The sequence below is a fragment of the Cupressus sempervirens genome, chromosome 2 (assembly GCF_028749045.1).
Source record: "Cupressus sempervirens isolate cs-2001-9-10 chromosome 2, ASM2874904v1, whole genome shotgun sequence".
NCBI lineage: Eukaryota > Viridiplantae > Streptophyta > Pinopsida > Cupressales > Cupressaceae > Cupressus > Cupressus sempervirens.
The window spans coordinates 194743747-194815835 of record NC_143119.1 but is presented as its reverse complement, the minus strand read 5'-3'; the positions used below and the strand labels follow the sequence as shown (position 1 = coordinate 194815835).

At 35.4% G+C, this 72089-nt stretch overlaps 1 protein-coding gene and 1 pseudogene across 1 annotated transcript; both read left to right on the top strand.

Annotated features, from left to right (window-relative positions):
- The window catches only part of LOC149571741 (putative strigolactone esterase DAD2), a 144116-nt pseudogene extending 140542 nt beyond the window's left edge, over positions 1-3574 (top strand).
- Positions 3575-15479: 11905 nt separating this feature from the next.
- LOC149571740 (glycosyltransferase BC10-like) lies at positions 15480-53280 on the top strand. Its single transcript, XM_089813147.1, has 2 exons — positions 15480-16150; positions 52243-53280. Exons 1-2 carry the CDS (start codon positions 15599-15601, stop codon positions 52882-52884), a joined length of 1194 nt encoding a protein of 397 aa, XP_089669273.1. The 5' UTR covers positions 15480-15598; the 3' UTR covers positions 52885-53280.
- The last annotated feature ends 18809 nt before the right edge of the window (positions 53281-72089 follow it).

Below are 72089 nucleotides of genomic sequence, written 5' to 3'. Positions count from 1 at the left end.
GAATATATATGGGTAAGACCCACAAACAAAACAACAAATTATGAAGTTAATAAGAGCATATTAGATAAAATAAACACTTAAACAATGCATGACTTGACATGCCAAAATAAGGTGGTGGGACAATAATTTTTTTTTATTAGGATAGGAAGAGAAATATATATATATAATCTGAGTACCATGAATATATATCTCTAAAATCATCAGTAATATTAAAATGTCATTTGACATAAGCTACATACATTAACAATATATTTTTTCCTAAACTCTAGACATGGCTTGCAAACTATACATTGTGTTCGAAAGGAATAGTGGAATATGTCTTACAACAAAAAATCAAGAAATTGTAAGTAGTTACAGTGTCCAGATGTATATTACAGTGATCTAGCAAGCTTAATTTTCAATACAAATGGCGATGCAATTCAAAATCTCTTTAGCTTAGGGAATGTGAATGTTTCCACCACACCTTCGATACTCATGTTATTTGTTTCCATGTATATACTTGCACTAGTTTCGTATGGAATTTTAGCTCCTTTTGGTCTCTTTATGGTAGTGATCTTAATAGGTGTCATTATGGCTGATTATCTAGCATGCAAAGGGGATTGTCATCAAATCTTAATCAAGGCATTTTTGTTATTCCTTGTTTGGCTTCCTTTCTTGGCAGTTCAATAAGGATGATATTGTTATTGTGTGGAAGGTTTTAATGGAACTTCCAAAATGAAGAACTTTAACTATTGGATGACTAATATATAGTGGAAAGTCTGATTAAACTAGAAGAAAACATACTTTTCATAAAATAATAGTTAATATTCCTTATGGCCCTCGCCACATTTCTCATAAAGGCTCATGGTGGTACACAACAAACCAACAACAACAAAAAAAGAATAAAAATATGACCTCTCCCTTTTCCCAATCTCTTATACTTTCAATAAAATAAGCAATAAATATAACACTTGTACACCATACATGGAAAATGTTGCCACAAAATCATGATGAAATTATTTAACAACATAGCTATCACATCCACTAGATGGTGCCTTGAAAGTTCATGTTAGATAAGTTGAGAGCAATAAGAGAGTGAGAATATGGATCACATGTAACTATTGGACAATTACAAAGTGGGAGTCCAATCAAGTAGAGTAGTGGAGTTGTGAATGACATTCTTGAATTGCAAGAGAAAATGTTGCTTTTCTTTTCTTTGAGACATATTATTGGGAGAGTGATTGCAAGTGGATATTGAAAATATTGAAATCATGAAAGTAAGAACAAAAGTAGAGCCACGATAGAACAAGCTCTGATTAGAGGAAGCCGAGGATTAAATTTATTTTGAAATCACATCACAAAAAATGTGAAGTATTGTAATGATTAATCCCACTCCATGTTATACAATTTGACTTTTGACTGATTTAAAAACATTTTATGGGAATGATTTTCCCTACAATTAAACTGAATAATAAAGCAACAATACCATAGTTACAAGCTACATATAGACCTCAATGAAGCTTGGTCCGATAGATCTCCTCTTCCAGTTCATACCTATTTATTAACTATATAGTTTAAGATGGAGTAACAAAATCTAAAATGCACTTCAATAATGCTGAATTAAAACACATAGTAAATAAAATCTAAATGATTTTATTAAAATAACGAAGTGTAATTCTTTAAAAGAATACAAATATCAAATCGCTAAATACAAATCTTGGAAAAGATGGTTTTATTTAGTTTTACAAAGTTTCCTACTATTTGAAAGCAATGAATTTTTTAATTGAATTTATTACCGATTCCCTTACCTTTTGAAAACTTCTGAAACTTACTAGTGCAGTATTTGTTCTTCCACATTTGACATATAGGTTTATATTTAGTGGACAAATGTTTAAAAAAATAAATTAAAAAAATCAAAAGTACAAAACAAGAGAAAATGATATTGTTCTAATTGGTGTTTTATCCTTCTTTTTATATGCATAAAACAAACATGTCATATTCCTAAATGAAGATTGACCTAGCCGATAGGCTTTTCCTATGAGATTGCTTGCAATCTGAAATTGTCTCACGCTAGAAAATAGCTGTCTGTAAATTGTTTGCCGATCACAGTTTTCTGTGAGTGGTACACGGATCTTGAATTGCAAGAATCATATCTTTTCTGCGTTGATTATATCCCTGCAACCATGTTATCTCTGTCATGCAATGATCAGGATTTGAAATTATTGTGCTATCTATCACCGTCAAATCTTAAAATTAAAGGATTGTATCTGATTAGATCACAGCAATAACTGCATTCTCATCTCCTACAACTCCTCATACACGTTAGTTTTCAATGGAATCGCTTTCAATACAAAATATTAGTTTTGTCTCATGGCTTTGGCACTGACCAGTCGGTGTGGCAGAGAATCCTTCCATATTTTATAACAGATTTCAAGGTGATGCTGTTTGATCTCATGTGTGCAGGGAGTGTTTGTCCAGACTACTTTGACATGAGAAAGTACAGTTGTCTTGATGCTTATGTTGATGACCTCCTTGACATATTAGATGAGCTCAAGATAGATAAATGTGTGTATGTGGGTCATTCTGTCTCTGCCATGATAGGTTGCCTTGCTTCCATCAGGAGGCCTTCTTTATTTCAAAAGATGGTGCTACTTGGAGCTTCCCCAAGATTTGCTAACTGTGTATTTCAATAGGAAATGAACTTTTTTTATGGGCCTAAATGAATGATTAAATGTTAGGATATGGAAGATGCCTAATTTTAGGGTATATGGAATGAAGAGAAGGCTTATGCTTGATAATGTGTATGTTTCAGTAAGATGATGTTAGAAAGCCTGGAAATAATGACCCTCACTTCTATTCCTTAGTTTTGAGGTTTCTGTAATAGATTATGTAATTGTTTCAAAATTACGTTCTGGATCACATTCAATGATACATTCTTAAGATATTAGAAAAGTAACATTAAAAAAATCTGAATCATTAATTAGAAATCTATGAAAATCTTGTCTACACTTCAATGGTATTGGTTATGAAGAGTTATAATAATTGTTGACTGGCATCAAGTAATACTGACACATTAATTGTTAAATTTGGACTCACAGGTTATAATAATTGTTGACTGACATTTAAGTAATACTGACACATCAATTATGAAATTTGGATTCACAGGTACTTGAATGATATTGTGTATGAAGGAGGATTCAGAAAAGAGGATATAGACTAGCTATTCCTTGCCATGGAATCCAATTATGCTACTTGGGTGTCTAGATTTGCTCCTTTGGCTGTTGGTGCAGATGTTCCTGCAGCAGTTAGAGAGTTCAGCAGGACCTTGTTCAACATGAGGCCAGACATTGCCCTGTGGGTAGCAAGGACAGTGTTTGAGAGTGACATGAGGGACATCTTAGGCCATGTCAAGGCACCATGCCATGTCATCCAGAGCAACAAGAACATGGCAGTCCCTCTTCCTGTTGCAAATTTCCTCAAAACACACCTTGGAGGGAAGGCTTGGGTTAATATACTGCACGCAGAGGGTCATCTCCCTCAGCTCGGTGCTCCTTCTCTGGTTATCCAGGCTCTGAAGGCAGCCCTTAGCAACTGAAATTTCATTACTCATGGATCATTCTTGCCAGGAGTACATGTCCCCTTTGGAACTATATTTTTGTCAGACATTAAGCTAATGTGTTGCAAACTGAGTATGTAAGATTTGTAACAGTTGATGTTATTTCTACGGTATTATGACTTTATGAATATATGTATTTTTTATTTAGTTCCTGCCATGGCAATAACTATTGCCGAGGCTTTTAGTTAAACAACGATTAATCAATTAGCAAGAGACCAATTACCATTTAGATTTCTTAACCGGCCTATTTAATGCTAATGTTCAATCAATCAAATTTGCTCATTATTTAATGGTAATAGTTCTTAAAAATGTTTTTTTAACAATGTTACTGGCTAATGGTAGATTGACAGAGAAAAAACACAACGTCCCAGGCTAGAGAAGGCACATACAATGAGAGGTCTGAGGAGCCTTGCAGGTACAGAGCATTAAATTTTATCTGCAGGCAGAACACTTGACATCTACAAAACATTTTTCCTTGCATGTTTTTACAGAGGTGGACTGCCTTGGCATATTTTATGGCATTATTTCTTTGTTGAAGTCGGCACATTAAATTAATGTTCTAGGAAGGAAAAAGCTCAAAAGGAAAGTGGCATTTTGTGGTGTGACTTCATCTTAATGTGGTAGATTGCATGGCCCTATCAATACCAAAACTTTTTATCCAATCTACAAGTCTGTCAACATCTCCAATTAATACAAAAGTGAGCCAGATATGATCATGCTTCGTCAAATGCCTGCAATTTCACATGTATCCATTGCCCTTGTAGATAGATGGGTGTGCGGAGCCGAGCTAATTAATGGTCGAATTCAGATGATAATGTGCCACGTATGGGCATGGCCTCCTTATATTTTTTCCTACTTTCATTTTCGCTTCACAAGAAGAAGAATGATTAAAATGCAGAGGTGCTTTTTGGATTTCAAAACGGTTTTGTAAAAGGCTCAAAAGATATACATGCATTGTTTATTAAGGAACCAAATTGGGCTCTGGCGTTGAAAAATGTTGTCTTCTGCTACTTTCAGTTGTGTAGTGAGGACTACCATTGGTGGTGTAGAGCTCATCTAACTTCAGGCTCCTCTGCACTGTACCTATACGAGCCTCTATTTCTTCAACGCTGGAGATCACAAAAGTTGTGTTAGGAATCTTCTTCACTAAGCTGGAGATCACAAAGGTTGTGTTAGGAATCTTGTATTTTGGCTACATGACAATCATCTCATATGCATTCTTTGTGTTGACTGGAACTATTGGGTTTTACATATGTTTTTGGTTGTGTGGACTATTTATGCACCCGTAAAGATTTATTAAAGCTTTGTATTGTGGCCAATTCTTTATAGATGAACACATTGATTTTGTCACTCAAAATTAATCTTTTGGGTGTGAGATTTGCATTCTACATCCATGCTATGAAAAGATGGTGATTGGAAAGCTATTTTAGAAGTTACACATGCTATATTATAATTCTTTGTTGTATTAGATTAGAAATTACTTTATTTATATAGAAATTGCAAGTTACCCACCCGTTCTACCTTTCATGCAAGTTAACAAGAATTGTTTGAAATTATAGAACTGGATGTGAAGGAACTGCTGGTTATAACATTTGCCAACAAAGTCAATGATTATAGTTTTCTTTTTTCAGTTTTGTTTTAAAATGTTCAAGCTGTTATTATAATACTAAACAGAGAATATAATTATCGATTGTTAGAAATCTAAAAGCTATGCCGAGGCTATAATTTTTCAAATTTCATTTTCTAGACTCTTGGTAGTGTACCTAAAAACTGATATACTCTGTGATTTCTAAGTTTCCATTCTTTTGATCATGGCAGCATACCTGAAGATTGAAACACTTCCTGTGTTTTGAATTCCCATTCTCTAGACCATAGAAGTGTACCTAAAGGTGGAAACACTTCGTGATTTTGTTAGCACATGTCAAGGGTAGATGTGGCATCCTTTCTGGTTATTGTACGATTGATTATTGTATATGACTTGTATAATATTTGATAGTGACTCCGCAAGTGTTATGATATTATATGCTTGTGGTTATCTTTGAAGTATTTTTCATAGAGACACATCTTACATATGTTGTGTACAGTCACTTTATGCATGACATTTGTAAGATGCGTTTCTATGAAACCTTTAGTCATATATGACTCGTTGGGACATTGATTTTTTCATATTTTTCACATACCATACTTCCTTCTCGCACACCATTATCCTTCTGAAGTATCTTTGTCATCCTGAAGAATCTTTGTCAGTGTAGGAATTTCTCCCCAAAACCTTTTCTACCTTATTCTATTTTACTAAATTACCCTACCAGCAATGGTAGGAACTATGCTACCCTGCAACACTTGTTTTTATAGGTAATGGATCAAAGTTTAGATTAACTATTATTGTTTTTTGTATAAATTATTAAATTAAAATAGATTTGAATCTAAATCTTCTAAAATAAAATATTCATCACATCTCTGTTTTACACACTTTCTGCTCTTTTTTATCTCTCACATAATAGTAGAAAGAAGAATTTATGTTGGATTTTGCAAAAGCAAAAACAATTTGTGCTGGGAAATCATAAACAAATTAATGGGGAGGGAAAGAAAGTTGTAAGTAGTAAAGGGGATATACGTGGATGTTGGTACAAGATCATCTCCATTCCATGGCACTATTAGCCCAAGAATGATGTGCCATTATCAGAGAGACCAGTCCCTACCTTGCCCTTTTCTGTTTAAGAGGGTTCTTTAATTGGTTGCAGGATATCAAATCATTTGGAGATTGCAAGGCAATTTGTTTCTGTTGTGCATGACAAATCCATTTTTGTGGTGTTGTCCAACAGAAGAGAGAGATGCACTTACATAATTCTCAAATTAATAAAAGCTTATCTATACACTTTCGAATCATGGTGAAGATTAAATTGCTCCAATTGGGGAATAGTTTCTTGTCACAGATCTTCATCTATTGTTTCCTTGAACTTTGCTAATGGTGTTCCATTTCCTATGCCTTCCACTATCAATGCCACTTCAGCCTCTTTCCCGCATATGCACCCTTGAATGATTTGATGTCCCACCTAATTCCTTGTCTGGGCCTATATCATTTTAACTCACCTTTCTAGGTGATTCTAGGATTGTTAAATATGGGCGATCTCACTCTGGGAGGTCCCTTGCTTCCAGTTATGTTTCACTCTCATGGAATTTCTGTTGTCGATCTGTCAAGTAGTGTCCTAGACAAAAAAAATGCCCTAAGACCTAGGCAAAGCAAGGATTCTAATGATTTTATCCATATCAAATGACAGATTTGAGGGCCCTGTACTAAAATCAATTTCCCAAATTCATCATATGCTCATGCAAAGTCTCTCTGTCAACAATCTTAGTGGCGAATCCTTTCTGCCATTAAAAGATTGAGTTCTTTCCTACTTCATATGGCTGAGTGGATTTGATGCAGGAGCATCTTGCATGGAAAAATTATTGGGAAAAAAAAAATTGAAAAAAAAAATTAAAAAATTTGTGGAGGAGAAAGAAAGTGACGAAAATTAGAGGAGAAATAATAAAAAAATAAAAAAGGGGAAAAAGGAGAAAAGAAAGAAAAAGAGGATTTCTATTTTCGAGGTGCATAGGTGGCATAATAGAAAAAATAAAAAATAAATGTTTGTTATTCCATTTATCAAGGTGTGTGGGTAGAATTCTAGAAAGTTATGAATATTGTAGAAAGTTGTGGATATTGTAGAAGGTTATGGAAGTTGTAGAAGGTTGTGGAGGAATTCTAGAAGGTTGTGGATAAGTCATGTATTGGGTGGTAAGTGCCTATTTAAGCAAGGCATATGAGCATTTCTAATAAAGCTCAAGGAGAAGCTCGAGGAGTAGAAGCTCGAGAAGGAGAAGCTCGAGAAGGTGAAAGCTTTGGAAGGAAAAGCTTGAATGTGTGAAAGCTAGAAGGTGTGAAAGAGAAGGAGAAAGTGAAGAGTGAGTTTTCCTGAGTTTGTGGACAGAGCGCCGAATGTGAGGCAGTTTACAGCAGGATTGTGGTGGAATTGTGAGTGTGTAGACAGAGCGTCGAATGTGAGGCAGTTTACACTTGGATCTTGGATAAGGTTAGAGAAGACCTAGTGATTGCGGTTTAGAAACAAGGAGGTTGTTTGGTGGCTTGCGAGCACAAGTTGAGATCTTAGAGGTTTCTACCAGAGTGTGGATCTGGGCTAGCTTGGGTTTGGATTGGATCTTGAGAGATCTTGTTGCATTCTTTGTCATGAGTTGGTAAGGGTGGTGTGGCCCTTCGTCAGTGGTATCAGAGCGGACCTTAATTAGTGGTATCAGAGCCGTACTTCATCAAGTGGTATCAGAGTGTTACCTTCATCAAGTGGTATTAGAGCGTACTCCATCAAGTGGTATTAGAGCAGGAGTTCCTGAGTGTACAAGCAGATCGCCGAAGTGTGAGGCAGTTTGTACTGGAGGACCTTGGTTGGGTGAAGTTTATCAGAGTAGGAGTTCTTAAGTGTACAAGCAGATCGTCGAAGTGTGAGGCAGTTTGTACCAAGACCTTGGTTGGGTAAAGTTTATCAAAGTAGGAGTTCCTGAGTGTACAAGCAGATCGTTGAAGTGTGAGGCAGTTTGTACCAGGACCTTGGTTGGGTGAAGTTTATTAGAGTGGGAGTTGCTGAGCATGTAAATAGATCGCCGAAGTTGAGGCAGTTTGCACCAAGACCTTGGGAGGACATGCAGATTGATTGATGGATGCGGAGATGGAAGAGTGAACTTGTTGAGGCATGATTGTGGAGAGCTGGTGGATTGCAAATCCGTTGTCCTAGACTTGTGATGTGGTTCCTGATTGTTTGTGCGAGGTGGCAGGTTGCAATCTGACTTGCAAACAATTCGAGGTTGTCACAAGGAGCGTGGGAAGGATTTGTTGCAGAGGGTTTACGAAGATCTTGGAAGATGGCTCCAAGAGGATTGGACCCTAAGATGATTGCAAAAATCCGTGATATAGTGGAGAGGAATTTTTCTAAGATTTTTGCTCGGTTGGATGCTAGATTGGTTGATCAAGCTAAGAAGGTCTAGGTGGAAGAGGTTGGTTTTGCTGATCAGTTTGTGGAGTCTGATGCAGAACCTACAAAGCAACTAGAAGTTGTTGCTGAAGATATTCATAACCTTGTTGATGTTGGGACAGATGTTGGTTTTCATGATCAATTGGTTGAGTCTGACATGGAGATTGTGGAGCACTCGGTTGTGGATGATCTAGTTGATGTTGGTGGTGACTTGTATGTTGCAAAGCACTTGGTCGTGGATGATCTGGTTGTTGGAGGTGAGTTATGTATTGCAGAGCATCTTGTTGTGAGCAATGAGGTTGCTGGTGTTGAGAGTTTGGCATGTGTTGATGGAGATCTACATGTGGTTGTTGATGTGGGGTTTGTTGCAATGGGTGTGAATTCACTAGTTGCTGATGTGGATGAGAGTTTTCTGTTCAAGCATTATGTTCAGTTTGTACCTAGGAATGAGCTTGTTGATTGGATGGTTGAGATGTTGGTGTGGAAGGTTTGCATGGTGGTTTTGTTGTCCCTATTGAGGTGGAAGCCTTTGGTGAAGATGAAGATGGTGGTAGATCTTACTTTTGGCGTCAAAGTGTGGGACACACTTTTCTATCTACCGGAGGAGTCTGATGCAGGAGCATCTTGCATGGGAAAATTATTGGGAAAAAAAAAAATTTGTGAAGGAGAGAGAAAGTGATGAAAATTAGAGGAGAAATAATAAAAAAATAAAAAAGGGGAAAAAGGAGAAAAGAAAGAAAAAGAGGATTTCTATTTTCGAGGTGCATAGGTGGCATAATAGAAAAAATAAAAAATAAATGGTTGTCATTCCATTTATCGAGGTGTGTGGGTAGAATTCTAGAAAGTTATGAATACTGTAGAAAGTTGTGGATATTGTAGAAGGTTATGGAAGTTGTAGAAGGTTGTGGAGGAATTTTAGAAGGTTGTGGATAAGTCATGTATTGGGTGGTAAGTGCCTATTTAAGCAAGGCATATGAGCATTTCTAATAAAGCTCAAGGAGAAGCTCGAGGAGTAGAAGCTCGAGAAGGAGAAGCTCGAGAAGGTGAAAGCTTTGGAAGGAAAAGCTTGAATGTGTGAAAGCTAGAAGGTGTGAAAGAGAAGGAGAAAGTGAAGAGTGAGTTTTCCTGAGTCTGTGGATAGAGCGCCGAATGTGAGACAGTTTACAACAGAATTGTGGTGGAATTGTGAGTGTGTAGACAAAGCGCCGAATGTGAGGCAGTTTGCACTTGGATCTTGGATAAGGTTAGAGAAGAGCTAGTGACTGCGGTTTAGAAACAAGGAGGTTGCTTGGTGGCTTGCGAGCACAAGTTGAGATCTCAGAGGTTTCTACCAGAGTGTGGATCTGGGCTAGCTTGGGTTTGGATTGGATCTTGAGAGATCTTGTTGCATTCTTTGTCATGAGTTGGTAAGGGTGGTGTGGCCCTTCGTCAGTGGTATCAAAGCGTACCTTCATTAGTGGTATCAGAGCCGTACTTCATCAAGTGGTATCAGAGTGTTACCTTCATCAAGTGGTATCAGAGCGTACTCCATCAGGATTGATTACAGGGCCCTGGCTGAAACAAAACTCATGAGGTGAAAAATGTTTCACAGATTTATCTCCTGAGCTTTAGAATTCAAAGTAGGCTCACTACTCTACATAAAATATCTCGAACTTTGGCAAACATGTATCTTAGGCATTCTCAGAGTAACTACAACATGTTAGTAAAACCTGAGCATGCTTAACTATAGAGTTTCCTCCATGGTTAAATTCAAAAGGTTGCAACCCCATTTGCAATATCACATAAATAAATCCTAATAGCAATATCATAAGGTGAAGATGAAGTTAAGCTTCTTGACTTTTGGTCTAGCCCTTTTGCTTTGAGAGTCATGATTAGGATTGAAGAAAAAGGTGTAAAATATGTGTTTGTGGAAGACCTCTTCTCTAATAAAAGCCCCCCTTTTATTGAAAATGAATCCAGTGAGTAAGATGGTACTTGTTCTTCAGGATGGCAGACCTATGGCTGAATCTGCCATTATACTGCAATATATTGATGAAGTATGGAGTAATGGCCCTACTTTTTACCATCTGATTCATATGAAATCCCAACTGGTTGAATCCATTACCATAAGCCATTAAAATGTCTGTCACCATTACCTCATTAAACAGGCCTGAGAAGTTCAAAATAACCCTTAGCAAGGGAAACAACTCAAACTGAATAGCTCTCCCAGATAAAAACTCTTGCGCAAATAGTAATTCGAAGTTGCTATGCCATGATTGCAGGTATCCAATGACCAAATTGCTTGAAAAAGCTTAGAAATCATCATGAAAAATGCAATGGGAAGGTACTTCATCACTGTACATGCTCCCTGAGAAATAATGGAAGCTTAAGTGGACATCTATCAAAGGTGAAGAAACATGGCTCTAAATTTTTTATTAACCCTTTCCAATGAAAGTTCAAAAATTAACAAATAATTTAAATAAAACTATTGTAGTTAAAAAAAAATCCTTTTACTACTTGGTGATTGAATATGTATTATAGTTACATAATTTAAAAGTGTTTTCTTGTTAATTTTCATGGTCATTAATTTTTAAACAAATTTTATCTTTCATTACATGTTAACTTTGGCAAAGGAAAAAAAGAAAAAATTCTTCAGCATCATCTTGTGCCTGAAAAGTAACAATTCCTAGAATATTAGGTATTTTCACAAATTTAATACAATTTGAATAAAAGATTTTATGTAAGGTGGCAGTTAAGGTTTTCAACGATGTATAGTTTTGCAGAATGCCACATTATAATTTGTCATGACAATTCTTTTAATTAGTATTGAGAAGCATTTAAATATAATGATAAGGGACAATTTGATGTTCTTTTTTGATAAAAAATTTGTCACGACAATTCTTTTAATTAGTATTGAGAAGCATTTAAATGTAATGATAAGGGACAATTTGATGTTCTTTTTTGATAAAAAAAACAGTCTATTCGTCATTCAAAAAATCAATTTGCTAAGATTAATATTTAGAGACGATTCATAATTTACATAATAATTTAAAAATTAATAATAGAAATATATATTTTAATTAAAAAAAGGTTATTATAATATAGAGAATATAACATACTTTATCATATGGAATGAATAGGAAAGTTCAAGGTGCTTGTTGGACTAACATAAATTCAAATGGTGAAGTACACTTCAAATTTGATAGAAGTGGGCTCTTGCATATGGTAAACACCATAAATGTGATAGTTTCTAAACTTACACAAGGCAACGCTAGATAAGGGAATTTTTTTGGAGAGTAATGCTAAAGAGTGATGGAATCATTGTACAATATATGTGACACTTGGATGACAATGATTCTTCTTGGATGTCTTGATGAGGGTTTTGAATGACTCATGTAGAGATGTCAAGGGTGGAGATTTAGTATAGAAAAAAAAATAGAAATCTAAGCTAAGAAAATATAACAATATATGGAAAAATACTAAGATGTGCTATGTTTGAAGTATGGAGAGGGAGATAGCTAGAGGGACATCAAGCGATAAAACTAGGCAAATATAAAGGCAAAAAGAGTGAGATAGGAAAAGGTTAGGAAATAGCAATAGAGAGGAAGATAGGGATAGAGTTGAAGATGGATATGGAGGAGAGGGATATATAGAGAAGAAAATGGATTCATAAAGAGATAGACTAGAGGGGTGGATCGAAATGGTAGAGATAATTGCATATATACTACACATATAGAAAAAATGAGAGAAGGGGATAAACCAAGAAGATAGATTTAGTAAATGATATAAAAATAGAGATTGAGAACTATGGTAATATAATGTGTGTGTGTGTGTAGAAGAGAGAGAGAGAGAGAGAGGGAGAGAGAGAGAGAGAGAGAGAGAGAGAGAGAGAGAGAGAGAGAGAGAGAGAGAGAGAGAGAGAGAGGAGTATGGATATGGATATTAAGATGAAGAGGGAGGGGTACATAAAGAGGGGTATGTAAGATATTAATATATAATGAGGAGAGAATGAGATAGGAAGAGGAAGAGAGAGATGCAAATGGCGAGATAGACTGATAGAGAGATCAGGAGATTTAGACAGGTTCTTGTTGTCCTTTGTTTGACATATTTGTTAATGGTTGTATATGGTGTACAATAATTTTAGTTGAATAATTGTTTTTCAAAGATCAATAATGGAAGTGTTAAATGAAATAATATTTTATTATATGTTTGTTGGCTAGTTTGTTGTAACATTCTTATACCTTAAATAAGTTAGATTAGGTTTTTAAAATTAAAAAAAATTATGAAATACAAAAATGAATGTTAGCATACAAGTGTAGAAAAATTAAAGTAAACAAGATCTAATTAAAAAATGTATACAAATAAGCTTCAACAAGATTACGTCAACTATTATCACTTCTTTCCTATTTCTTTCATGTTCTAAATAAATGTATATTATAAAATTATAAAGGATGTTAACATATAAGTGTAAAGAAACAAAAGAAAACAAGATCTAATTAAAAAAATGTATATAGATAAACTTCAACAAGATTGTGCCATATGTTATCACATCTTTCTTATTTTTCCTTTTATGTGAAGTTCTATCTGCCCTTCCTTCCAACACTCAATGCTTTTCACATAAAAAGTAACATTACAATTTTAAAATATAATTTTCACAAAAAAAAAACTTAGCCTACAAAATCTGTTGATTAATGCACTTGTAGTAAATAAGCATTAGTTGTCAAAGGCAAGATGAGTGTAGGCCTAAAACACTAGTGAGGAACATAAGTAGGTTTGCCACATTAAATCTTGCTAGATAGTGTTGTAAGTAGTCACATAGTTGAACATCATACATCGAATTTTTCAAAGAACTCAAACAAATAACAACAAATTAAAAAAAAAAACTAGAATAGGAACTTATAGAGCATAATTCTGAGGAATTTTCTCAATGCTTCTCTATTGATTACCTTTTTAAAATAAACCTACTATTTCTAGGAAATACTTTGTGCATTGCTTTAACAACATGATAATTGAAAAAAAATTAGATCATTAGTGTGCATTAAAATATAATATTAGTATTAAGTATAATACTTTGATGTCCTTGAAAATTATTTCACTTTTCTATAGATAGAAAATTAGTAAGTGCAAAATGGTATAAAAACAAATGCCAAACTTAGTTTTAATGTTACTAAATTAAATTAAATTAAATTATTTCTTAATGAGTTATGACTTTCCTTAATGAATTTAAATAGAATTTTAATTTAAAAATATATATACATTATTCAACTTTAATAACTTATATCAAATTGTTGATAAAATAATTTAAACTTTTAACTAGATTGTATTTTAAAAAATAAATCATTATAATAAAATAAAATAAATATTGAATACATTTAATTCTACAATATTTTGTGGAAATGATAATATTTATCAATACATAACTAATATATAATATAAATAAAATAAACTATATAATATCATATTATATATTTATTATTTATTATTTGTACTATAGTATTTTTTAAATATATATTACAATTGTAAATGAGTTCATGTAACATTGTTTAATATATAATTAATATCAAAATAAAAAATCTTATAAAAATCTTAATTAGACATATAAATGATTTTTTTTAAATTTTTAAAAAATTCAAATATTGACATATTATTGATGTATAATGCATTCTAAAATCTGGAAGCACAAATTGATAAGCACAAATTGATAGTGCAATACATAATGTCAATTTTATATGCTTCCTTCTATTATATGTATTTTTAATTATTCTTTCAAATAAAAACCCTATTGGCTACCCTTGCACCTCCTTTTGGGTGCAAGTGCTAGTAATTTACTATCTCATGTTGCATATATGCAATTTCTGTTTAATTTTTACTTATTTAATTTATTGAACATTGAATTATATAATTATTAATCTTCTGATTAGAATGATACTATAAAACTATGATTTCTTTGGTCACAACAATATTAAGACCTTTTGACCACAATTGTCTCTACGAACTTCCTATTTTTACAAACTTGAATGATCTCTTTCAACAATTCTTAATCCCCTCTTCTTACAATATGGAATCTTCTTTCAATGCTTCTAATGCTTCTTACTCCTCTTTCACCACACAAGGCTCCGACTGGATAGAGCTGTTGTTCAATCAAATTATTATAGGTGCAAGAAAAGTGAAGATGACTAAATATCCAATATTTAAAAAGATTTATGCATGAAAAGAATATGAAACATAGAGCTCTTCTTCAATCCAATTATTGTAGGTACAAGAAAAGTGAAGACGATTAAATATCCAATATTAAAAATTATATAAATTTGCTTTGTTTCAATAAAAAATAAATTAGAAAAGCTATTATAAAAACACGGTAGGCAAATTAATGGCTATTATAAAGCCATTAGACGGTAGGCAAATTAAACGGCTATTATTAATTAATGGCTATTATAAAGCCATTAGATGGTAGGCAAATTAAACGGCTAACCGACCAAATTTAAACAATCCTACAATGGCGGCTGTAGTTACTTATTCACGACCAGATTAAAATAATCCTCATCACTGGGGCCGTAGATCCTCCTTACGGACCAGATTAAAATATTCCTTACCATGGCGGCCGTAGATTCTATTTTTAAATCTAAACGGTTGTGCTACGATCAATGTTTCAAGCAGACCCTTGCACTGACGCCGGAATCTCACTTATCTGTTGACATGCTGGCTCAAATCAAATCAAAACCACCACGGTTTTAGCCTTAATTCCGAAAAAGCAAGGAGCAAAGGATTTCCACGGAGTCTGCCTTCAAATGGAGGAAAAAGCTGGACCAAGTGCAGTCAATGTTTGGAACATTGCAAGTGGGTCGGCTGCTCTTTTAAGCACTTTCTTAAAAACCCATTTCATTCTAGTTCAGGTTTTTCTACATTTCGCCCTCCCAAAGCTGCTAAAAAACTTTACAAACATTGGATAATTCAGGAAAGATTGTAATGAAAACGAATCTAAGGATTGGATTCAGCCAGGATGCAGCCTAGGGGGGCTACCCATTTAGCGGAAGATACAACAGCGCTTTTAGTTCCCTTCAGATCCGGGAAGCGAGAATGGCATATCAAGATGCTACGTATTCTTTCATACTTGATACTGGTAGGCTTTGGTGTAGTTATTGGAGTGGTCGCAACCTTCCATATGACCAGATATTTAGGCGCCCAGAACATGTTTAACCCTCTTGGAAAGCCATTGTCTTTTCCTCAGGCTCAGATATCATGTAAAAAGAGTAGGGATCGGCCAGGACTAGAAAAGTGGATCAGGCCAAGCGAGTTAATGCACAATATGAGCGATGAGGAGCTTCTTTGGAGAGCTTCCCTGGCGCCCAAGAGAAAAGGGTATCCTTTTCACAGGGTTCCCAAAGTGGCTTTCATGTTTTTGACCAAGGGCCCGTTGCCGCTTATTGCTTTGTGGGAGAAGTTTTTTCATGGGTATGAAGGAATGTATTCTATTTATGTGCACACGCTTCCTTCGTTTAAGCTCAATGTCACCTCGAGCTCTCCTTTTTATGGTCGGCAGATTCCCAGCCAGGTATATATAATTCCGCTTTCTTGGTTTCAAAATTACTGCTGATCAGCGAACTTTTGCATTTTTTAACGTATGTTGAGAAATTATACGTGCAGCCAGGGATATATAAGCTTAGATCTGGGGCATTGCATATTGACCTCTCATAAAATTTTGCACCATGTGAGAGAAAAACCAAAATTTTCAAAATTTTTTTGTACCATGTGAGAGAAAAACCAAATATGATTGTTATTTTCAAAATTTGAATTTTGCCTATCCAGTGGATCTATTCTGACTGGATCCTTATGTATTGTTTTCAATATCGATTTTTTAATCTTAAAGATAGTGGAAAAAAGATTATTCATTTGTCGATATACCAGCATATTGTTCAAATGATCAAACCATATCTCGTTGAGTGTCTAGTAACTATGTTAAATCTCTAACAACTATAACATATATGACAATTTAAAAGATGAAGTAGCCTAGATATATAATTGTTTTTGCATAAAGAAATAGAAAACACTACTAGAGCAGGTCATCATGTGCTCCATGACCCAATTACATTATTACCTAATTCAGCAACATCATTATCTGTAAAGTTTCTTACCAGATATCAAATTCGAGGCTGACTGATGCACAACTTTTGATTGCAGGTATGGACACTGATGTCAAAGAATAGATTTGCTTCAGAATCTGTATATGTTAGTACATAAATAACAGAGATACAAAAATGTTCTTGAACTTGAAATGTAAATTGATCCTTTGATGTGCTTGCATTAATTGATTTTGATGCCTTGTTATGCCAGGCGGATCAAGTATACATTTCACACAGAGGGGTGTGAGGGCGAATGGGCATGTCTGTGAATGGAGACATGAACATTCACCATGACACCAATTCGGTGTTGGTTAGTCATGCCCGATTTGTTATAGACTTAACACAAGGCTTAATCATGTATTACCAATCATTATGAACTGCAGCCCGATATTATACAGATCGATAGTGATCTTAAATCAAAGGAAACAGAATAAGTTTCGATCATGTCTAAAATGAAATCTCAGACTATATAATATATATATGATCAACAGTTAAATAGCAGTATATATAACTCTGCACAGTTGAAACCGATGATCATATATGTATGATCATCGGTTTCAACTGTGCAGCAGTATATATATATGATCAACAGTTAAATAGCAGTATATATAACTCTGCACAGTTGAAATATATGATCAACAGTTAAATAGCAGTATATATAACTCTGCACAGTTGAAACCGATGATCATATATATATATATGATCATCGGTTTCAACTTTGCAGAGTTATCTATATATATATATATATATATATATGATCAACAGTTAAATAGCAGTATATATAACTCTGCACAGTTGAAACCGATGATCATATATATATATATGATCATCGGTTTCAAGTTTCAACTGTGCAGAGTTATATATACTGCTATTATATATATATATATATATACACTAGTATATGCATCATACTGGTATATATATATATATATTACAGTTATTGTCAGACCAAAGCTACATGCTTTAACATTATCAAATCTCCCCAAGGGCCCTAAAGGAGGATCAGTAGCAGGAGAAATTTTAGCAGCGGCCTGCCACCCGCGTATCTCTGATTCTTTGGGAGTTTTGTTTTTCTTCTCAATCTTTTCCTCAGTGATACCTTTCTTTGTCTTTAATACTGGCTCAGAATTTCAAGTTCCTTCTGGTACAAATTGTCCTTGTACATATTGAAGCATTGTGCTGATCTGATTTCTGATTTATAAATGATGAGAGCTCCCTCCTGAACAAGGATCATAAACCTGTTTTTTGGAATCTCCAGAACTGTTCAGACCTGCAACATTATCAGTTGATGTGTGATTTCAAAGCTAAACTAAGGCTCCTCATCTTGTCCCGAAATGCTTCTTCATTCCTCAGTTTCCACAAAAACCATAAAACTTCAGTAGACAAAACAGCCCAAAACTTGTTCAACTTATCATCAAAAGAATCAGCATAACCGGCTAAAACCTCAATCCAAGACAGAGCCAGACGAGAGTTCCAACAGAAAGGAGAACCAAAAAAAGATGGACCAGACTGGACAAGTAAATTGACATTTAAAGAAGATATGCTCAACAGTTTTAGGAACTTTGCAAATTGAACAAGGCATAGGTAGGACACCCATTGAAGACAAAACAGAGCCAACTGCAATCTTCTTATGCAAAAGGAGCCAAAGAAAACCCAAGATTTTTGGGTTCAGCTGGCTGATGCCACATAAGACTAAGGATAAAGTGCCATTCAGAATTTGGCCAATCTAGTCCCAAAACCAATTTATCCATCTGAGAATCTTAGAGTCCTCTCTAAACATATCATATCTATCTGGTAGACACATCAAGAAATGAAGATCCATCTTGTCATTTGAGTTGTTTCAAAAAGGAATCACTATGCAGTTCCGTGTCCAGAAAGAAACTACCTGTTGGTTCCCAAGTCAACAGATTGGAATTTCCTATGAGCTTGCCTAACTCAATGCTTGGACTTTCCAACTGATTTGGTCAAGGAATGGGAATGATCAATTACAACCTCTTCCCTTGCTCTTTAGGCTCTGCAGGACCTAGTACCTTTTTCTGGAAAGAAACTACCTGTTGGTTCCCAAATTGACAGCTTGGAATTTCTTATGAGCTTGCCTAACTAAATGCTTGGACTTTCTGACTGATTTGGTCAATGAACAGGAATGATCAATTATGACCTCGTCCCCTTCTCTCTAGGCTCTGCATGACCTAGGCAGATGCACCTATGCTTAACACTATCTTCTTGTTAATGCTTTTTATAGCAGATCCATGACTGTATTTGAGGTTTTGGTGATCCCTGAAGATGGCAATGGGTGTTGAGAAGAATCAAATTGTGCACTGCACAATTTATAACTTATCTTTGAAGTTGGATTTTTTAGAGTGCTGAATGCATCTGAATTATGTTTGCTTGGTTTGAAATAAATACTGCTGACTACTTTCTGTTTGTAATCCTTCTGAAAAAAGACTTCAAAAAATGTATTACAGACCAGTGCCTTCTTCTATTGGGCAGTAGAGACAACTCCCCCTTTATTCCTACGTACAACTTCAGCAAAACGGGAAACACCGCATAAATGCTCTTATCAACTTTCTTTCTTCATTGTTTTTAAATATTTTATTATATCACAACAGCCTTACTGAATTTAACATAGGATATAATTAATAGTGCCTATTAATTCTAAATGATCAGATTGCAATATAATGGAAATAATTTCTAGTTATGAAGTTTAATGCAGCTTTATCTTCTTGAGCCAAAATCACCAAAGGACTGATCAAGACAAATCAATCAAATCCACAACCAAATAGAGCGAAATTTCTGATTTATATATATTAGCACTTCAAAAAGTCTCCCGTTTGCAATAGATACAATTCAGAAAGGCAGCACTAGAACATAAACAAATTACATTGTTGATTGACATAAATATTATTCTATATCTTAGTATTTTGTTTCTTTACATTTCACACCACTTATATATGTGATTGAATGGCCCTTCTAGGGTGAAAAATACACCACCCTGTTACAAACCCTTTTGAAAAAACTAGTCAACTAATTAAATAATAACTACCTATCTTTCCGATTTGGGTTTGGTCGGCAACCCAGAACACCTCATGAAAAGCTGAGATTTTTCTTGGATCTTAGAAATAGAATTTCCTGAACTGTGTTGTTTTTAGATTTTCAAATTTTATTATTCTTCTACTAATCAAGGCTTCTAAGTCTTTGAAGTTCTCTTTCCTTTTCCATGATCTCTTCCCATTCTTTATCCCAATTATTTTCATATTGTGATGAACTTTCTCTAGAGTCATATTTCTTCTTGTTCTTTGACACAATAGCCTTAAATGCAGTTTCAGTCTTAGGTAAAGCATCTCCAAATTCGCTCATTTCAAATGCAGTAAGCTTCCCACGCAATATATCTTTATTAATTGTAGATACTGTTCTAATTTCTTCAATTAGAACATAGACATATTTAAAAGATGTTTTGTTATTGATCTCAACATATTTTTTTAGTTAGACAATATTGTAGAAACAGGTTGTAGGAATGTATAGTGGAAAGAATGGTTCGGTATGGCTATTGTACAAAAGAGTAGATGCTGTGCAGGTACATATGTGTTGTATGATGTCATATGTGAAATTGCTAAGGGTTTGAGTAAGATTTGAGATAGTTACAGACGATTTATTGGAGATTTCCATTTTGATACTAAAACAATGTTCAGGGAAGACATAGTGACAATGTTTGGATTGGTGAGGGTCGACATGAAAAAGTTACATATGCGAAGGCTATGGCATGTCAAGGACTTTGTTTTACATCATTGGCATGATTGGTTTGAGACAATAAGGTTTTTGAGGTGATAGAGCCAGTGATTTCTGCAAGGACAATTTCGGTGGCCAACTTGTAATGTTCTCGATGACACCCGTGAGAGTAAGTAGGGGAGAGGACCTGTTGATGTTAGTTTTGTACCACTACATAACATATAGCAATTGAACACTTGAAATGGGGTATCAAATACCCAATTCCTCTCTTGAAAATTTAATACTCATGAAGACATGAGAATAACTCCAATGTTCCTTACACCTGTAGATACTAACTCAGTTATTGATGTGATTTGCTGGTAATCACGTAGGCGGCCTTACGTTGTTCATTCAAGGATGACTTGGGCTTTTGGTGTGATGGTGATGATTTTGTATGAGTGCCAGATAATGTTGATGGTGACGGTGATGGTGGAGGGTGTAGTGCCAAATGATGTTGATTGCGCGAGGAGGCAATAATGCTTCTAATGACTTTTACCTTCCTAACTTTCTGGTATGAAATTCGACTACTCAACTACTTGCTATTTACTCTTACTCCTATGAATGGAAAAATTAGCAAATGGACGGGTATCGAATCTAATGAAAGCTAACCAGTGGCTCTAACTCCATAGACGTAATAATTCAAGGGAAAAGGACTAGTTTACCACACAAGGCTTCCTAACAAGCCACTAGGATCCCTATCAAACATCCACTAATATCACTATGCAACTATCCATGGAAATCTACTTTAACAACTTCAAAGGAAATCTAATTCTAACTATTGTAAGTAGAAACCATGCAATAGTACCAAATGTTCTTAATCACCATACAAGTCACAACAATGATAAAGAAAAGCGATTTTGGCATTATCTTAGCAACAATTTTCTCCGACCCTTTACAAATGAGAGCAAACTGAGTTATAGAGAGGCCAAAAATTACAACCAACGGTAGAGATAAAGAGGCAAAATCAAATATCCAGATTGGATCCAAGAAACCCTAATTAGGGTTGCCACCCTGTCGGCCAATGAGGAGACGCCACCTTGTCAATGGACCAATGAAAAAAAAGAAAAAGTGGCAACCAATGAGAAGGCACCAAAATGGTAGCCAATTAGAACTAGACACTTGTCCCATCCAAGAAGAGGGAGAAATTGCCACTTGGGCTTACATCAAATGATCTCCTAATATAAATCTACCCTTTTCTTTCATCTTTTTAGCCAAAGTGATGAACTTGGCTAGCTTATCATTGACTTCTTTCATGGGAGGGCAAGGTGTATGTTTCATCTTGAGCTCAACTGAATTCATCATGTTGCTTGTTGCTTGTAGTATTTTCTCATGATCCTTCTCATATTCCTTTGCATATTCGATAAAGGAATTGAGGGAGGCAAGGGTGCCTAAATGTTTCTTATTGATGGCAACCTTTCTCAACTCATCCAATCTCGATCCAAACTCTATCTCATTGACATCCTCCTCTTTGATATCTTCAAAATCAAGTGCCGCCCCTTGTACAGTTGTATTATCGTCTTGGCTTCTAGACTCACTTATGCTCTCTCTTGACAGTGTTGCATTTTGTTTCTTTGCTGGAGGTTCCTAATGTTCTTTATTCTTCTCAGCACCTAAACCTCTCTTCTTACTCTTAACTGCTCTTTGCTGCTGGCTATTGCCCTCACCTTTTTGTCCGACTAATTCTGCTGGACCTTCCTTTGGTTTCATCTTCTCATAAGTAAGGTGTACCCTCTGGCTTTGCAACTGCCTCAACTTCCCATTGTACCATGACTCAGTGTGTAGTTCAACTGGCCTTGTAACTGCCTCCAAGGAAGGATCCTAGTGATCATTCCATTTCATCCACTATATCATAATCTTCTCTCGGCACATTTTCATCATCTTCCAGTTGATCGGGAATATCAAGGCCTCTCCATTTGATTGTTCTCATCATGTTCACTAACAATCTTGAGAAAGTTGACTTTCTTACATGAAAGTCATCCTGGGCATTGGCCCAAAAATCTTCTATATTAGGAACATGTTTAAATGCATTTCCGTGAGATGCTTTGATAAGACCATTAGGATTGAATCCTTGCCTTGCTCTATACCATCCTAGGTGGTACCATTCTAATTCTTTCTCCGCGGCTGCAAAGGCAATAGGATTGGGGCAACTATCATTGCCAATTCCAAATGAGAAGGTAATCCCTGTCTCACCTTTAAGTTTCATCATTTTGTCATAATGCTCAAGTTGCCTAGCCAACTCCATCAAAACTACCTTGTCGGGTGGGTACCTTGGAAGTCTCTTGGGACATACTTTGCTTCCTGCTACTCTAATATAAGTGAATTGCAGTAATTGAATGAACCAACTCCCATACTTCTTAACTTTTGCTTTTGCTTCTGATGAGAGTCTCTTAGCAGGTGTCCCTTGCAATATCTTTACTGTCTTCATGGCAAAGACGTCACAAAATATCTTATAGTCTTTGTCGTTGTGCAAATGAAGCTGTGGATAGCACTCATGCACCAAACATTGCCTCGACCCATTACTAGTTACTCCCAAGGCCTTAAGTCCAGGATTTTCATACAACCTCGCAATCAGATAGAACAGATAGGACTCTATATATAATTGTTTTTTATTTTGCATGGTCCTAAGTTGCAATTCTAGATTGTCGCTTATGATCCTAGCCCAATCAAATCTTCTTTTTCCTTTTTCAATTTCATTAATAAAGAAGTACATCCAATTTTCGAATTGCATACCTTGAGCTAAGCCCATGATCTAGCTAAGAAGCACAATGAGATCGCCATACTTTGATTTGAAATTTGACATGGTGAGCCTGGATGACCTGGTGACTCCCTTCTTGCCCTCATGTAGCCAATCCTACTTTAGATGAATAAAATAAGCCTGTTGGTTGTCCTGGAATAGCTTAGTTGCCTGATCTGTCATTACTACTGTCATGCCTTTGTACTGGGGGATATTAAATGCTTCTTCGACTACTTTTCCACTGATATTGGCTAACACTCTCTTCCCTTCATAAAAAATGATGGACTTACTAACCAAATCAAATCGGGATGCACACTCCATTACCAATTCTGGACAAGGCAAGGTAGGAGAGAAGGTTGCCGCGTGTACAATTCCCTTTTGTAGATTTTCTTTGTCATGGGGGATTGCCCTTCCTTCAATCTGTCCTTTAACTGTATTATGTTTACTGTGTTGATATTGGTATCACTTATTCGCCTCACTTTCGAGAAGAAGGCGGTCTTAGGCATCATGTCCTCTTTGTCCTTTTTGGTATTCGTTCCCTTTGAGTTCTTGTTTATACTAACATTTACCATCTTAAACACTTATTTCTGCCCCTTCATTCTAAATGATAGGGACTACACTTATCGATCTCCAACCTTCTTTCTATCAATGGAACCTACACTTATTTCTGCCTCGCCAAATCTTATCTCTACATTTATCTCTCCAATCTTCAGCCTAGGGGTGGAACTACCACTTATTTCTGCCTCTTCGTTACCTTAGGATGGACTACACTTATATCTTCCAACTTCAACCTAGGGTGGTCTAGCTTATTTTTGCCTTGCCAAGTGTCCTATCATGGAATCTACACTTATCTCTCCAAACTTCTACCTATTAATGGGATGATGAAGTGGTGGATGATGAATGCAAGAAGAAAACAAAGGAAACGAACCAAACAAGAACAAGGAGCGAAATCCACCTTTAAACCAACCTTTTCCTCTAAAATGAATGGAATTTTACCTTAATTTTGTCTTTACCAATAGCTGGGCCTTCTTCAAGTTCGAATAAGAGCTTATAAAATTCAAGCCTCCTTGCAAGTAATGATGCCCTAGCGAAAATCAGAATTTTAATCCTTTTGAAACTGCCCACATCTGCCCAAGAATCAGATCTTGGATCAATATCTTCTACCAAATAAAAGTTGCCAGATCTAGTGCAAAGTTCGCAACCTTTAGCAAGAAAAATCAGAGTCCTTAAAATTTCCAAGCAAGAGAAAATATTCAAGTCTACTCCCCAAATTGTCTAGGGCAGAAATTCACTCCAATTGGAAGAAGGAGAATGGCCAAGCAATAAAATTCTGCTTCAAGGAAAATCGCCAAGGTTTGAAAGCTGCCCTCCAAGAGAAATCGCTAAACACATGAAAATTGCTTCTCCAAAAAATCGTCAAACATAGGAGAAAGCTGAGATGGAATGAGGAGATGAGAGAGAGGGGGAGCCCTCTTATACCACAATCCCCTTGCTCCCTCAAGCTGGCCGACTAGCCTTGTAGGAGAGAAAAAATTAAATTAGTGTTGTATTAATGGCCCAAATTTAAATGCCATGCTAAAATTTATTTTGCCCATAATGAAATCTACTCATTTAATTGTTGGTTGTGACCAAAAATTGCAAAATAAAATTAAGAAAGCCTTGGAGATGTTAAAATTTTCATTTAATAACATTTTGGTAGTTAAAATATCATTAAAATCAGATTAGGCAAGCTAAAATTGATTTTCAATTTTAAATTACCAATCTCTCTTAATATTTTTAAAATCTTTAAAGCAATTTTTTAACCAATCTAATGCAAAATTTTGCAATTAAGCCCACTTTCAATTTTGCAATGCAATTTTAATTTTTTAACCACTCAAAATCTATTTTTCAGCATTCAAAATCTATTTTTCCAATTTAATTTCATTATCACAAAATTTTCTTTTTCACCAAAAAATTAAATATTTTCCGAAATAATTAGATCTAAAAAAAAATTTCATTTTGAAAATGCTCAAAATTATACAATTACATCCAATTTTCAAAATCTGTCTGTCCCAAAAAAATTGTAAATTTATCCTGTTGGGCATTGTTCTAACCATCGAAAAAAAATTTATCTTTGAAATTTGTTTGGCCTAAGGATAAAATTACATTTTCCGGAAAATCAAGTTTTGCATCGAGTGAAAAATAAATCCAACCACATTCCTCCTGGCCCGAAGGTGTCCACAGTGTAAAATTTTTTAAATCGAAATTTTTTGGACAACTTTGAAAAAAATTACCAAAGCAATTGAAAAAAGGGGGTCCCCAAAATTTTGGGGCTATGATGTGAAAACTTCACAATAGGACCCAGTACTTGAACACGTTCCAATAGTTGTGAATAGAGTTGTTCACTTAATACCTACACTTATTGACTTAATGTCCAATTTTTTTGACAACATTGTACCAATATATTGTGACTTTAAAGTTGTTACTACAATGCTAACTACCCAAAATTGAATAAAATGTACCCTTAATTATAAAAATTAACCAATGATGTGATGCCACTTCAACTGTTCAACTATAGGTACCCTTTGTGCACAACCATTGGTCTCACTTTTTTTGTGGGATATTTTGGTCAACTTGGCAAAAAGCATGTTGGTGTGGCATCATATCGGGTAAAGTGGACTTGAAACCTTAGTTATAAGTAGACAAATCGCCAAGTAAGCTGCTGTAAAAAATTGGGAGTGATTTGAAATTTTTATGTAGGGTTTTGATAAGCGCAAAGTTAGGGTGTTCAAGTATTGGGCCCTCTCCCCTACCTGATAGAAACCACCCAAGGGAAAGTATTCGAGGGAGACCACCATATGGAAAGTGCTCGACGGAAACCACCTAAGAGAAACCACCTGAGGGAGTTGTGCTAGAGGTAGCTAAAGCCATGTCAGAGGGAGTTGAGGCCATGTTGGAGGGACCCTAAGGCCGTGCGAGAGGAATCAGAAGGCTACGAAAAGGGAGGCGAAGGCCATAGGAAAGGATTAATGTGAGATTCAACTAATTGAAGACAACTGTGAATCACTTAATGCCAAATATTTACTAGATATCAAAAGTAAGTCACATACAAAGATGTATTAAATTGTAGACGAATCTCAATATTATATTGCAGGCAAAGATGACACTTAGACTTGCCAGATCCAAATAAGTAGTGTAGAGGACCGAATAGGGTAGGGTTGAATCCCACTGAAACTGTAAAAGCCAAATAGGGAAGATCTCTCATTTCCAAAATGGCAAATAAAACCAAAACTCCAACAGGAATTCACATACAATAAAATAATCCAAATCACATGCCTAAAACAACCTACAAGATGGCCTTATAAAGGGCTTTGGGGAAGCTTCTTGAAGGATTACAAAAATGCCGACAGGGCAACAAGTTACAACAAAAGTAAAATAAAGAGTGGGCCTGTGAGATAAAAACATTGACTATCGGCCACATAACCAAAAATTATTATTTAATAATATTGGGGACATCACAATCCTCGCTCGAAAATTGCTGGCCTTCAAGCAATTGCAAGCTTGGATTCTCTAGAATTTTCTTGCCTTCACAGGTGGCATCCTCAACCAGAAGATCCTTCCATCGCACAAAAAACTCCTTAATGGTGCGGGACTTGAGCCACTTCTCCTGGACATCTATGATCTCAACTGGCTCTAGAATTAATTTCCCATCTTCATTAATGGGAGGCAATTCCTTTGACATTTTGATGCGCTATCTAATAGCCTTCTTCAGACATGACACGTGAAAAACATTTTGGATTCGGCTTCCTTAAGGCAGCTCCAATTCGTAGGCAACTTATCCTACCCTTTGAACTTTGTACGGTCCGTAGAAGTGGGGTTTTAGTTTCTCTTTTCTAGACAACTTCAGGGAGGATTGTCTATATGGTTAAAGCCGAAGGTATATCAGATTACTAACCTCAAAACTTCTCTCAATCCGATGTTGGTCTGCATACATTTTTTGTTGGTTTTGAGCCCCTTGTAGATTTTCCTTGAGAGATCTCATGATATCTAAACTCTCCTGTAGCCAATCTTTAGCCCTCGATGCACAACTATCACCCAATTGCTAATCTATGAATGATGAAGGTTCATAACCATACAATGCTTTGAAGGGTGGCATGCCTATCAACATGTGATAGGTAGTGTTGTGACCATTGTCACCCAAATGTAACCATTGCACCCATGCCTCCTGCTGAGCTGAAACATAGATCCTCAGATAGCCCTTCAACCATTTGTTTACAATTGTTGTCTGTTCATTTGACTGTGGATGGTAGCTCATACTTGGTGACAACTCTGTTCCCGCTATCCTAAACAACTCCATCCAAAAAGCACTGAGGAAACGACTATCTTTGTCACTTACTATATTTCATGGGAGACCATGTAAATGGAAAACCTCACAGAAGAACAACTCTACCACTTGAGATGCTTGGTATTCAGTGGAAATGGAAAATAAATGGGCATACTTGGTCAAATGATCAACCACAACAAAAATGCAATCCTTCCCCTAAACTTTCGGTAGCTGAGTGATGAAATCCATTGAAATACCTTCCCACTATTGATCAAGGATTGGCAATGGTTGGAGAAGTCCTATTGGTAGGGTGTGCTCAGATTTGTTTTGTTGGTAGGTAGAGCATTCCAATACATACTGCAAGATGTCATTCTTGAGGCCCTTATATGTAAACAGTTCTTGGATTTGCCTGTAGGTTTTTGGGTATCCAAGGTATCTAGCCAAGGGTGAATTGTGCATCTCCTTTAGAATTCTTTCCTTCATTTTGGACTCGTGGACCAGATAGATCCTGCCCTTGTAGTAGATGATATCATCTACCACCTTATATGTATCATCTTGTACTTGACCATCCATCAACTAACAGGCAAATGTGTTCTTGGAGTATTCAACCAATAGGTGTTCCTTCCAGTTCGCTGAAATTTGAGACAAAGAGCATATTGTAGGCCTTCTTGATAGAGCATCAGCCATTACATTATTTTTTCCCTTCACATACTCAATATCAAAGTCAAATGCTTGGATTTTGCTCACCCACTTTTGTTGCTATTCATTTAAATCTCTCTGCTCTAAAAAACATTTCAGGCTGTTGTGATCTGTCGGTACCACAAATTTTGCTCCAATGAGATACTGCCAAAACTTTGTTAGTGCACGCATGATGGTGAGCATCTTTTTGTCATAGATGAAATACAAAATGCAATGGGGTGACAATCCTGCATCAATGTTGCCCCAATACCTTCTCCTAATGCATCACACTCCAAGATGAAGGGTTGATTGAACTCAAGTAGTGCCAGCATTGAACATGAACTCATGACTTCCTTCAACTTGTCCAAGATGTGTTGTGCTTTCGTATCCCAATGAAAAATTTCCTTTTTTTTCAGATTTGTTAGTGGTGCACTAAGTTGTGAGAACCCCTTCACGAACTTTCTGTAATGACTACACAATCCAAGGAATCCACATAGATCTGAGAGTCTTGGGTGGCGGCCAATCCAAGATGGCTTGAATCTTTTCTTGGTGTACTTGAACCCCTTGAGTGTTGATTATGTGCCCTAGATACAATATTTGTGTCATTCCAAATTCGCATTTAGACCTCTTGGCAAATAGTGATTGTGACTCCATGATCTCGATCACTTCATCCAAATGCCTTAAATGTTCCTCCCATGTCTTACTGTAAATAAGTATGTCATCAAAAAACACGAGTAGGTACTTTTGCAGTTGTTTGTTGAAGTTGTGGTTCATGCATGATAGGAAAGTAGCTAGAGCATTTGTCAGACCAAATTACGCGATCAAGAACTCATAATGGCCGTAATGACAACGAAATGTAGTCTTCTACACATCTTCCTCACTCATGCAAATCTGGTGGTAGCCAAAACGAAGATCTATTTTAAAAAAATATAGTGCACCGGGTAACTCATCCAATAGTTAGTTGATCCTGGGAATGAGGTACCTATTTTTAATTGTTTTCTTGTTCAGTACACGATAGTCACACACATTCAGAGGGTTCCATCCTTCTTCTTAACCAAAACTACTGATGATGCAAAAGGACTGGAATTGGGCCTTATCCATCCTTTCTTTAGTTCTTTGATCATTTTTTCTATCTCATCCTTAAACCTTTTAGGATGGTGGAAGGGTATAGTGATGACAGGTTTGGCTCCTTCCTCCAACTCAGTGGTGTGCTCAAAGCCTCTGTGTAGAGGGATGCCAGGAGGAATGTCGACGAAGATTGTGCTTATCCAATACTATGAGGCTCATTATCCTGGTAGTCAGTCTGTTACCCATTCATCGGTTTTGTTGAGATCAAACACTATGCTGCCCAAACAATGTTGTCATGTCAAAAAATGGCTTCCATCCGTTGTGCCTAGATTTCCTTCGGCCCTCCGTTTGACATTCCCCTCAGGACTACCTTCTTTCCATCCACTTTGAATGAAAACTCCATTCGTGAAGCTTTGTGTGTACTCGTCTAGAGTTTCCATCCACTGGATGCCAAGAATGACTTCCATGTCATCCAGATCTACTACAAAGAAATCTTTTGTCACTGTATGGTTCCCCATGGTAATGCTAAGTTGTGGGACCAGATGAGCACATGATAGGAGGTTTCCTCTTGCTACCTTGACTTGGAATCCCGCATGTGCCTTTGTAGCTAAACCTCTTCATTTCACAAGTGACAAATTAATAAAATTGAGTGTCACTCCACTGTCCAACATGACTATGACCCATTGCCCTTGGAGAGTTCCTCGTACTCGAAAAATAGTACACCTCGGAGTGCCAACAAGGGTGATGGTACCTCCTCGACGTACTAGCGCACCAATCCTCTCTACATGATTTGTGTAAATCTCTCTGGAAGCTTGTTGATCATCTTCTTTGATTTCTGGTTCCTCATCCCCTTTACTATATGACACTAACTCTATGTAATGGACCTTCCCCTTCCCTAAGCATTGGTGTCTTGGTTCCCATGATTCCTTAGAATTAAAACATAGCTTCCTCCACCTCAAATGTTGTCTCATGGGTTCATCCATTGATTGCTTCTTTGAAGGGGGCTTGTTGTCTTTCTCCTTTGGAGCAAGGGTTGGCTTGGCATGTGAATAACTTTCAAATGAAGAAGTGGACATTGCCATGTCCTAAGCTTTCTTGATTGCTGTCACGAGTGTGTTGGGGTTAAAACCGTTCACCTAGCCCTTTAAAGGTTCAGTCATCCCATCCATGAATAAAACAACAAGACTTCTCTTTGAAATGTTTGTCACTAGTACTGGTAACCTCTGAAATTCTATATGTAGCTCTCTACTGCTCCAGTTTTCTTTAGTTGTGCCAACTCCTTAAAGTTGAGCTTCGGATCCTTCCTGTCAAAGCAGTCAATAAGTCTCTTTGTAAAGTCGGCATATGAAGTGATTTGATCATGATCAAGGGTGACCATCCCATGGTGCCACCATTCATGAGCGATTCCCTTCAGGTGAAGTATCACAAACTTGATTGCCTCTTCTTTAGGCACGAGGTTGAGCTGGAAGTATATATTAGCCTTTTGAACCCATGCTCGTGCTAATGTATGCCCAGATCCATCAAAGCATGATAAGTTTATCTTTCCAATCTTTCGTTTAATGTCATCATTGTAATTGGCCTACCTCCTAGAATATCTAATCCGCAAATCCACATAATCCTTGAAGGATAATTCCGCACCAAATCCAGCATCAAACTAGTCTTGTCGGAATTGATCTTGCATCTTGAGGAAGGTAGGCTCTTGTTCCCTCGGTTTTTCTAACCGTTGGGGAAATGTTAGCATCATTGGTTGTGTGTGGGAGTGCTCTATGTGAAGTCTCTCATTGACATAATTATCACCATGCCCATTATGTCCTCCATTTGCCCTTCCTTCTGCCAAAAGTCGAAGAGTTTCGCCAATTTGTTCTTGCCCCTTCGCCAAGGTCTCACCAAGTTGTTGTTGTCATTCAACAAAGTTTGGCTCAGTTGTTGTTGTCCTCTTGTTAGCTCCCTTAGAAGTTGTATCACCTTAGTGCTTGATTCACTCATTCTTCCTATTGATTGGGATCTTGGCAGCATCCAATGTCATTGATAGGTTGGCAAGATCACTAGCTCTAATACCACTGTAATGTTCCTGATGACACACTTGAGAGTACCTGATGGAAACCACTCGAGAGAAACCGCCTGATGGAAAGTACCCGATGGAGACCACCTGATGGAAAGTGCCTGAGGGAAACGACCCGAGGGAAACCACCTAAAGGAGTCGCTCTAGAGGTAGTCGAGGCTGCATCGGTGGAAGTCAAGGTCGTGCCAGACGGAGCTTGATGTTGCGTCGGAGGGACCTTGAGGCTGTGCAGAGGAATCAAAAGGCTACAAAAAGGGAGGCGAAGGCCACAGGTAAGGAAGATATTAATTCAAGTTTCAACTAATTAAAGACAACTATGAATCACTCATTGCTAGATATTCACCAGATACCAAAAGTAAGCCACATATAGAGATGTAATAAATTGTAGATGAATCTCAATATTATATTGTAGACAAAGATGGCACTCGGGCTTGCCAAATCTAGACAAGTAGCATGGAGGACGAAATAGGATGGGGTTGAATCCCATTGATACCGTAAAAGCCAAATAGGGAAGATCTCTCACTTTTGAAATGGCAAATAACATAGGACTCCAACACGAATTCACATACAATAAAATAATCTAAATCACATGCCTAAAACAACCTACAAGATGGCCTTATAAAGGGCTTTGGGGAAGCTTCTCAAAGGATTACAAAAATGCCAACAGGTTGACAATTTACAACAAAAATAAAATAAAGAGTGGGCCCAAGAGATAAAAACATTGATTGTTGGTCATATAACCAAACATTATTATTTAATAATATTGGGGACATCACACAACCTAAGGTGTAGCACTTTGAGATGGTTTGTGGCGTGTTTGAGGATGTTATTATGGATCATTGATATGTACTAGTCAAAAAATTGGATTGATTTATAATATGAGTTGTTATCAATAAGTGTTTTGTAATTAGGTGTTTGATAAGGTTGACTTTGTTTGTGTCTACAAGTTTGATGAAGGATATAAAGGAATGCAAGCTTTTGTCTATGGAAGTGTGTGTCAATGTGGATGCAAGTCATGCATCGGTGATCTTGAGAAGAGGTATGATTGGAATTTGATAAGCTTCAATGAAATTGATCAGGCATGGGGAAGATACTATCAAACAGTTCATGAATTTGTCCATTTATGTAAGACTTTGAGTCTTTGTTTGTAATTGAGCAGTGAGCTCTAGGTAGTGTGTTTGAATGCAACTGCATTTCCATTTGTAATAAGTTATACTTTTAACAAAGTACAGTTTATTGTGGGTGCCAGCCCCACTGGTTTTTCCCTTAACAGGGTTTGCACACAAAAAATCTTGGTGTTAAGTGTTCACAGATTTGGATTTATGTTCACATGCTTAACATTAAGATCTAAGATCTAAAGGTTCAAATTTGATAATCAGCTAAAGTTAATGAGTTTAAGACATAACTGATTCACTCCCTCCCTCACAGCTGTGTGATACTGTTCTAACGCTAACAATTTCACAATTATCACCCTTCTACCACAACCCTTCATCATTTCTGCACTTTGACAGGGTCACAACTTTTAAAATTTACCACAATATAGAGTCACAACCTTTTGAAAGGGTCACTTCCTTATTTTCCTCTATTTCTTTGTCCTTATATTACTCCTCCTTAAACCCTATGTTCCCCCTTTCTTCCTTCCTCCCTATCCCCTTTAAAATGAAGTTCTCTTTTCCCTTTTATATGTTATGTTTGAGGGAGTTGCAACTTGTCATTTCATGCCTTCCACTATTCATTTAACTTAACTAAATTTGTATTATGTTATATTCTATTTTTTTTCCTTTTATATTTACAATTTAAATTTTATTTTATTTTTTATTATTGTTTATTATTAAATCTTACTTCAAAAAGAGCAAATGAAAGTGACCTTACTACCCTTTTGCTCTCCCTATTATTCCATAATAGTAATGATAATGATGATTTGATAAGTTCGTAAATTACAAGTATTAATACATGGAGGTTGACTACTGTTCCCATTTTGTTAGGATTGCCAAACTGTAGATTTGACACTTGCGTCCACAGGGGGCTTGCCCCTGAATCCATTATAATTGGTCATAATATTCTAGGTCTGTTAATAGATCATCCGAGGTATGTTTTCCATTAATATTCTCAACCATACTGAAATTCTACTGTGATAGTAGATGATTGATGGCTTAACCATCCCTTGAAGGAATTTACCTTAATCATGGATTCTATATGTAGGAATTTACCTGGTCAGTGGGACTGTCTTCTAGCATGAAGTTAGAAAAGGGTGGGCTTTGTTTCATGTAGTAGTGTATAGAAATTATTATAACCTGTAAAAAATGAAGTTTGTTTCCTCTTCAGGTAATGAATAAAAAGGCTGTTTCTTAGTTAGAAGGATTTGGTGCTCAACGAACTTATCTGTTTTAGCAACTACATAACATGCTGACATCAGACAGTGCACTTAGATTAAGGTAGTTGCATACCATCATTCTACTAATTTACACCAAAGAAATTAAATGGCTGTCAAATTCCAGAACTTAAAAAATATTAAGGTAGCTGCATACCAAAGCATATGCTGACATGGGCTTAAGGGTCAAGTAACAAAACCAGGATGATTCAATCTGCAAGATCTAGCTTCCTAAGAATAGCTAAAGATGAAACTGAAATATGGTTGAAAAGTAATGCTGGGAAAAAAGGGAATATGATCATTGATATCAATAGAAAGAAGTCTACTTGTTGTAGTAACAGGCAGAAATGGTCGTGTTTTCTGACAGCATAACAAAGCTGTAGCTGAAATTATGAAATGAAAATTAGATGTGTCTGAGGAATATGGCACAAGGCAATCATTAGAGGCATATTTCCATTAATGAAGAAGTATATTCAAGGTGCATTGCTATTACCGAAGTGACTGTTTTTTCCTTCACATTGGAGGTCCTACGGGGTGAAATTCGTGTTGAGTTATATTAAACTCTGATATGATAATAGTATCTCTAAATAGCCTTTCATTTCCATTTCAAAGCAAAATAAATAAATATAAAATTAATTTGATTGATTTCTACATTCAAAAGGTTTTGATTTTAGCCTACATTATTACTGGATTATGAGATGCATGATTTATGTGCTTGATCTTATCGATCTAGTTTTTTTTTTTGAATGGAGAATCATATTATTACGCTTGCTAAAACTCTTGAATTCATGGTGCGTGCAAATTTACAATTTGTTCTCTCTGTATTTGCTAGCATTAGTTTCTGACCATATCAGTAATCACCACTCATCCTAGTTTCAGAATGTGCCTTTTATTGTGCTGTGTAACAGTACATGCCTCTTTCTCATTGAATATTTTTTGATGTCCCGGTCTGTTACTTTCGTTTAGCATACGCTAGCACTCTTTACTTCATGGTGTGTTGAAATTTACAATTTGTTCTCTGTGTATTTTCTCGAATCAGTTTTTGACCATAGCAGTAATCACCACTCATCCTACTTTCACAATGTGTTTTTTATTGCCCAGTAAATAGTTACATGCCTTGTACTTATTTAAGATTTTTTGATGTCCTGGTCTGTTACTTTCTTTCAGCAATTTCAATGCATTCGTCACAGTTTGATATTAGTTTTCCACCATATTAGGGATCAACATTCATCCCTATTTATTTCTCAGTAAAGAGTTTCATACCTCATCTGATGAAGATGATACCTTGTTTTTTTACTCTTCTTTAGCACTTTCAATGCATTCTTCACAGTTTGACAGGTATCTTGAGGTGCTCCTTTTGTAAGGTCAAATTTACTATACACACGTCGTATCTCCTCAACTCCAATGACCTTTACTGATTTATTTGCTTATTCATCAACATAAGAGAAGTTATCAAGATAAGCTCGTCCCCATGGGATGTTTGCATTAAGGAGCTTGTCGTATCAGTGACAAAACAAAATAAAACAGTGTCTACAAATGATCTTTGACCTTTCAAGTTATGGTTCCAATTGATACATGATGTTACCTGTATAGGTGTCCCTAGGTGTGGGGTTGCACCTGCCTCCTTGGAAATTTGGGATTGACCCCAATACACGGGATGGTAAGGGACATCCCTTCAAAAAAGTGGAGTTCTGAGTAATCTGTAGATGTCTTGCTAAATTCATCTTAATTTATTGACCATCTAGAGAATCTTGATCAATGTAACATCTGGCATCATTGTATTTCCCTCATTAATAACACAGATTCCCATAATCAATTTGTATTGATATATTGATGTTTGAATTCATCATGTTTTAATTTATGTCAACTGAGATGACCAATCTAGATTACTCTCTCTATGTTTATGAATTTTTCTTGGTTTGTTTTGGGCAATAGTCGTTTTTTCTAGTAGCTTCCATTTACCTTTTTGGTCGTTAAATTTGGTAGCATAGATGAGGTCCATTTATGTTATTAGGAAATGTGAACCCATAAATTTGAAGATGATTGCTACTGCAACATAGGGTTTGTGGTCTTCTAGGGTAGTTATAATTAGTATGTGATGTGAATCCTGTAGATGGAGTGCATTCGGGACAATTTCTTGAAATTTGTTTTGGGGTTGGGGTGGTTTCTTTCAAGAAATCACTAATATTTGTTTGATCCAAAAAACTTGGGTTAATAAAGATTCTATATTCCACGTTTCAACTTCGCATTGGTTCTATATCCCACAATATATAAATGTTCAACCCATTGATTTGAAGATGATTGTTATTGCAATATTGGGTGTTGGCTTGGTTACATGTAATAGTATTCAGTGTGGATCTTGTAAACTTTTCTGCATAGGTTTAGGAATGCGACAAAATCCTTTAGATCTAATGCTATGTTGGACAACTAACCAATGTAAAAATTCTTACATTTGTTTAAAAAAGTTAAATATCATGCAAAAATCTCAAATACAGTTACAGAATAGGAGTTTGTAGATACGATAAGATAAATTTATTAATATCCAATACAAAGACCAACAAGTGGGTCCAAGGGACAAAAAAAACTTGGCCAAAGGAAAGCCAACAATAGGACCACAAAACAGTGTCCGGGGAAAGGAACAAGTACAAGAACAACCAAAACCAAAACCAAAACAAGGAACCAAAATGAGTAACTGCACTGCTACACTAGCTTCCCCCAACAACCAAGAAGAAGCCTAGAACCAAAGGATAGGCCTTAGGGCAGGAAGAGACCCAAGCTGTTGCTGAGAATATCTAGGAGAGGATTTGGAAGAGGGCTGCTGCCATAGGAATGGGATAACATGAATCAGTGCACCATGAGCTTGGTGACACACCATTACAAAAGACAATCAAAGGAAAAGATTGTGGAAGATATTAGTAGAATGATGAGAGAATTTCAATCTACGATGAAGCAAAGGTATAGAATACTACCCTTACCGGTAGAAAAGTCCAAGGAGGACATATGTTTCATGGCTGAAATAGATGTGACTTGCATCGAGGCAGGTGTACCAAGAGTTAAGTTCATAGACCCTATGGGTTATGAATTGAGTGAGGAAATCATTGAAGGGCATGCAAAGATCATACTTGAGTAGGACAAGGACACTCCTAGATGGGGGATTTGTGTAGAGAAGATCAAAGTAGAGAGCAAGCTCTACAACAAAGAGATCAAGAAGAATGTTGAGAAGAAGATAGAATCAATTCTCAAAGAATCAGGAATGACAAGGCAAGAATTCAATGAGATTAAGGGTATAGACTTGGAGATGAAGGCTAGCGGACAATTTGAGGTATTGGCAACTACTTCCATTGCCATAGCAGCACCTTTAGAGGGAGTGACAGTAGCAGGATCTACTTCACAGATACCTACTCCTCCCAATGTTGTAGTTGCTCAAGTACAACCTACTGTTGTACAACCGTTGAAGAAAACTGACGAAGAGGAGGTACAGAGTGTTGAAGACAAATCATCTCCTCCTCTAGCTAGGAGAAAGTCAGAGAGATTGACCAAGGTGAAACAAGAGGCTGAGTCACCTAGTAAGAAAAGGACCAAGCAGCTATTTAGTGGCTTTAGAAAGAGGAGAAAGACACTAAAAATGGTTGAATCAGATGAGTCTAATAAATCTGATGAAGAAGGCGGACCTACTGAACATGTAGTTGGCGAAGCGAGGACAGCCACATGAAAGAAGCTTTGGAAGCCTAAGGTAGAGAACTTGAACATGCAAATCATAAATGATAATAATTTAATTCAGTGGAATAAGTTTTATAGCATGTATAGTAATATGGATAGAATTCAGTTAGAAAATCTAGTAGTAAGGAATATGATTCCTAAGAATAAAAAGTTTGAAGATGTTCAAAGACACATTCTAGAGGACTTGTACAATAGATTGATTAACAGAAGAAGAGTTATTGGTGAAGATAAGAAAATAAGAGAAAACATGATCAAGAAACTTTGTGAAGTTAATAATGATAAAGACTTGCAAGATATATTGAAGGGAATTGAGCCCTTGCTGAGGAATAAAAGACGACACATTCTTTTGATGGGAGGACATTATGAAGAAGTAAACAGTGAGATTGAAGAAGCCATAGTCAAATATATGACTTTGTACCAAAGGGAGTGAGCGCGAAGTCAGGGGGAGCAAGCCTTGTATTTGTTGAAGAGAGTAGTCCACCATCAATAGCAGTGGAAGCCAAAGACACTCAAATGACAGCTCTATCTTTGCAGATCTCCATTGGAAAAGATACGATGCAAATTGGCATTGCAAGTGTAACAGTAAACATCATAGAAAATCCTTTCAAGGATCTTGGGCCAAACATTGTTGGCAATATCACAAATTACTCCAGTTTAGATGAGGAGGAAGAGAAGAAAAAGATTGAGGTTGAAGAAAAGAGGAGAAAAGCAAATGAAAGGAGAGAAGAAGAAAAGAAAAAGAAGCAAAGGATTGAAGATGAAAAGAAACAAAAAGAAGAGGCAAAAAAGAAGAAAGAACAAGAAGAGAAGAAAAGAAAGGAAGAGGAAGACAAGAAGAGTAAAGAAGCAGAGAAGAAAAGGAAGGAATAAGAAGATGCGAAGAAGGAGGCAGAAGAAGATAAGAAGAGATAAGAGGAAGAAGTAGAGAAGGAGAAGAAGGAAACAGAAAAGAAGAAGGAAGAAGAAGAGAAAAAGAAAAGAAGATGAGAAGAAGAAAGAGGATGAGGAATAGAGGAAGAAGAAGGTAGAAAAGGATGAGAAGTGTACCCAACACATCTCTCATCCTAGTTGCTCGTACAAGTTCAAACGATGATGATCAATTACAATTGATATCATCCCTTAGCAAAATAATCAATAAGAACAAATAGGTAAAGAGTTTACAGAAGACTCTCATGGAAATCACTGACAAGTTGTGGGGAGTTATGACAGTAAAATCACTTGATCCTAACCTTGAGGGTAGAGCAAACGCTGTGATTCAAGCATTTAATGCCGAATTCACAAGTTTGTCAGAGATTGCAATAGTGCAATCTCAAGCCAAGCATGATGCGCAGATGTTTGATATTGTCTATCAAACATCAGAAATGACTTATTGACTCTTGATACTTGTATCAAGTCATTAAGGAAGTGCGAGCTTGAAGACAAAGCTCTGTATGCAAAGTGTGCAATGTCTTTTAGCTTCACAAAAGACATTGACAGTGAGCTTAAGGTCAAATGTGCAGAAGTGGAAGCATTGGCAAGTCAACTTAGTCAACTTGGTGTGCAAATCAAAGCAATTGAAGCATAGGTTAGCAAGGCCCATGATGAGATAAGTCTCATTGAAGACAGGAAATCAAGGATAACCAAGATCTCATTTCTGAGAGAACACTTATCAGTGAAATTAAGCACAATTGAGCGTCAATTGGAGGAATGTTTGTTAGTTAAGACATCTTTTGACAATTTTGTGTTCTCAGATCTGAATGCACTAGAGATAGCATCTTATGGTTTGTGTGCTCTTCTCAACATTTAAGGAGTCAAGGACTCATGGGAAAAGAATATGAAGAGTCTTGCAGTCAGTTTTGGTGACTATATATCTCGCTTATAACTCGCTTATAAGCATAAGAAGAGGTAACGAAACACATTTTTGACATGTAAATAAGATTGACACCTTTTTCGTTGATGTCAAAGGGGGAGAAGAATGTAAGAAAATTGTATGCATATGTAAGGGGGAGCTTAGCTATGTGTATTAGAAATCATTGTAAAAGGAGAGATAAGGAATGATGGCAATATGATATGTAATGACGAAATATACAGTTGAAGATTCTACAGTCAGAGATAGAAAATTTTCTAAGTGTTAGACAATTTCATTGGCAACACAGAGATTGTTTTTGGTATAGCGAACGCTACAGAGATATTTGGCATGTGCAAAGTTAAGGGAAGGTATATTAGAGTGTCATGGTGATGTACCTAAGTGCGTAGGTCAGTACGGACAATATGGACAAAGTTACATGCTAAATACCAGTAAAGACAGTGTGCATAGCAGAACATAGCACAACAGGAAAAGAGGTATAAAGTATTAAGGAATTATTTTGGTCATGAAATAATTATGTTTGTAGGGATGACATCCTAGATGTTTACCCTAAGTTAGTGTAACATGTGTTTGCATCAAGCCGACTACACGAGTCTTGTGAAAGGAAATGGTATAAGTAAAGAGTTACTTTATGTGAAGTATTGTGATATGTGATATGTGATATATTTGAGAATGCGAAGTATGTGATGTATATGCAAACTATGTATATGACATGCAAAGTTATATGAGAGATCCATGATGCAAATTCTGATGTTAGATCAGGATATGTGAAGTACGACAGTTAGCGATAAAGAGGTTTTTGTATCTATCTCTTTTGTATAAAGGCACTATATTTTATAGTTGCATGTTAGGGCAGTGGGCTCTTCTTGCATACAGTTGTAATTTTAATACCAACTCCTAACAGGGTTGAAGCAACTCCTAATAGGGTTGAGGCTTTTAATAGGGCCTAGTCACCTATCAAGGACCGATACACTATATGTAAGTCACAGACTCCTAACAGGGTCAATATCTTTAACAAGATTCTTTTGTTTAGTGGATCATTCTGTGGGTGCCATTCCCACTGGGGTTTTCCCTTGGCCAGGGTTTTCCTAGTTAACAAATAATGGTGTTATGAGCTCTCTTTGTGTATGGTTTTATTTACTGCTCAACATTATTGGTTTACTTTCATATGCATGTTGTAAAGTAATTAATAATATCCAGTTGTGGGTAAAAGTTTGTAGAATACTGATTCACACCACCCCCCCTCTTGGTATTATCTATTTCTAATAGTTACTTGTGCTAGCTAAACCACTAGAAAGATGTAATGAGCTGATTGGGGAGGGGTTGCATGTGGAAACACTGTTGTACGTAGTACCAAAATCTTGGAGCCTCTTGAAGATAAAGAGCAAGGCACCTCTGGTCTATGTATCCGAAGGAGGGGAGAGACTGAGTCTCTTTGATTAAACAGTAAAAGCTCCCTTTGATCTCACAATATATGGGGTAGCAGAAAATGAAATGAGTCTCTGTCTCGGCCACACCCATATCACAAAGATGACATTCTATCATCGCTCGGTAAATGGTGTCTGAACTGAATAAAAAGCCTACGAGACCAACCCTGAAGGAGCCAAGAGAGATACAAATTGCATGTGATCAATTGCGGGAAAGATACGAGGGGCGAACAATGATCCCATCCTGAATATCCAAAAAATGCTTAGTGCAGAAAGCCACTCTTGGACTCAAACCCCCTGGGGGGTTGATCCAAGTAGTGTGGATGTACTATCTTTAGATGTCCATCCTAAGGTGTATGTTTAGTTCATGACGAGTAGGCAAAGGATGAGTTGGGGCATCCCAAGTGTATTGATAAGGAGGAACGTGTTCGGTGTCGATCTGAAGTTCACCAATCTTTGCACACTTTTGCTTCAGCAAGATTGGTGGAAACAACAGTTCAGTAGCAGTTCTAGCACCACCTCCACAGAGCGAGCCTTTGTTGCCAAATCCTTTCTGAAGGATAAATGCCAGTTACAGTAGTCTTCTCAACAAACATCCTCTGTTGCAGATTTAGAAGGCTCCCGGAAGGAAAACATTCAATAAACTATCTCCACAAGTTTGGGCACATGAAAGTTGAATGTTGGAAGCGCTTAGCTGCCCTATCTAAGCAATCTAGTTCTCAACCCACAACGAATAGTGCAAAGCACCTTGATCGGACAGAATTTTTCTTTTATGCTTTTTGACAGCTTTATGCTCTAGATAGATTAACCATTAAGCGGGGGTATTATGATAATAGATAGTTTCTGTTATCTCTATTTAGTATCTAATGGTTATCTATTGTAATCTTTTATTAATATTAGAATGTCTCTAATATTTAGTTTTTTGTTTGTAGAATATAATGTTTATATTCTTTACGATTGTTTCTTAAGGAAACATCATTCAGTCTCTGTTATAAATTGATCTCTTGACTACTGTTTATAACAAGCAAATATTTTTCCAATTACTTCGTAATATAAATTATGTTTCAATAGTGCTTAGCTTAGTGATTCAACATACACACTCTAGGACTAATCTTAATTTTTCCACCAATTATGATTGGCCCCACATTCTCTTTTAATCAATATTCAATTTTCTTCATAGACGTCTGCGGCTGGTATTCAAAATGACTATCCACGTATTGCTTGGTGAGGGTAATCCTAACGGATCCTACTCTTCTATGCTGCACTTCCTACCGTATTCCACATTATATTATTTAATTAGCCTTGATGTATTATCGTTGAGAATTGGAAGAGGCCCACTCTGTTTTCCTGGCGATAACAATGTATCATTTTATATATGAATACTTTCCATTCACACGTAAGGAGATGAGCTTCCAATTTGCACACAGATAGATATGTTTCCAATCCACTCTTGTTCGATGTTGAACCAATCTCCCACCTTTTCGATTTGTCAGTCCTCTTCTCCAAAATCTAACTATTGGAAACGACATAGGCTCATCATTCTTGCTTCTAAATTGGCTGTACCAGATGACTGTCTCAAGTGAAATCCCTAGCACCGCCTGTTACTTCACATTCTCAACTATGCAATATTGTTGCATCATGTGGTTCACATTGTAGTGATTACCATAGCCAATAGCACTACCTCATAGTTTTCTAGGTTCAGGTATATGCCTTCCGACCATAGTAAGCGTTCATTAGTGTCTTTTGTGACCTAGTTCTCATCCCCAAATCAATTACATTAATTGTCCTTGCATTCTCCATGATGTCTATGATTGCATTTGCAGCCTAGCTTTGATACCATGTTAGAGTTTATAGCCTTGTAACACCAGTACTGGGGTACGCCAAGATGTAAGGACAAGTTTGTAGGACACAGGGAAAATGGGCCTAATTTTCAGGACGACGGGGGGTCGGCTAGGGGGTGATGGCAAGGGGAGGATGGGAGAGGAAGCGGTGTTGTATAGTATACATATAAAACTTGAAATGTTAGTTATGAAATGATGTTTTAGTAGAACATAGTGAAATTGCAACATGAACTAGAACCATTGAACATTCCACATATAAACATATTAATAGTCAATAGTAACATTCAAAAATCAAAAATACAAATAGAAATTCAAGTACACATCCCAGTGTGGGCATGGTTGTGGAATGGCAGAGGTGGGGGTACTTGGGTACTTAAGTACCAAGTGCGAGGACGTCTTGGGGACGGGTACTTTGAGGTTTGGGAAGGGGGTGTGAATCCCCATGATACACTAGTTTATAGAGGATCACTACAAATGTATTTGCACTGCATATAATTTATGTACTTCGCAAAAGCAACGATCTCTTGCATTTATATAATAGAATAAAACCAAAAAGGGACATAACCTTCATGGGACATGTCTATTCATTATTATATGATTAACATAATGACATTGATAATTATGTGCGTATGTGTATATATGTATACATGTATAAGCATAATATCTCTTAAGGCATTTTATAATAATAATATGTATATTTTTTTAAATATATATACATCTCATATACACATACACACACTCACGCTTGTACATGCATACATATATTCACTACTAGTTATCCAATTGAAGCTACAAAACATCAACAACATCAAATAATCACAATGATACATGGAGTGATCAACATAAGAAAACTAGTACATCGGTCATCCAGAAATAGTAAGATAAAGATCAACAGCCTGGTGCAAGGAGCAGTCATCCCCCAGAAGGGAGTGTGCCTAAAGGTAAGCCTTCAATTGATCAATGTCAATGTCCAAATAGCATGTGAGAAAGAGGGTCGTTTTGCTTCATCCTAATGGTGCTTTGAATTACTCATAAAGTCCCTGGGGGTCCTGACACGCCTCACTACTACCTTAGAGTATCATGATGACTACCAAAAGTGTCTCAGAAATCCCAATATCTCAAAGTCTCCAGAACAACATAGTCTAGGGGACATAACCAAATGCCTTGCAAAAATCCACAAAGTAACAATAAACCTCTGAGGAGCGATGTTGCGCTTCCTTAATAATCACTTTGAGAGTTATGATGTGGCATGAGGTCTAAAAATTTAGACAAAACCTAGCTTGTTATCTAGCCCAAATCTATCTTTGGTCCAACTCATGGGAAAGAATAATGTGTAGGAATGTGTTATAAAGTGTCGAGAATGTAAGCCCATTCATGATCGTCCTATAGTTTTCGAGATTCAATGTAGGGCCAACCTTGTGAATCAGGTGTGTAATGTTCCCTTTTGTGACTGTTCTTAATTTGCTTGGTCTTTCTAATGTTCCTTACTAAGAAGTGATGTTTCGAGTCATTAAATTAGATAACCTTTGATCTCTCCTTTTTTACAAATCAATATTTATTTTTTATGATTTGTGTAAAGGTGAATCTTCTCGATTCTTATCAATTTAATTAGTATATTTAATAAGCTATCTTATACTTGTCAACTCCTATTCCATTTTATCAGAATATTAATTCTAGTTAACATACATACACATTCAAAATAATATTTTTTGATATCTTTATCCATTCTTCGTTCTTCCATTCCCTTAGCACCAATTATAACTAAATAATCCATAATTACTTATCATTTCCTCTTATGAAAATGACTACCTTATCCAGGAGATTAAATAACAAGGATCAATATTATAGATTCTTAATGTATTGTTTGGAAATTGATCAATTAAAGCATGCTGTTGTGGACTTCATTTTGTTGTTTGACATCCTTGTTGGGAGTGCCTAAGAATGCTTGACCAATCCCTTTTCTTATTATATCTTTATCAAATCTTTTTATGTTCCATAGATGTTCACCTTGTTCCTTTAGCGATAATTGCTCAATGCTAATATTTGAGTATGCTAATTGCTACTTTGACATGGGCCTGCTACCTTGTATATCCATCCCCTCCTTGATTCTAAAGACCAACTAGTAATGTTCTTTATGCATTGTAGGTGTGCCCCTTTGAACACCCAAGGTCGCTCACAATTCGTGTCATTTCGTTTATGAATGTCTTGTTTTATAAGTTACTTCCTATCAGAACTGCTCCTTTATTGCCGCTTAACATCTTAATTTTGCATTTCATAAACACATTAATAATTTTATAACACCATCTCCTTGACAACAATATGAGGTGACAATCTACATGGAGTATGGCTCTTGTCTTGGCAATAGACCTAGCTGAAGGTTATCGCCTCTTAGTTTTTATCTTTTCTATTTATGATACTAGTTTATTGACACTAATCATTGCTTTATATTTAACCCAAAACTCCTTCAATGTTTATTGCACGAGAGCTTGAAATGATGATTGGATGATTGTCTATCACTATGGACCAATTAATGAATATTGTTTAACATATTTATTCGGTGTTGATATATTACTCCCGTTCTCATTTGACTGCTCCCTATCTATCCTCTGTTGATACACACACACACAGTTATAACGCTAGACTCTTCTTGGAACTCGTGAATTTATTATAGAGCTTTATCCTCAGCGTTGTTTGAGACCTCGAGTACCTAGTCATCTGATATAGAGAAACACATTAAAAGCAAGGTCTCTTTATGATGTTTTCCATAATCTGCAAAATTTGTTGTTGCCTTCATAATGTGTAGTTAATATTGATCATCGTATAATCCCTATCATCTCTTTAATGTGACGATGCCGATACCCCTATAGTATTATATCTCCTTTATTCAAGGGATTATAATTTTTCAATGCTTGAAGTGGGCAACATAGTGGTTATCTCTGTTGGGCTTCGACATAATCATTCTTCAATTATTGGTAACAAACACGTCATTGTCTTTTGCTGAGAAGTTTATAAAGTGATTATTCTCTCTCTAGTCAAACATGATTATTGCTTGTGGGTTGGCTATCAAACTTCATTCAAAGTTCCTCTATAATATTTGTCTTCATACTTGCTAAGAACTTGATAAATTAATGCCTGATGAAATGATTTTATATGCTGTAGGAGAAAGGGAAACTTTAGTACAAAGAATGCTCTTCTTAGTCTGAGGTCACTTCCGCAGCACAAACAAATATCTTCCACCAATGATAGGCTCCAAATATCATTGAAATTTGTAGATAGAATTTAGGGAACCCTCTGTAAAATGAACTGACTGATGTTTCTCTTTTGAGTGTTTGATTTTCAATATTTAGCTCTTGAATAGTCATTCAGAATCAGCATTGAACCCAAATGAAAGTTTACGACAACTTTCCGATTAACCTGCACTCAATGCTCAAGTCAATGATCTATGGCCCTCCAACCAGCTACAGTAATTTCTCCATGATAACAATAGAGAGCTAGGCTAAATTAGGGCACATTTTAATGTTCTCCATGACACAATGATATTATACCCTTAGAATGTTTTCCACACTAAGGATTCACAGGTTCTTTCATCTGAAGATTACCAAATGGAACACTGTGCGCCTATTTCAGAATTTATTTATTTATTTTTTGTTCCAGGATGCCAAATACACTCCAAATTCTAAGCAATGCCCAGTCTTCAATCCACAAGCCAGCAACTAAAATTTCTGCCAGGTAATGAAACAAGAGTTCATGTGTTTTCTAAGATGGTTTCCAAACTCGAACAAGTTGTGCAATCAGACTAGGACATATGGCTCAAACAGCTCCAGCCTCGTACTCGATGCAGATCCAAAATAGATTAAGAGGAAATAAGTTATAATCTGATATCCTCAATTGAAGATCTGAAATGATTTCTCATTTACGTATTTTTTCAGTCATGAGGCATATTTTGTGGGAAGTTTCTGTATGTCCCTTAATAATTATCTCCAACTATAACTGGTGTGTAATTTGCTCTCAACTGGCTATTCTTATTATCCTGCCTCTTCAAGACCATTTGGTTTATTACTTAATGCTTCTCATAAGTGATCGGTTCATTTAATTTGTATTTGTCAACAACTAATTGTCCTCTTTAAGTAAATCAGTATCTAATGTTGATGTTCGTGGTTGATATGGTGATCGCTGATATAATTATTATTTGTTAGCGATCACATTCATACTTCTTCTGAAAATCTATATTTATACATTAATGTTGATTATGAAAACTGTTGTATTTTCCTTAGTAAGGTGTTGAGAGTCTCAACTGTTATTGTATTAATGGCATCTTATTAATCACTCTGTTTCTTATCTGAATTGGTCCTTGTACTTTTCATAAACCTTACAGAGGATCGATTATAGAGGAATCGCTACTGTGTTATGATCCATTGAATTTTGATCTTGACATTCATAACTTTATCCAAACATTACTAGCTCCTATGACATTTATCATAGCAGATCTATGACTGTGATGAGATTTATGACTCAGATCTTCCGATATTTCCAGCGCTCTCTGAATATTTATATAAGTGTCGGCCTTCAATTTTCCAAAGTTTCGAATCTGCTCTGATACTCTGATAAAGTTTGATCAGATTTATGTATTTTCGGATTTAGTGTTGCTAAGTTATGTTTGACTGCTGCAACTTACTTTTCACTTATTGATTACTGTGCGTTTCAAGTTACTCTTTCAATGAATATGTATATGATATGAAAAGGCATGTCTCCAATAGAGACACGTCTCTACTTAACTTATATTAATTATCACAAATGATATTTGCTCAATGTATTTATCATGATGTTAATAATTTATATATATAGATAATGTGTGTGTGTGTGTGTGTAATGATGTCTCATTTATATAATTTACATATATATAGATATATATCTACTCAATAATTTATTATCAATATTAATAATAATAATGGTCCATGATAATAATAGAGAAGGATAGAATCTAGATATCAAATGTTTATGGCCAATAGTCCATTCAAATATTTGATTTCATTGATTGGAATCCTCTGATCAAAGCTACAATCATTAACACAAAGTACCAAGTACCACTGTACCCGTGCAACCTTGTAAAATACATTATTTTAAAAAATATTCTTCAAAACATTTAAAAAAAAAAATATTCTAGTATCATTTTCTCAATACAATTAATTATGAAGTACTCAATAAATTTAAAAAAAATCCTTTATCAGTGCTTTTTATGGTTATTAAAAGCAGTTTATCCTAGTAGTAATGTCAATGATTTTTCCTAAAGTTGTTATATATTACAACTGTTAATTGCATAAATTATATTAATAGTTGGCACAAAAGAAATATAATAGAGCACATTAAGAATTCGAACCAGAAGCAATTTTTATTAATATCAAAATGTATTCAAATTCCTTACTCGTGAACAGAATATTAATTCAATTCTTACTCTTCATACCTACTGTTTAAATATAAGAGCTTAAATATCCTGTATTGTCATCAACACTCAAGTTGTATAAGCAAGCCTGGGTTGGAACTAAACAAAGGATTCCCATGACAAAATGACTATTGGACAGGAGTAGAAAGGTGAGGTAAAGTAAAACATAACCAAACAACAAAATAAGAAAAAATGATATACAATTGGTAGGTGAGGCTCCAATAATTTTGATGTCAGTATTGAATGATTTGGTGAGAACATCATCAGGTATGCCATGCCCTCAGTTGCATGCTTTTTTTCATATCTAGAGAACACATAAAAATCCTTAAAAATTCACATTTTGGTTTAAAATTAGTTTTATAGTAGGTTTGAATTAGTTATTCATGAGGTTTAGGCTAAGTTACCAGATTCTCTCCAGCAACCCTCAAAGCCTGGTCTGGTCCTTGTCGAATTCTCCCCAAATTTGCCTACAGAGCTACGAATTTGCTGCAAATTCTGTCAGAGGAACCCAGGCAGAATTTCCAGCAAACTTTGAATAATTTGCTGCCCAGCGGCCAAACCTCTGCTGAACTTGGTTTTAAAACATTTTTTTTGGAGACTTTTTCAAAGTCTTTTTTATACCGAGGTAATCAAGGTTAACAATGGGTGACATCCAGATCGACGATTAGAGAGGAATTTCTTAAAAAAATATATGATATCTTCGGATCCAAGGCTTAAAATTTGAATCTTTACTTCTGATCAAATGTGGTTAGAAATCCTCTAACCGATACAAAATAAAAATTAAGATAATTGCACTTATCTTTGACAACTCCATTATCAAACTGTTCCCTTGATATGGAAATATGTTCCATGCCTGTGACCAAACAAGTGCATCATGTTTTATGTATGGCTAAATGAAGCAATTAATATCCTATTGAACTGAAACATAGATATTGTGTATTTTGCTATGTTGCTTTACTATTAGCATAGTGATTCATAGATTTATTTGTTGTTGCATATATATACACATGCATTTATATTTCTCAGAAAATATATGTTTTCGTACGGATGAACCCAAAGCGAATCCGAACCCACCCCCCCAAAAAAAAAAGAGTTTCAAACCCAAATCTGTATTGGATTCCGAACCAGCAATTTTGGGTTTAGTTAAAATTCCATGCGTTTTTATAATATTTTCACTAAAATTTACTAGAATTAACTGCACGTTATTGCAAAAATTAGTGACAATTGTTTTGGCAAGTAACTTTTTGTCATGGTTGACACAAAAGTACTCGCGAGTTTCCTAAATGCTTGCAAAGTTTTTCAACATTGATTTAAACAGTTATATATGGCTTGGGGGTTAAGTGCAACTCAAATCTCGTGCATCAAACAAAGAGTTTGTCGATTGCTTTGAGCTATCTATATTTGCAAATAATAATGAAGGAATGTGTTAGGCTTTTGACATTTTCTGGGCGTCAACCAATTCTGTCCCTTTGGAAATATTCATTTAATATGTCAAGCTGACTGTGGCTTTGCTGGGTTGAAGCTTGTAGAAAGTATATTCATTTCTATCCTTGTACATGTTTGAGTTAACTAACAGGGTTGGCCATTGAGTTTGAAACCAAAGAACAATATACAAGGAAAATGAAAAGAAAAATCTCCTTATAGGATCTCATATCCAAAATTGATATCTTGCTTGGTAGTGATAAAAAAGGCTAGCTTTGCCTCTCCTTATTGTACGACCATTTTTTTAAACAAATTTTGCATGAGTCTCGTTCCAAAATACTTGGTACCTTCATGCTGTTGAGTTAGCCTTGAATAAACGACGGGCAAGAACTTTGAAAATTTCCAATTTTTTTGGAGTCTTCCTTCGTCAGTTGCTTGAATTTCCTTAAGCTAGCTTTATTGCTGTTTATATAGTTTTTTGAAACCTACATAATCTAACAAGGGCTCTTTTAAACCTTTGACCATGTTTGCCTCAGCTTTCAAACCTTTTTAAGTTTTTGATAGATTGCCTTCTTTTGCTTATCACACTTGTGTAAAGATATAAAGTTTTGAAAATGTTGACTAACAAAGCATCAAACACTTCCAAAGTTTGAGGTTCTTTGAAATAATTTATAGAGTTGTTTAAAGCTCAAAACTCCATTCAATAGGTTTGTAAGTTCATAAATTGCTGAAATGACGAGAAAGGATTTCAAAATGATCATAAAAATAAGCTCAACAAAGAAGCATTAGAGGTTATATGTTGATGAGTTTGAAGCTCCTTGAAATCATCAACAAGGTTTCTAAACTTCCAAAAACTTCCTGTAGTAGTTAAAAAAGGGCATAATTCATTTCTTAAAACAAAAAACGCCGTACATTGCTAAGAGTTTCATAACTATATAACTTTACAAAATATCCAGAGTTTGACCAATTTAAAACAAAGTAATAAAAAGGGTTTGCAGGTTCATTTGTGATTATCAAATATTCAATTTTTTAAAATGACACCATTAGAAGGCCGAGGAGTATTTTTCTTGTTATGTGATTTTATCTAAATTGTTTTTTTAGCCTTTGTGTACGACTTAATGAAACAACTTTTGTTTATAATTTAAGGCTCGAAAAGCTAATGTCTCGCCTAAAAATATCATGAAGTTATAAATAAATAAGGGTTGCAAATTAATTATGGAGTGATACTTCTTAGTTAATTGAGGTTTATGTGTGAAGAAAGACCCAAGACTTTCATATTCTACAGAAGCACAGAGGTTTTTTAAGCTCTTTATCTTTGAATCAAATAGACAATGGTATTACTGGTTTATCTGCCTGTGCATTATGTCCTGTAGTGTGGAGAATGCAATTAATTTTGTTCAATATTAGTGTCCACCATATGCACCTTGAGATCAGGTAGATGGTTATTTTTAGATCTCTGAGTTAGAAAACTGTGTGTGGATATATAAATCAGGTAAATTTTTGTTTATAGATGTCTGAGTTATAAAACCCTATGTGGATGTCTTTATTCTATTCTATGATATTCCTCATTCAAATTCTAGTGGCATACTTTTCATCAAAAGCAAAAGCTTAAAAGGAATCTTTGCATTTGTGCCAAGACATTCTCTTTTTAATTCCTTGAAAGACTAGATTGTGGCATCATAATAGCTTATGTAGGGCTTCCATTCTTTTATCTCAGTTTTAGTTCTTGTCATTTTCGGCATTCTAATTAAAGGCCTTTCCCAGAAAATAAAAAATCTATCACAAGGGGCTACCCCTAAAATGCAGAGAATCCACCTATCACAGAAAGAGTTTACAAAATGCTTTTAAGGTATCTACATGTCAAAATAGCAATGTAAGTAAATACATAAGGGTTCTACAGTTTTGGGCTGTTACCGAACATTTCTCTCTTTTGAGTTCTCTTAATATGTTGAGCTATAATGTGGCATGGCTGGGCTGATGCATGTTGAGTGTTAAGTATATTCATTTTCATCCTTCTATGTGGATTGACAATTTCAAGTTAACTACAAAGGTTAGCCATGAGTTTTTAACCTAACAGTTACAAATTTGAACAATATACAAGGAAAGTTGAAAAATGATCCCCATGTGGGGTCTCATTTGCCAAACTGGCATTTTGCTTGGCAGTGACCAAAAAGACTAGCTCCACCTCTTCTTACCAGATGTACATATTCATCACATTCTATATCAGGAAAAAGAGCTTACAGATTGCTTTCAGTCATGGCTATGCAAATATCAATGAAGGAAATGCATGTGTTCTAACTTTTTTTACGTTTTATAAGTGTCTTTAACAAATTCTCTCTTTTGAAGAATTCACTTATTATGTTAGCTCTAATGTGTGATTGCTGGGCTGATGCTTGTGAAGGGGAAGCATATTCATTTTATATGGTTGTATGTGGATTGACAAGTTTTAACTTGAACTACTAAGTTTGGTCACAAGTTAAAAACCAAAGAGTTACAAATTTTGAACATCTCTGAGGCAAATGAAAAAAAGGATGGCAAACTGGCACCTTGCTTGGTAGGTGGTAGTGACCAAGAACACTACCTTGGTTTCTCCTTACTGGACGTGCACATTCATCATGAAAATTAGTTCCTTGTCTTATCTGGATGTATTTATTTATTATATAACGTCTTTGCAGTCTCTCATTTTCACATATAAGTTTATAATAAATATTTTCAGGGCTACTATCAGCTGGACATCTATGTCATTGTTTCAGCTTTTGCTTTTTGTGTTAAAACTATTGTTGTGATTGCGATTGTAATTGTACGGTTGCCAATTTCACTGCTAATTAATCTATATTCTTCCTGCAGATTGTACGATGGGGAGATTCAAATATGGTTGATGCAGAAAGGCGACTTCTTGCAAATGCATTACTTGATTTTTCAAATGAAAGATTTGTTCTTCTATCAGAAACTTGCATCCCTCTATTTAACTTCGGTACAGTTTATGGTTATTTGGTACAGTCCTATTATAGTTTTGTGCATTCATTTGATGACCCTGGCCAGTATGGAAGAGGGCGGTATAACAGAAATATGGCACCAGAAATAACATTACGGCAATGGAGAAAAGGGTCACAGTGGTTTGAAGTTAATCGGAAACTAGCTGTTAACATAATCTCTGACACCAAATATTATCCTATATTCCGGGCACATTGTAGGCCATCTTGCTATGTTGACGAGCATTACATTCCGACCTTGGTGAATATGCAACTTGGGCCATTCAATTCTAACAGAAGCATCACATGGGTTGATTGGTCAAGGGGTGGTTCTCACCCAGCTATGTTTGGAAAAGAGGATATCACAGAAGAGTTCTTGAGGAGGATTCGCAACGCAAGGACATGCATGCACAATAGTCAGAAAGATTCCATTTGTTTCCTTTTTGCCCGTAAATTTTCTCCAAGTACACTGGTTGTGTTGTTGCAGATGTCCTCCAAGGTTTTGGAATTTGGTTGAATTGGTATTAAACATGGTTGAGTTGTCTGATGGTATTGAATTATACCATTTACAACGGCTTCTATTTTGGTTATGCCCCTTTGAAGTGTTCTGCAACTTGTTTAGTGGTCCAGATTACTTCTCAGTAAGAAGTCAGTGACTCCTAATCCCTTCTTGAAGATATGTTTTGAATTCCACATCAGAATCGAAGATGACTTGGGTTTGATTATTTTTCCGACAGTAACTAATTGCTGAGGTGGAGATGCTAATGCATACAATTTTGTGACTTTGAGCTTAATAAGTTGCATTCAAATCTGTATACTCCGAATTGACGGATTGATCTTGTAGTTGCAAGTCATGCTTAAAACTCTTAAAACTTCTTTGACATTCTGATCTAAAATAAAAATACTAATGGTAGACCCACGTGTTGATTTTATGGTTACAGTGCATATGCCAAAAACAGTTGTATTATAGTTGTCAACAAAGTAGATGGTACCTTCGTGATTTACATGGATGTGATGTCTCAACTAAAAAATTAAAAATGGAGAACATCCAACAAATAAATGAGCCAAACGAGGTGACAAAAATTGAATAACTATAGCAACAACTTGGAAGCTCGAAGCTTGAAGCTTGGCTTGATTGGGCTGTCTTGCTTTCTTTTAAAGGAACCCATTTCCAAGGGGGAATGGCTATGCAGTCCGTTATTTAGATAACTTATGAAAGGAGGCTTATTTAAATAAGTACATTATCTAAATAACTGGTTGCATAGCCATTGCCTTCCAAGGGCACCAAGCCATACTTCCAAGCTTTATCTTTTCCATAAATGGTCTTAGTGGGGCCCACTCTAACAGTGTTTGAATCCTTTCCTTAATTATGACAAGGCAAACAAACTTAGGAGTTGTAATAGATTCTTTGCTCCTAACATCAATTTGGAACATAGTTTTGTCACATTTGGTACTACTTTATTATACATCTTTCATGGATCTTGTAAGACATATAAATTGACCTAAATAAGTGGTATTATATTTTAATCAATGTTTTCAAGGAAGCGTTGGGTTCCTAATCTATATATAAATCCAAATATATTCTTGGATCGCGGATGGTTGTTGGGGCTGTTTCTGGGCCTGCCTCTGGCGGTTGGTTGTGGGATAGGATTCTTGCCTTGGTTGTAGTCGGTTGTGTTGCTTCCTTTGCAGATGTGGTCACTTTTGAAGCTGAGGTGGATCGTGTGGTTTTCTCATCGGGTGTGACTCCTGTCATAGTTTGTCTTTCAATCTAGTTGGAGTTGGAGGATGAAGTTGCAAAAGAAATTGCTCAAAAGATTGAGGACTTCTTTGAGAAGGTAGTTATTTTTAGATTTGGAGGCTTTTGGCCTTCCCTTCCAGTTCTTCATGCTTGGATTTCTAAGCATTGAGACTCGTTGATTTCTGAATCTGTCCAGATTTACCTTATGGCCAAGGGTTTTTTCATAGTAAAGTTTGATGTTGCTGAAGATAAGAGGGCTATTTTGTGTAGTTGCTTTAGCTAGGAGGACCGTCACCCTTTGTTCACCAAACCCTGGCATGAGGGTGTCGACCCTTCTTCTGAATCTTTTTCTCATATGCCTCTTTGGGTCAAGCTCTAGAATCTCCTCCTTCACTTGTGGTGTGGTTGGGTTTGGTTCTTGAAGCTGCGGGAGATGCCATTGGAGTCTTACAAATGGTGGATTCTAAATCTTCAGATATTTTTCATACTACTTACGCTCACATTATTGTGGTGGTTGATATTTTGAAGGGCCTTCTTGAGAAGATCGAACTTGAGGTCTCTAATGGTTCCTAGAAGATCAAACTTGAGGTCCCTAATAGTTCTTGGATTTAGATTTTAGACTACGAAGGTGTTCCTTTTTGTTGTAGGGTCTACTCAGGATTTGGACGTGTGGTTGCACGCTGCCCCGCAGAGCTGAGGAAATCAAAGAAAAGACATTCCTAGTGGGCTGGGGCTTTGGATCAACATTACTCTGTCCTTAGAGTCCCTGCTCCTTTGGTTTCCCCTGTGCCTGTGGTTGCTTCGGCTGCCTGTGTTTCTTCCTTGTTTGACCAGGCTTCTAGTCAGTTGTTGTTTAAGGATGTAGTGGTTTCCCCTTCCTCTGTGCGTCGGGAACCTGTGGGTAACCTTTCTAGCATGATATTGCTCGTTTCTCCAGATGGGCATGATTTTTTGATGCTTTAGTTTGGGAGAAGGAGGCCTCTTTGGTGGAGGAAGGTTGGACGAAGGTTAAAGAAAAAAAAAATACAACCGATCCCAACAGTCCTCTGATCAACTTCTTTGTTCCCATTCTTTTGGGACTAAAAGGTCCTAAATGGTTTTATGAAGTTGGTTTTTGGTGGCAAATGTGAACTGTGTTATCTGTGAGGGCACCTTGGTCACTTTTTTGGTCAGTGACCTGTTTCTCCTTTGGTTTGTTGTATTTTTGGTCGGGCTCCATTGAATTTTTTTGAGATATAAAGGGTTTCAGGCACCCTTCAAAACCTATTTTACTTAATAAAAAACATAGTGCTTTTGAATTTTGGTACATATCCAATTTTGTCAAAAGTAACAATACTACATTAATAATTTGTTTAACAAGTGATATTTTATGACTAAATCATATAATATCAACTTTTTAAAGTAAATAAGCAACTAGTATGACATGCTTCAATCTATAGCCTCATTTTCAATAATCAAGCATTGTAGGGATTGAAGATTAATGTATGATAGTCTGTTTGGGACATTTGTTGCAACTAAGCTCAAGGGCATGGTATAACATCGTGATGCAGGAGCATCTTGGGTGTAAGGGCAATCTTGCATCACCTAAAAAATATTTTCTTTTCAGTCTTTTCTATTTTAATAAAGACTAGTAGATAGGGTGGTTACTATTTATGAGAACTTGCTATTTTTAGTAAGTTTGTCATACGAGCTTGGAATGTTATCATTTTTTACATGAAGGTTCATTTTAAACTTATAAGTTTACCATAAAAATGTCGTTGCTCCATCTTAAGTATCAGAGAAGTTATTGTGGATTTTTGGTAAAAAAATTTCAAGGCTCATCGTTGGAGGCCTTAGAGTGCTTGTAGATCACAAGCTAACGTTTTTGAAAAGTGGTTATAATAGCTAATTGGAGCAATGGTTTGTGAGTTATGGCTTTTTTGTAATGCCTTGCCAGGGAACCCAAAATAAATTAATCTAAAATTTCACTAAGTTTGTCAAACATTTTTTTTTGAAAGATAATAACTTAACAACATATATAATTTAGTGGAAGCATTAACATTAAAATAAACACATACCGTCATAAACATATTACATCTCCTAAGGGTCCCATGACGTTGAATCACATTTAAGTTTAATTAATACTTAAACCAATATATAACACATCTACATTAAAGAACAACTGCAAGTAAAAATTCATTTAAATAATATACAATTACAGGATGCCACTTGGTAATAAACATAATGCACAATCATTCACTATACAGTTCACAGGGTATGAAAGGCTAAAATAATATACATCATGAAATAGATTACATCATCTCATAAGATCTATGAAATCAAATACAATATAATCGAGTACAACCATCTACCATAGAAATACAAGATCAAAGAGAAAGGAACATCTGCACAAACACATCCGATGGTTGGATCTCGATGGTATAAGAAAAAACACTACCACTCAACCTTATGAAACCCAAAAAGGTCCACTCCCACAACGACTAGGAGATAGTCTCAAGTCCCAAACAATATAACAAACTCAAAAGTCAAAACCAACATCTAGGTTCAAGGAATCACCTGAAAGCAAACTATGTCAAAGGGTACCAAGACACAAGTATCAACTAATCCTAGAGGCAACACAGACACATAGAAAATCTACTATGCAAGTGGGCAAGTGTCATTGCACGAGTCAACTCTAAGGTTAGTTGGTCTAGTCTTTTAATACTCTAGACCCCCTGGTGACTCTATGCGGCATCGGTATCCTTTTGTACAGACAAGGCATACTAGCAAGTCAGCTCTAAGGTTGCCACGGTAGTCTTTTAATACTCCAGCTCCCTAGTGACTTTTTGTGGTACCATATCTTATAATTCATTTTAAATCCATTTAATGAAATGTTATCACTTATGAAAACAACCCACAATGGGTTACCTAGGCAGACAATTTTGGGCTCCAACCTTCATTGTAAGCCACTTCTCAACATGACATACAAATAATTTACCCTAAGCTAAGGAAAAGAAAAAGATCTCAAATGACCATAAACCACACATCAATTCTTAAACAAATAATTGGAAAGCATTGAAATATTACTGATCATAATCACAAATTTCACCAATATGGTCATCCTAACATGATTGATCCAAAATCCAATACACATAAGCCAAATCCATGTCATTACATGAAATCACCAAAAACAAATCATATAATCACCTCAGTCATATACAAGCAACTGGGAAGCAATCCAAAGATAAAAAATTGAAGACTCAAAGGTTACATCAGGAAAGAAACATCATCCACCTTAGTTTCACACAAGAACACTAGAAAGTAGTAATCATCATTAAATCAAACTCATCATAGAAACACTCGACACATCACCAAAGTTGGGTATAAAAGATTGTATAAAACATCATCACAACATCATAGAACAAAACTCTCAAGCCTTCGATAAACATTTTGACTGGTCAAAGCTAAGTCAACCTTGAAACCCACCATTAGTAAACCACACCTCATAAAGAGTACATAGAAAAGTCATTCCCATAATTCATAAGGCTCTCAAAACACCAAGGTTTAATTTTCACTTATAGGCTTTCACATTCTCATTTTCATTTTCAAGTATTGCAGTTTATAATGTTTTTGATCTCAATCAAGGTTAACATTTTCATTTCGTTTTAAGTCATAGATTCACTAAAGTTCTCAACTCCACACAAGACTCAACACTCAACAAAATATAACAAGTTGTTTAAACATAGTTTCATAGTTCAATTCATTATCTAAACATAAGATTTAATAAAAAAACATGTTATAGTTTTCATCTTTTTAAAGTATAATATTTTGATAGGGTTTTCAAAACACAAGAACGTTCAATGTACAAACAAGGTTCTAGTTTTTATTACCAAAGTATCAAAACTACTATGGTTATCAAATTATCAAAAAGATGGAATAAAACTCCCCTAGTAATAGAAATCATTACCATAATTACATCATGTTTTGGAAAACACACAAGGTTTGACCTTCACAAACAAGTTCAAGTTTTCTCATATACAAAGTGTCACAATAACTAAGTTATTTCGAGTTATCAAAAGATGTAATAAATTTCCTTTAATAGTAGAATTCATTTTCCTAATTAAATTAACTCGTCAAGTAAAACCGAGTTTCTTAAAACCTTCCATTCTCAAATTATCTATTACCTTTCAAATCTATTTTACAAAATAATATAATTAATAAATTTTCAAATAGCTATTGTTGAAATTTCAACGTTAGTATCAAATTATTACAGATATTGAGTATCAAATTAATAATTAATAATAAATAATTAATATTAAATTATTAACAAAATAATTAATATTAAATTATTAATAAAATAATTACAAAAACTATTTAATACAAATATTATTAATTATAATTAATAATAATATTAAATAACAATTTAATATTTAATAGTAGTGTAACAAGATTTGTTTTTGTTTTTCTTGCTTTCTCTGGGAATTTCATCTAGCTCAATATTATTTTCTTCGATCATTTTCCTTGCTGATAATGGCCTTTTCTTGTTAATAGCGATGTCTCTATTCTCTGTATCTGGTAATGATTCATTCTCTTCTTGGTGCAAGGAGAAAATAAATAACTAGGGCCAAGGGCACACCCAGCTATCCCCAACCACCTTGTAGGGTTAACACAATGGAAGCAAACAACAAAGAACAACACTAATGAGAGAGAGAACAAAATACTTTATTGATTCATCAAATAATCAGCATACATGCCTAACTGTAAGGCCTTCTAGGTTACGGCCAAATACAAAAAAAAAAAAGAAAAAAAAGCAACTTCCAGATTCATGATCCAACTTCAAATTCACACTTCTAGACACATATACACCCAGTTCAAAATCCTCTAAGTTCTACCTCCCCCTTTTGCCTCTAACCTAAGCCTAAGTACTTTATTTATACTTGCCAAAACAACTTACAAAAGATTCTAGAACAATCTAAATTAAATTAAAAAGTTGACTCCAACTAAGAACCCAAAACACAAACAACTCAGGTAATGAAGGAACATTCGACCAATACTGGATAGCTCGACACACACTGGATAACTTGGCATATGAAGTAAATCTCGACACACACTAGATAACTCGGTAGCAACTGGAAATTGGAACTCGGTAGCAACTGGCACTTTGTAGCAACTTTGACTCGGTAACGACTAGAAACTCGGTAGCAACTGAAACTCGGTAACGATAAGAAACTAGAACTTGACAATAATTGATAGAAATAACAATAGTGCAAGATTACAAGGCAACCCAAGATGCTCCTGCATCAGACAACCAAGGTTGAAAGAAATGATTCTCTTGAATCATAAAAGTGTTGCAACCTGAGTTGAATCCAACTCAGATTGAGAAATCCATGTAGCATTTTCAATTGGTCTATTCTTCCACTTCACCAAATACTCATAGTAATCTTTTCCTCTTGTGCTCTTACCAACTCTTTGATCTAATACCTTTTCAATTTCTTCAATCTGCTTCTTAGAATAATTATCTGATACAACAATTTCATCATTTGACTCATGATACTTATATAAATCAACAATATTGAATATAAGAGATATGTCCATGTCATCTTGGAACTCAACTTCATAAGCATTACCACTGTCAAACTTCTTTAAGATCTTACAAGGTCCAAACTTCTTCCTCTTTAGTTTTCTATATGTTCCAACAAGAAATCTTCCTTTCTTCAAATGAACCATCACTTCATCACCAACTTCAAAAACATAATGTCTTCTAGACTTATCACCATTCTCCTTATACTTCTAATTAATTTGTTCTAGCCTCAACTTTACTTCCTTATGCAACGACTCCATGAAATTAGCAAATTTTTTCCCTATAGCACTTCTCTTTTCTTTTCCAGCAGCATTCCTAAAATCTAATACTCCTTTAGGCTGCATTTCTGTAACAATCTGAAAAGGTGTTTTCCCCATACTCCTATTTACAGAATTATTATATACAAACTCAGCGTGTGCCAATACCATTTCTCGATTACTTGGCTTATCTCCAACTAAACATCTCAACAAAATACCCAAGCTTCTAATCACAACCTCTGTTTGTCCATCTATTTGTGAATGAAATGTATTTAACTAAACTTCAACTCAGTACCCATCTTCTTCCACAAAGTCTTCCAAATATAACCAACAAACTTACTATCTTTGTTAGAAATAATGCTTCTTGGTAATCCATGCAATCTTACAATGTCTTTGAAGAAAAGTTCAACAATATGCTCAGCATCTGATGTCTTCTTATAAGGTATGAAATGAACCATTTTAGAAAATCTATCCACAATAACAAATATAAAATCATACCCCTTCACTGTTTTAGGCAATCCAAGAACAAAATTCATATTGATGTCACTCTAAGGTTTCTCAGGAATAGTAATAGATGTATACAAACCAATATGCTGACTTACTCCTTTTGCAACTTGACAAACTCCATAACTCTTCACAAATTTCTGAACATCCTTATACATTTGCAACCAATGATACTTCTCCTTCAGTAAACTCAATGTCTGATCAATTCCAAAATATCCAACTAATCCACCACTATGTTTTTCCTTTATCAAATTAACTTTCATAGAACTTCTAAGGATACACAACTGAATTCCTTTAAACAACATACCTTCTTGAATGAAATATTTATCATACTTATGTGATCTGTTATATTTGGTGCTCCGCAGTCTGTCCATGCCTCAGAAAAATCAGGGTCAATATCATACAACTCTTGCATGTCATCAAAACCAAGAACTTCAACTTTCATTTCAGTCGATAAAGAACATCTTCTGCTCAATGCATCAACAACTTTGTTGGTAACTCCACTTTTATGCGTAATCACAAATGTGAAACTCTGCAAGTACTCAACCCACTTCATATGTCTCTAATTTAATTTATGTTGACTTCCCAAGTACTGTAAATCCTTATGATTAGTTAACAAAACAAATTCCTTAGGAATCAAATTATGTCTCCACTTCTTCAATGCTTGAACAATAGCACAAAGCTCTTGATCATACACAAAATACTTCCTTTTAGCATCATTCAACTTTTCACTAAAGAAAGAAATAGGTTTACCTTCTTGAATCAATACAACTCTTATTGCACTACCACTAGCATCACATTCAATTTGAAATACCTTATTGAAATTAGGTAAAGCCAATATAGGCAACTCAACAACCTTTTGTTTGAAAGTCTCGAAACTGTTATCAGCTCCACGTGTCCACTTGAATTCCTTTTTATCTCCTATCATTGTCTCAGTCATAGCATTAAAAAAAAAATTAAAATTCCTTATAAAATTTCTATAAAAATTAGCCAAATCATGAAATGATCTTACCTTCCCCACATTCTCAAGTGTAAGCCACTCCAGAATTGCTTTAACCTTCTCCTAATCCATCTTCAAACCATTAGCTGAAATCACAAATCTCAAATATACAATCTCTTCTTGCATAAAAGAACACTTTTTCAAATTAATCATCAACTTCTTTTCTTTTAGTCTTTGCAATACTTGTCTAACATGCTCAAGATGTTCTTTCTTAGTCTTCTTGAATATTAGAATATTATCCAAATAAACAATCACAAACTTACCCAAAAAATCTTTTTAGAACTTCATCATCAACTTCATGAAAGTACTAGGTGCATTCATCAAACCAAAAGGCATAGCCAACCATTCATACAAACCATATTTTGTCTTAAAATCAATCTTCCATTCATCACCTTCTCTAATTCTGATATGATGATAACCACTCTTTAAATCAATCTTCATAAAATACTTTGCTCCACTCAAACTATCCACTATGTCATCCATCCTCAACATAGGAAACCTATATTTTACTGTGATCTTGTTAATAGCTCTAGAATCAGTATACATTCTTCATCCTCCATTCTTCTTAGGTGCTAATATAGTAGGTACAACATATGGACTCAAACTTTCTCTGATCAATCCTTTTTGTAATAACTCATGCACTTGTCTGTTAAGTTCTTCATTCTCCATATGTGTCAATCTATATGGTGTTTTATTTGACAAACTAGCTCTAGGAATCAGATCCATACAATGACTTATACTCCTTACTGGTGGTAAACCATTAGGAATATCTTCTACAACAATATCCTTGTATTCATTCAACAAAGTTTCAATTTATGCTGGTACTTGGCTTCTACTAGTTTCTACTGCCACTCAGTTATTACCAACTTCTATTGTCACTCGGTCATTAGTAGCTTCTGTTGTCACTCAGTGTTTACTACCAAAATTCTATCCATTAGGAATTATAGAAAAACAAACTTGGTTCCTTTTCATTTCTTTTTCAAATTGTTTTCCATTAACCATGCAAATTTTTACAATAGTAGAATTAACCTCATCTAGACTTTCAATCAAAGGCAACAATGTTTGCCTTTTCTCATTCACCCAAAGAGTTTATTGATTCAATCTTCCATCATGTATAGAATATCTATCATATTGCTAAGGTCTACCCAATAAAATATGCCAACAATCCATAGGCATAATATCACATAGAACTTCATCAAAGTAATGTCCAATTTTGAACTTTACAATACATTGTTCACTTACCAATATCTTATGCGCATCTTTGATCCATGAAACATGGTAGAGTTTAGGATGCTTCAACCTCTACAACTTCAACTTTGTAACCAATTCTTTTGATGCCAACTTTGTAGAACTTCCACTATCAATGATTACTTTGCAACATGTTCTAGCCATCTTACATCTGGTTTTGAAAAGACCTCTCCTTAGGATAGGTTCCTCATCACTTCCTTTATTACATAAGGTTCTTCTCACCATCATTTCTCTAGCCTTAGGTCCACTTGATGAACCCTCAATGTCTTCTTGAATCACAACATTTCTATTACCTTGCTCACTTTTAGAGGATCTAAATTCAAAGGATCTGTGCCCTTCTTTACCGCATCTAAAACAATTACCATGAAAATTACCTCTAGAATAAGAATTATCTTTTCCATGGTAAGAACTAATACCTCCTCGGTAAGAATTACCTCCTCTCCATTCCCTCTTGTTTTTTTCATCAATTTTCCATTCATATTTGCTCTTATCTTGCATGGAATTGCTAGATTTGCCACCTTCTCCATAAGATCTACCTCTGCCTCTTTGGAATCCACCACCTCTACCTCTTTGTCTTTTCTCATGCTTCTTTGTCAAGATCTTCTTAGCTTTCAAGGCATATTGGTATGCTTCTTCCACACTTTCCAATTCTACAAAACTTATATAATCTTGGATTCTAGATCTCAATCCATTTAGATATCTTTCAATTTTCTCAACATCATCATCCACATGTCCAAATCTGATGTCTAATCTATAGAATTCCTCAATATACTCCCTCACAGTCATATCTCTGCCTTAAATTTTGTATCTTTCTCAACAAGCTAACTTGGTAATCAACATGAAGGAATTTGTTCTTTACTTTGTTCACCATCTTCACCAGAGTTCTGATCTTTTTCTTTCCTCACCTTTGTTTATCAGTTTGTAAATTCTTCCACCATAGTGAGACATGTTTTTTCAATCTTGTGACTGCAATCTTCACCATCCTATTATTAGGAGTGTTTTCATACTCAAAGAAACTTCCCCATTTCAGAGATCCAATCCAACACAACATTGGTGTCCAATTTTCCATCATAAGGAACAACTTCTATAACAGGTTTTGAATTTTCTCGAAACAACACTCTCAGCAACCTTGCTTCATCTTGATCTTCTTCAGGTTCTAGATTAGGGTTTGGTGCTACTGCTTCATCACTTACATCATCAAGATGTTCTCCTCTCCTCTAGGCTGTCTCTACAACATCTAATCTGGTTGCAATCTATCTCAATGTATCCAATATTGCATTATCAACATTTCCTCTACCTCAAACCATCTTTACAAATCAGATTCCTGCAAGATCATAACCCTCTACAAGTTATAGGTCAAATCCTCAAATTTGAAACCCTACAACCAAATTTACTTAGGGTTCTACACGATCCAATCTCCATAAGGATGAAGCTCTAGCTCTGATACCACTTGGTGCAAGGAGAAAAGAAATAACTAGGGCCAAGGGCACACCTAGCTATCCCTAACCACCTTGTAGAGTTAACACAATGGAAGAAAACAATAGAGAACAACACCAAGGAGAGAGAGAACAAAATACTTTATTGATTCATCAAATAATCAACACACATGCCTAACTGGAAGGCCTTCTGAGGTATGACCAAATACAAAAAAACACAACTTCCAGATTCACAATCCAACTTCAAATTCACACTTCCAGACACATATACACCTAGTTAAAAATCCTTTAAGTTCTACCTCTCCCTTCTACCTCTAACCTAATCCTAGGTACTCTATTTATACTTGCCAAAACGATTTACAAAAGATTCTAGAACAATCCAAATTAAATATGAAAGTTGGCTCCAACTTAGAACCCAAAATATAGACAACTTGGTCAATGAAGGAACATTCGGCCAATGCTAGATAGGTTGACACACACTGTATAATTCGGCATATGAAGGATAACTTAACATACACTGGATAACTCGGTAGCAACTAGAACTCGGTAGCAATTGAAACTTGATAGCAGTTGGGACTCGATAATGACTAGAAACTTGGTAGTAACTGGAACTCATAGAAACTAGAACTTGATAGCAAGTGGAACAAGGTAGCAACTGAAACTCAGTAATTACTAGAAAGTGGAACTCAAAAATAATTGGTAGAAAGAACAACAGTGTAGGATTACAAGGCAACCCAAGATGCTCCTGGATCACTTCTAATATGTTCTCCCTCTGAATTTCAATTTGTAGATTTTCATCTAAGTCTACGATGGGCTCATCTTCTATACTTGTAGACTCTATACCCTTTGGAGTTCTCACTATACCCAACAAATATTCCTTTCTTCCTAGATGCTTCTAACTTGGCTCTTTTTTCCTTAGGTATGTGAATGTAAACAGGGAAACCAAATATTCTAAGATGACCTAAGTTAGGTTTAATTCTTGTAAAAACTTCTTCTAGAGTTATGTTTTCTAGTATAGAGTGTGGACTTCTATTTTGAATGTATATGGCTATATTGGTGGCTTTTGCACAAAATGAGAAATGTAAATTTTGATAATGAAGTATAGCTTTTGCTGCTTCAACAATGGTTCTATTTTTTCTTTTTGCTACCCCATTCTATTGATTATAAGTACTGTATACTCCCTCTTAATCCCAACAGAGGTACAAAAACTTCTGAAGTTTTCAGAGGTATATTCTCCTATATTGTTTGATCTTAATGTTTTAACTATTTTTGACCTTTGATTTTCCACTATTTCTTTGAACTCTTTAAATTTTGATAGGACCTCATTTGATTCTTTGACCTTTAAAAACTAGATCCAGGTTTTCTTAGAGAAATCATCAATGAATATTATGTAATTAGAGAATCCTCCTAGAGAAAGTGTCAACATAGGCCCACATAAATTAGAGCAAACTAGTTCCAGAACTAATTTAGACTTGTGTTCACTAGGAGGAAAAAGGCCTTTTTATATTCTTTCCAATATGTCCAAGCCTTCTATGCTATACTTCATTAGAATTTGTCACTTCATGGCTTAGAGCTTGTTTTGGATGTTGCATAATTTATATAAGGTCCCGTCTCTAGTTCCTATGGTGATAACATTATTGAGATTAGTGTTTTTAGGCTAGTACAATACTTTATCTTCATTGAAAGTGACTTGGAATCCTTCATCAACAAGTCCAAAGATTGATATTATATTTCTTTTTATTCTTTGTACAAAAAAAACTTCTTTCAATTATAGTGTAACCCTAGTTCTTAGTTGTTAAGAACATGTCTCAATTCCTTTTATTGGTTATGTGGAATTGTCTCCAATGGTGACTCCTTTAGTGAGATAATTTCCAAAAGTTTCAAACTTATCTCTTAATCCTATTATGTATTTGGAAGAACCACTATCTATTATACACACATTTTCATTGGATTTCATTTCACTTGACAGAGCATAATAGAATAACAACTTTTCATCCTTCTTTTGTTTCGGCTAAGGAAGCTAGGATTTTTTTTCCCTTTCTAGACAATTTTTGAAAGTATGTTCGATTTTTTCACACTTGTAACATTTTACTTTGGAGAAGTCATTTATTTTGTAATTATTGTTCCCTTTCTTTTTGTCATATTTCTTTTCTTTGAATTTCCTCTTTTTGGTGTAAGATAAAACTCCTAGGCTTAGTTTTCCACTCCCACCAAGAGATTTCTCTTATCTCCTAGTATCCTATACTTCTATAGGATCTCCTAATAGGATTAGATCATTAACTAAATCCTATTCACTCTTTACTACAAGAGTCACACCTCGAAAACTCCACCTTGGATGATCCACACCTTAATTTTGGTTCTCTTTCTCACTTTCACTTAGATGGATCTAAGTGCCAAATCCACTAAAACCTCACAAATTTCAAACTTCACTGTGGGAACCTTCTTCACATTGAATTCATTCATATTCCATCCCATTTGACTGATTTGGGAAGGTTCTAGGCTCATGGGTTTATCAGATTCAAGATTTCATCAAAAGAGATCTTAAAAATAAGCCTATTTCTAGTAGCCTTTACCAGTCCGTTTTTCCCCTTTTTAGTAAACTTTTCCCAAACAACTCAGAAAAATAAAACTTGATTTGGATACCCTTTTGGAAGTTTTAAAACTTTCATTAAGGGTTCTAGGTCTCAAAGTGACCGTACGCCTCCTTCCTAATATCAAGGAGAAACAGGGCTAAAAGGCCTAGTTTCTAGGACAGTTTGTCTAGGATTGATGAAAAATGCTCAAGACCTATCCTAATGGACTGGTACGACTTCCCAATGCTTAGGATGGATGAATAACATGAAAACCTACCATAAAAATTCCTGGGGACGTGCTGTACTTCCCATTCCCCACATGAAATGATTTGATTTCCCCCTGTCAAGCCTCTAACCGGGTATGTCAAACTCGCCTAGGGCCTGATCATAAAGCTAGCTCCCTTGCTCATGATGATTCCTAAGTTTAGATACAATATGTACAGAGGCCCCACTTGAATATTCAACCACTTATTCAGTGTTTCCATGGTTGAAACTCATGTGGGAGCCATTTTTACAAAATCTGTCACAGTGTGACCAAAAGAAAGGCCTGAACTAAAACAACTTGAAAAATATGATAAATCTACTCTAAACCCTTAACACATAAAATGAAAAAGTCTTCAAAATGACTATAGAACATGCCTCAACCACTGTATCAACACATTTTTGGCTTCAAGTATGACTGTTCCTTCAAAAACCGAAATATCACTTCAAAAATAGAGTTTTCCAGCACTTCATTAACTCAAAACTTTTTTACAAATATACAACCAATGCTTGGAGATTCGAGCCATAACTCCATTAGTTTTATTCTCCACCATTCTAGGTCCCATTTGGTCGAAAATAACCTCCCACAATCAAAGGAATCCAAGGCTATCCATGTTGCATGGAATATTTGCAATAAGTGCAAAATGCTGTTATGACAACATTCTTACAACACTTGGCAACTTTGATAGATGCCTTAATCCTATATTATAGGCTTCTTATCCTCACATATTCTGAGGATCCAAGATCATTCATGATCATCATATTTATAAAATAACCATTAACCATTCTTAGGCCTAAGACATATTAATGACTCAATCTCCCTAACTCCTAACATTAAGAAATTAAATGACAACTAACAAAGGCTATTTGTGTGACCTTAGTCTTAGTGACTAATTCACCTAGCCAACATAAAACAAGACCTTCTAAGGTCCTCAACCAAATTACACTAACTTCTTAACTTGGCTAGAGTCAAGTACAAGCCAAAATTGACTAACTAGTAGAGGTTAGCCTAGGTGCTCCTGCACCATCCTCCCCAAGATAAGTAGTTCAATCCACCCTTGGATTGATGATGTTAGGATCAACTCCCATCTTTTTGAACTGTGATTGTTTTATCCAAACAGCATCAACATCATTCTGTCCATGCCTTTTAATGAGATGCTCCTTGTACTCTTTAGTCCTTGTCTTTTTATAGACTCTTGTATCTAGTATGATGTCTGGGCCTATGACTGTAGCAGTAGGTAATTGGAGATCCTCCACATCTCTGATCACTTCATGAAGAGTCTGATCCATGTCTTGCTGTGGTCCTTTATAATGGACTAAGTCAGCAATATTAAAAATGGGTGACAGTCCACTATCTTCCGGCAGTTCAACCTTGAATGCATTGTCACCATACTTAGCCAATATAGGACAGGGTCCTATCCTTCTCATTTGTAGCTTGTGGGGGACTCCTTTTTGTAGTCTTGACTTGTTGAGATGCACCATAACCAAGTCACCAACATTAAAATCAACTATCCTTCTACTTTCATCCACTTTGGCTTTATGTTTTATGGTGTTCTCTGTCAATGTCTTTCTCACTGTTTCATGAACTTCTTGCATAGCAAATGCAAAGTCATCAGCATATGCACTTGCCTTGACTCCATCTTTTAAATCTCTCAACTCATAGACACCTCTAGGATGTAGGCCATAGACAATTTCAAATGGACTCTTCCCGGTTGATCTATTTATGGTGTCATTATAGGCATATTCAGCTTGCCCAATCAACTGATCCCATTGCTGTCCATACTCCTTAGTTAGGCATCTTAGAAGGTTTCCAAGACTTCTATTAACAACCTCAGTTTGACCATCGGTTTGGGGATGGTAGGCTGACCCAAAGGATAAGTTAGTTCCCAATCTTTGCCAAAGAGTCTTCCAAAAATGACTCATAAATTTTGTGTCTCTGTCTGAAACAATGCTGATTGGTAGTCCATGTATTCTCACTATCTCTTTGAAGAATAGAGATGCTATTTGACTTGCATCATTTGTAGTCTTGCATGGCACAAAGTGAGCCATCTTGCTGAATCTATCCACAACCACATACACACTATCCATTCCTTGTCTTGTCTTGGGTAACCCAACTACAAAATCCATACTTAAGCATTCCCATGGCCTAGTAGGAATAGGTAATGGTTGGTAAAGACCAGCATTTGTTGAAGTGCCCTTGGCCTTTTGACATACTACACAACTCTCCACATACCTCCTAACATCAAGATTCATTCTAGGCCAAAAGTAAAACCTTGAAACAAGGTCTTGAGTCTTAGTGATCCCAAAGTGACCACTCAAAGCACCATTATGCTTTTCTTGAATTAAATTCTCTCTAATAGAAAAGAGCTTTTTCCCTTTGTTGTTAGAGACCAAGAAAAGAGCTTGATTTTCTCCTTCTTGATTTGAAATGATCCCTCTAGAGGTTAGTGTTGATTTTTCTAATGTGCAATCATTTTTTAGTTGATCAAAAGCTAGTATTGAAGGTTTGTTGACAACTTGGATGAATGCTTCCCAAGATATAGGTAATCCTCTAAGTGCTATTATGGAAAGTTCTTGGTCTTCTACTTTGCTTCTAATAGAAGATGATTTTTTATTTAGGATTTTTTTCCAAAGTAGGATGAAATAGATTCTCCTTTATTCATTCTTGTATTCATTAGTTGATTTTTTAATGTAATTAATCTTCTTGAGTTATTGATTTCAAATGTATGCTTAATTGTTTTGAATACTTCGAATGCCTTTTTGAGATTTGAGATGGATGAAAGAATATGATCTTTTATTGAATCAATAATGATTTTCCTGGATTTGTTATTTCATCTTTTCCAAGTGGCTTTTTCTACCTCATCTTCATGTATCGAAAGATCTGATTCAATGAAGGATTCTAGTTCAAATTCTTCAAGAATTGTAATAATTCGTATTTTCCATGAGAAGAAATTTGTTGCTCCTTCAAGTTCGTCCTCTACTCTCACGTTGTTTGACATACTGTTATTTTGATTCAAGAATTTGAATTTGAAAGTCTCTCTACCAATTTGGCTCTGATACCATTTAAAGTTTTATGATTGTTTATTGGTGGAGACTTGAATTGAAAAATAATGAATATTATGTGAATATTTATGATCTTCTTTAATATCCATGTTTTGGAATCTTCAAGTATATAATTAATATAATATGCAGATCTGAGTTTTACTTAGATATTAATGCCTTATTATTGATTGTATATTTGAACTCATAAAATGCATATCATATATATATATATATATATGAGTTGAGGTATGTTTATGTAGGGGTATGACCCTATGCATCCATACATCAACACATAACTAAATATTGTTAAGAAGTACCGATCAAATAACATTTATCACAACTAAACCTTATTTAAGGCTAGTGTCCGATCATGCAATGGTTCATGCTATAGTCTTATTTCATGTAGTAAATAATAGATTTTTATTTACCCTAACGATAGTAAGACCATAATAACCTTTATCATCAATCTGAACAGTGATAAACTTGATTGGTATTCTGAACAGTGGTAAGCCTGATCAATATTCTAAACAATGATAAACTTGGCCGAGATTCTAAATAGTGATAAGGAATATTTAAATATATAAGAGTATAACAATATATATAAATCTGCATGCATGCGTGCAAGCACACACACATACACACACATGTGTGTGCATGTGCGCACGCACGTGCACACCTTATAATCAATTTTAATATATCGATTTATCATCAAACATATGGAACACATAATTATAATTTTGCCTCAATTTCATTAAGCTAATATTCTTAACAATTGAATGTAGACTTTGTAAATAGATTTGATCTGTCATGATCTTATATCCTTCTCTTGACTTTTTCCAAACTAAACTATCTCCATATGCCTTTGAAAAGAGACCCCATTTAATAATGAATGCATCTTTTACAAGTACTTACTGGCTTTTAGCATTGCCTAAACATAATAACCACTTTTAATATAAACCACCACCTTTATGAGTTTTGATTCCCTCCTAATAATGAGCGTTGCTTTAGAAGTAATGAAAACCTCCTAGATTATCAGCGCCACTCCTTAAATATGCAACCTTTTTCATTATTTTGGAGTTACCTTAAAGCAATATAAATTTATTTTATTTTAAACACCAAACAGGTTGACCATAATACCAAGTTAGCTAGGGACATATAGTTTATTCTTTCTAGGAAATACATCATATTACTTGGTGGTTGATCTTAAATAAATTTAGTCTGATTTTATTTATCTTTATTTTGAGTTGGCCTTCCTATGCTATGATTTATGGTATAAAGCCCTAGGAAGGGTACGACAGTTCCTCCTCCACAAGATTGCTTATCCCCAAGAAAAGACAATTTTAATCTTGTTAACCAATCTTTTGCAATATGAAGGTCCCAAACCTTATCGTGTAGATTTCTAATTCTTATATTGCTCATGTATATAATTATAATTTTTGTAAATTAAACCTAAAACTTGCAACAACATAATCTAGAGTTAGAAATTAGGAAGGTCTGTAATTTTTTGTCAACCTTATTTCGCATTATTTAAAGAAAAATGTGAGAACCTATTAGGTTGTTGTTGGAAGGTTGGAGATATTGTTGGAAGATTGGTTTGATGATGATATGTTACATTCATGACTAATTTTGTCATTGATGTCAACATAGCATGTTTGATGTTTTCTGTGATATTTAACAAAAGAACATCAGAAAGATCAAGTTGATACAGACGACTAGTTGAGCATGATAACCACCCAAGGTTATGCGAGATACATCTAAGTATATGACATATGAAATTAATGTCGGAAGCATAAAGGATAAGTCTAGAAGAAGTTATGTAAGTTTTGGTGATATCTATTATGAGATAGAGTTTATAGAGGCGTGTTCTGGTAAACTTGTTATATCTCTTAGCAGAGTTGATATCTTGAGGATCGAGGTTGAGGACATGGAGAAAACATGTTGAGGATGATGTGGATAAGTTCTCTTGTCATAATATTGCATGTACAAAAAGTTATTCAAGTTACAATGTAGAAGATTTGTGTTATCGCTCAGTGTAACATGTTCTTAATATAGTCTTATAATAATTAATTGAGAAGAACTAACAACTAAATCAAAGAATTG

What these genes read in the sequence shown, in the direction of transcription:
- LOC149571740 (XM_089813147.1), top strand. Translation starts at nt 15,599, where the DNA reads ATGCAGCCTAGGGGGGCTACCCATTTAGCGGAAGATACAACAGCGCTT. An exon ending in GTCGGCAGATTCCCAGCCAG is followed by an intron (nt 16,151 to 52,242) that starts GTATATATAATT and finishes TTCTTCCTGCAG; the next exon opens with ATTGTACGATGGGGAGATTC.